Source organism: Bubalus bubalis, chromosome 13 (assembly GCF_019923935.1).
Source record: "Bubalus bubalis isolate 160015118507 breed Murrah chromosome 13, NDDB_SH_1, whole genome shotgun sequence".
NCBI lineage: Eukaryota > Metazoa > Chordata > Mammalia > Artiodactyla > Bovidae > Bubalus > Bubalus bubalis.
Window position 1 is genome coordinate 59,667,743 of NC_059169.1, and position 71,544 is coordinate 59,739,286.

The window sequence follows — 71,544 nt, forward strand, 5'->3', positions numbered from 1 at the left end:
ACTGAGGCAGAGAATGAGGAAACTGAGGCAGAAAGAGGGGAGCACACGCCTGAAGCCACATAGCTGGTGAGGGCAGAGCCTGATTCCAGACCAGGTCGTGGGGCCTCAGGGAGCCTGGTCTTAACTACCCGTGCAGCTACACTGGGTGAAAAAGTGTGTTTTACACACTCCCTTTACACGGGAGAAAGAAAGGCATCACACATTGACCAGTGCTTACCTCTGGATGGGGGAAATTCCAGAGGGGAGACTTCCGCGGATTAATTTTAAAAATCAGATCAATGTCTTCTGATTTTTCTGCGTTTAGCACACATCGCTTACTGGTAATGGAATTACAAGTTTTTCAAAGCTGTGGAGTTGTCCAAAGTGATAAGGAAGTAGCCATTCTCCCCCTCCTTGGGCTGTTCTGGTAATTTACAGGTCAAAACAGGATTAAGGAAGGGGGCGCGGCTCAGCTTTCCTAACCCCCCGCCTCTGCTAAGCCATTGATTGTAAAGCCTCCCAAAGACACAAAATGTCTTGTTTTTTTTGTTGTTGTTTGTTAAATTTCACTTCTTTCTGAACATTCTGTGCTGGGCCTTCTTTTTTTTCCCTTCTTCTTAGAAAAGGATTACTGCACTAGGCCCAGCATTCCAGAGGCCTGACGTTGGGACCGGCGGCTGGGTCCCTCTTCCCACAGCTGTCAGCCCGGCATTGCCAAGATCCTTATTATTTCTGCTCCGCATTTTCTCAGAATCCCAGAGGTGAGTGGTGAGAGGAAAATTCTCATTTTTTGTTGTTGACTCAAATCATTTTGGCTCTTGAGATTGTAACAAATACCAAGGGGCCTGGAAATAGTGCAGTGTTTCCCGGTATTAAATTTTTTAAAAAGGGAAAACACACCCGGGGTTGTTTTCTCTAAATCTGTGTTGGCTTTATCAACGTGGAGGTGTGGCTGGCTGGATTCTCCGGTCTCTGGAGATGGAGATGACAGTTCTCTGGGGTGGGGCTTGTGCGCCTCTCCAACACCCCACCCCACCACGCCCCCACCCCACTTCCCACCCCATGCCATCCCCCACCTCCCACTCCTGCCGCCCCGTGCAAAGGGCTATGCACAGAAATGAGAAGGGGTTAAAGCGACTCCACTCTCACTTTCTCAGGGCTGGCTGGTTTAGTCACTTTCACGCAGGCAGAGTTCACAAGGGTCCGAATCAGGGTCTTAACCCAGGTCTACCCAAGTGCCAAGTCTGTGCCTTGACCATTCAGATCAGGGTCTAAGACTGGAGGTAACTATTGACTCTGTGGAGGGTGAAGGTCTACTTCTCACTCTCTCCCCTACCCTAGAAAGCACCAGGGCCAAGGGGCTCAAGCCGTGTTTATGGGAAGAATGAATGACTGGGTGAATGAATGAGTGGACCGAACTACCAAAGAAGGCGAAAGTGGCCATGAAGTCAGGTTACTTTTTTTAATTTGAGAGAAGTGTTTGGGGGGTTGAGGGTTTGGGTTTGGGGGCTAGCTTTTATTCTCTAGTGGTCTGGAGTCTTTTCCATGGCTGAGGGGTGGGGGGTAGCTCTGGAGAGATTGTGGGAGAGGTGAGGGGCATAGAGTTGCCTCCAGGAGAGGGAGGTGCCCTGGTGAGGGAAACTCACTCCAGACCCCAGTCTGGACCCCAAGCAGGGACTGGCATGTGTTCTCTGTAAAGGGCCAGGCAGTAAATATTTTATTATTTTCTAAAAATAAATATTTCTTTTTAATTGAGGTAATGCTGGTTTACAACATTACGTAAGCTGCATATGTACAGCATTATATTCCCACTTCGGATGTAAATATTTTAGGCTTTGACTACTCAGAATTGGCTTGGTTCCAGGTCCCTGGAAGCAGGGAACAGGTCTTAGGCGTCTTTGCCTCCCAAGCACCTAACCCAGGCAAGCCTTCAGTCAGCGTCTGTAGAATTGAATTGGCCCTTTGTTCCCACACTTGGTTCTCATCAACACAGTGCTCTTCCCCAGTCATCTCCCTTCCTCCAGCCTCTCTCCTGTGCTAGATGCTTCCGGCTGCTACAACATCCTAACCCACATTTGCCTCATTGCCCACATCACTGAGTGCCCCACCAGCAATTAAAGAGGTTTTAACCAAAGCTCCAAAGAACGTAACGGGATGAACCAACTGGCCTGGGTAGGCTTGCCTGTGAACTCTGCCGTGGAAAGGGAGTGTTTATTTGGGCAGACAGTGAGCTCAGAGATGAACACAGTCAGAGCCCAGTGAGGTCAGCACACAGTGAAGGAGGTAAAATTTTCCATTCTGGCTCAGCCATGACTAAAGTTGTCAAGAATCAGTGCAATAACTACGAGTTTGAACCGCTTTGCATGAGTAAATCTCTTTGCAAATCTGGGCTTTTATTTTCCCATATGTTCTTAGTTTAGCTCTCATAAGACTTCAACAGCTACAATAGAAGCAAAAGTGATTCAAAGCATGTTCAGCAATTTTTTGTCCATTTATTGAGCAAACACTCAATAGCACGTATTCAGAGTCAGGTACCATTCTGAGAACTTTATGTATAATGACATGATGCTGACTTTCATTCACTTATTCATTCATTCAATAAAAATAAATTGGATGTGTTCTGTGAAACCACACTGTGCTAGGAATGAAAAAGGCATTGGATACAGTTTTTTTGGGTTTTTTCCTCTCTCTCTCATGGGTTTAGTGGAAGACACAGACAAGGAAATCAGTAGCACAATGCCTGGCCTAGGGACACGCACAGTGGGTATCATTTGTCCTGGGGATGAGGAGGAAGCCCACGTAACCTGCCCTGAGGAGGTGATGGTTAAGCCTGAGCTCAGCATTGATGGAAAGCCAGCCTGTGCTCTGGGGAGCAGCAAGCTCAACCCCACCAGCCTAGAGCAGGGGGCCCAGACCTGAGGTTGAGGTGGGGTCTCAGTCTGCTCGGGTTGTCCTACAAGATCGCACGGACAGGGGGAGCTGAAACAACAGACATTGGTTTTTCCCACAGTTCTTTAGTCCAAGGTCAAGGTGTCGGCAGTTTAGTTACCTCCTGTGTTCTCTCTTGGGCTTATAGATGTTACCCTCTTGCTCTGTCCTCACACAGCCATCCTTCTGGGGGACACCAGTCCCATTGAATGGGTGCCCCTCCCTAATGCAGGGGAAGCAACACAATTCATCTGAATGCCATAAGGTGGAGGCGGAATGGGGGGTGAGGCCAGTGTGGCAGTTACTCAACTAGTCCAGGGGAGAGTGATGCAAAGTGAAGTGAACAACTGCAGCAGGCCTGGGGAGAAAGCAGGAGATTCCTGGGATTTGCAGCAGAGCCTGCAGGCGGAGGCAGCCAGTCGGCGGGGAGGACGGGGCAGAGGGACAGTGTGGGAGGGTGTGTGGGAAGGAAGGAAGCAAGAGGGTGGGATGACTCTGAAGTCTTGAATCGAAGGATGGTGATGCTTCCTGGAATGAAGAACATGGGAGAAAGAGCAGGTCTGGAGCAGGGGAGGAAGGTGATGAGTTAGAAGTGCCAGTAGAAAACCCCCGGGAGAGTTTAGCAAGGAGTTGGGGATGTTCGTCAGAGAATCTGAAAACGAGTCTGGTCTGGAACTAGAGATTCGAGAATCATCAGTGAAGTTGGGGCTGAGGATTTGGAGCCAGGATTTGAAGCAGGTCACCCAGGTAAAGAGAAGGTGGCCAGGGACAGAACCCTGGGACTCCGGAAAAGGAGTGGCCCGAGTAGTGGGAGGAAGACCAGCAGACGACAGGGAGCTGGCATGACCATCCGTGCTCTGCTAACAGATGCGGTGACAGCATCTCATGTGACTCTTACAGAAGTCTCCTCTTACAGGCATAAAGCAAACTCCTAAAGGGCACTTATTGAAGGCCAGGCACTGTTGAGAAGACTTGGGGGTAGTTCATCGAACCCTCACAAAGTCCCACCATTTACACAGGAGGAAACTGGAGCAGAGAGGAGCCAGATGCTCATGGCTGGACATGGAACTGGAATCCAGATGATAAGGCGGCAACAGCTGAGCTAGGAGTCACATGACTGTTCTGCCTTCTCCTGCCTTGCATGGATTTTAAGAATGAGGGAGTCAAGCACCAGAGAGGTGAAGACGACAGGGCCAATAAGGGTCAGCACTGAGTTTCTGATAGTGCGTAAATTATCCATTAAGAAATGCAGGTGTTTTACTGAAAATGCATGAAATGAAGCCTCTATATAACACATCAGGAAAGTCTCTTTAAAATATTTTTATTGTGTTCCACATCATTTTTCTGTGCAAAACAATATATACTCGTTTGGAAAATACAAAAAATTGGAAAATCAGAGAACTATGGAAAAACAAAGAAAAATCTCATTGAATTCTTCTTTTCAGGTAATAAATTGTTGATATTTTACTGCAACACATTTTGATGGACTCCCTGGGCTGTAACCTGCCAGGCTTCTCTGTCCATGGGATTTCCCAGGCAAGAATACTGGAGTGGGTGCTATTTCCTTCTCCAGGGGATGTTCCTGACCTAGGGATTGAACCCAGGTGTCCTGAATTGCAGGCAGATTCTTTACCACTGAACCACTTGGGAAGCTGGGAGAGCTGCTATGTTCATCTTAACCAAATGCATACAACTCTGACACAAAACACTTCGCCTCTCAACAAAGCCAAACCATTCATAGAGAGTAAAAGTTAAAGGGTGATCGGTAGTACTGAACTTGGTCCATGTAGGGCTGGATGGAGCTCTGCCCTAGACATGCTCTCATTGACCTGATAATTGGGAAAGCAACTTTTGGAGTTGTTATTGCTGTTGCTGCATCAGAGACCTGCTACAAGCAAAATAAATAACTCGGCTTCAGCAACAAGTCTGGACATGGCGGCAGAAAATGAGCTGTGCCGATCCCTATGTTTCTCTATGACTGGAGGAAAGGGCCCTCCTCTATTTATTCACCTTGGAATCGTCAGCAAACTGCTGGCCCTGGAACATAGCAGGTGCTCAACACATATTTGTGGAAGTGAGCTAAAGGCTTGGGTTCAAATTTCTACCTTCTCACTTATTGGTAGATGTTCCTAACCACTGTTGCGGTTTTGATCCCTGTCCTTGAGCTAATGGCTTTCAGATTTCAATCATTAACAATGTCTTCTCTCCAAAACTCCAGATCCCCCTGCTAACTGCTTACTGGACTTGTCTAGGTGGCTGTTCCATACGTAGCCCCAATAAGGATGTTTCCTCCTGTACTCATCAGTTACTGCTGCTGTTGTTCGGCTACCCAGTTGTGTCTGACTCTTTGCCACCCCATGGTCTGCAGCACGCCAGGCCTCCCTGTTTCTCACCATCTCCCAAAGTTTGCCCAAGTTCAGGTCCATTGCATCGGTGATGCCATCCAGCCATCTCATCCTCTGATGCCCCTTTCTCCTTCTGCCCTCATTCTTTCCTAGCATCAGGGACTTTTCCAATGAGACAGCTGCTTGCGTTAGATGACCAAAATACTGGAGTTTCAGCTTCAGCATCAGTCCTTCCAAAGAGTATTCAGGGTTGATTTCCCTTCAAATTGACTGGTTTGATCTTCCTGCTGTCCAAGGGACTCTCAGGAGTCTTCTCTAGCATCATAGTTCGAAGGCATCGATTCTTCGGTGCTCTGCCCTCTTTACTGTCCAGCTCTCACAACTGTACGTACTGATGGGATTCCCTCCCAAATCTGCTCCTTCTCCCACAACCTCTGACCTCATTACTGTTATCACCCTCGAGGTACCCAAGTGAGAAACTAAAAGCATCTTTCTATTCCTTTGCCTCGCACTTTTGTCTTCTGTAGATTAGCTCATGAAATCCTGCTGACTCTAGTTAAAAAATGTCCCCAGCTAATCCTGGCATTTCTATTCTCACAGCTGCTGTGTCAGACCTTCATTAAATCTTACCTAGACTACTGCATCAATCTCCTGGTCTCTTTGCCTCCAATCTTCCTGTTTCAAAACCTCTTTTGTGTGGTCATAACCGGAAGCATCTATTTAAACTCAGGCATAATTATGCCACTTCCCTCCTTCAAAGCACTCAAAGGCTCCTCAGTACCCTAAGAATCCTAATTCTTAGACAATTCAGGCAACCTATTGTTTTCTGGCTCCACCTTCCCTTTCTGGTCTCATCCCTTACAAAACTCACCTTCTCACCCTAAATCCTGGAAGCGAAAATGGCAACCCACTCCAGTTTTCTTGCCTGGAAATCCCCATGGACAGAGGAGCCGGGTGGGCTACAGTCCATGGGGTCACAAAAAGTCAGACACAACAACTGATTAACAAAAACAGCACCCTAAATAGGTATCACCTTCTTTGGTCACACAATTTTCTACTCTCCCCCTAATTTCTCCTTTGCATACGGTTGGTCCAGGATCTTCTAACTTCTTATTAATGATGCTCTGATCCTGTATTCAAAGTCCAGCCCTTTGGTCACCTCCTCTGAGAACCCTTCCTGGGCCCTGCCAGGTGGAATCAACCCCTCTCTTGATCTTGCCCTCATCCTTGGTCCATACATCTAGTACAGCTCTCACCTTCATCAAGTCCTTTTTTTTTTGGTGCCTGGTGGGCAGCAGTAACTACAGCAGTGTTTGGGGTGAGAATGAATGAACACCTGAGTAGGGTGTGGTGGGTCTACTCCTGGTGCCACCTCCCTGTCTGTGAACACAATCCCAGGCTCTGGGTCTCAACTAACAGCCTCAGCCTCCTCCATACCTACCTCCTGTGCAGTGATCCCCAGGCTTCACCCTGTGAAAGAACACCCTCAGGTGCTTGTTTCCCAGGCAGATGCCCCCTTCCTCCTGCAGAAGATTGATTCGGTATCAATGCCTGCTGGACAAATTAGATTTGCTCAGGAAGACACAGCCATAAGGACAGATTATAGGGCCTCTTGTCTGGAGGAAGGAGTGAATGGAGCTTATTTATATTCTAAGATTCAATGAAATGTGACAGAAAGACCTCATTTCACATGATTAAACCTATGCAGGGTCCTGGTGGGGGCACACAAAGACAAGTTAAAGATATACTCTAAGTTCTACTCAAACTTTGGGAAATGGCTGAGAGTCAGTCCTAAATTACAGTACTTAGGAAGTCTTCCCAGCATCTCAGCACTAGACTGGACTCTCCTCCCATAAATTCAGGCTTATCCTCAACAGAGATTTTCATTCAGTGTCCTAGGATCGCTGGAATGCTTGCTTGTCCACCTCTCTATTAGAGAGTAAGTTGAGGCTAGTGGTAAAGAACCTGCCTGCCAATGCAGGAGACTAAGAAATGAGGGTTGGATCCCTGGGTCCAGAAGATCCCCTGGAGAAGGAAATGGCAACCCACTCCAGTATTCTTGCCTAGAGAATCCCATGGACAGAGGAGCCTGGTGGGCTACAGTCCACAGGGTTCCGAAGAGTCGGATTCGACTGTAGGACACACACACGCTAGGAAAGGGCAGGGCTTATGTTTATTCATTCTACTTTTCTCAGAATTTAGCTTTCTTCCTGTCCGCTAGTAGCTGTTTTGGAAATCGTTGTACAATTAAACCGAATGGGAAAGCCCTCCTTTCATGTCTTGCACAAAACGAGCCACACCTAACTCTCAAATATCTCCCGATTGAACACCCGGAGATGTTCCAGGACTCGAAGGGCTCAGCCTCTGCGGAGGCAGGGGAAGAGAGGACCTCTGGGTCCCTTCGGTTCCCCACCTCCACCCCTGCTCTGGACACACTGCTCCCCGTGGTCTGCCGTGCCAGAGAAGCAAGCAGAACAAAGCGATGGAATCCACGGGGGATTCACGAAGCCATTGTGGGAAAGTGACACGATGACCAGTGGGATTTCCACATAGAAGGGAATCCAGGCGAAGCAAAGGCTGAGCAGGGGAGATTCACGGAATAATCTAGAAGGGAAAAAACAGCAAGGATAGGAGACGGTGGTTGGCATCTGACTCCTGCTTGGGGGCGGGACTTGGGAGTAGAGATCAGAGATCCGGCACTGCCCCAGGACCCAGGACCCCAGGTGGGGAGCCGGGAGAGGGATGCATGCCTCGCTCCAACCCGTGCGCGGAGGTGTGGTGCCTTGGGCAGCTGCATGCCCTGGCTCCCAGCTCGGGCCTGACCCCGCAGCCTCGGTGGACGCTTCCCTACCTCCTGGCACTGTCCCCGTGGCAGTGTCCCCTGGCAGTGTGTGTCCCTACCCCCACCCCCTTCGCCGACACAGTGTCCAGGCAGGGGCGGGCCCAGCCCCAGGCGTGGAGCGGCGGACCCCAGGGCGATGAGTAAACCCTTGGCCGCGAGCGGGCGCGGCCGGGAGGGAGCGTGCCAAGTCCTGAGATGCTGTGACGCGCCCGCCCGGAGCGTCTGGGGTCGTGCCCTAGGGCCGGGAGGGGCGCGGCGCGGGATAAAAGGGCCGCGCGGCGCCGGGGCCGTTTTCTCGGCGCAGTAGCCGCAGTTCTGCGCTCCTCGCCGGCGGGAACCTGAGCGGCGTCCCGGGGTCCCTGGCGGACCGAGTCGGGGCGCCGGCGCCTCCCCGGGGGCCATCAACAGCGAGAGCACGAGCCCGGCCATGGAGGGGCTGGAGAGCGCGCCCGCGGCCAGGCCGAGCCTGACGTCCATCTCGTCGGGGGAGCTGCGCAGTCTGTGGACGTGCGACTGCGAGCTGGCCCTGCTGCCCCTGGGCCAGCTGCTGCGGCTGCAGCCCGGCGCTTTACAGCTGCGCGGCGACCAGCTTGTGGTGCCCGCGCCCGCGGATCCCGCCTCCGCGCGCGGGGGCTTCAACGTCTTCGGAGACGGTTTCGTGCGCCTCGACGGGCAGCTCTACCGCCTGAGCAGCTACATGAGGAGGTGGGTGGCCTCGCCGCGCACCCCGGCCCGCCTCCTAGTTCCCGCCGAGGCCTCCACGCTGCCCACCCCCATCCCCATCCCCATGCCTCACTTCCAGAGATCCAGCCTGGACCCCCACCCCCCATCACACTTATAGATTTTTCTCATTGTTAACATCACCCAGAGGTGCGGAGCTCCCCCTGCCCTGGCTTTTTCTGCTCTTTGCACCGACATTTCACAGCTGTCCAAGCCGCCCATAAGGATGGTAGGGGGTGGCCAGGGAGCGGAGCGCGGAACTGGCTGATGATTCTTCCTTTCTGGCTCCTTAACCCGGTCAAATGAGCTCAAACTAGAGGCACACCCTTGCTAAGCAGAGACTCACACCCTCGCTTTAGCCTGTGGGGGAGGGGCGGGGAGAGGTTGTTCTCTTCTGCGCTATCAGCTGGATCCAGAGGGGAGACCCGGTGAGAGCAAGCGGAAGTTTACAGTTTCCCTTCTTTAGCCTCACTGCCTTTTCAAAAAAGAAATAATAAACCGTGTCTGAGAAGGAACCAAAGCCTGTGAAGTCCAACCCAGGGACCATGTGGGCTGTCGAGCGGGCAGTTGGCTGTCGAGTGGGCAGTTCCATTCTGGGAAGATGAGTGCAGTGTGGCTTCCAGGAGCAGAGCTGGGGCCAAAACAACTTGATGGAGGGTCACTGAATGTTTAAGTGCGGTGGAAAAGTCCCTGAAGCACTTCCTAGGGGACTTGAAAGCAGCAGGATTGAAGCCCATCTGAGGCGGGCTTTTTGGGAGGGCAAAGGAGGACGAGTTTCACCCTGGGATCTGCTGGGGTCTCTTGCTTCCAGAGGTTACCCGGTGCCTCCAGTTTCACCTGCGGGGTGGGGAGCTTGCGTTTGTGCTGTGGAGCTGGGTATCAGGAAGCGGGACAGGTTGATTCTGAGATGAATGAGCAGACATCTATTAAGCTAGAAAGCCTTTGCTCCAGGGAGAGACAGCAGCCCCGGGCACCCTATGGGTGGAATAAAGTCAACGGGCAAGCAAACCAAAGGAGATATTTAAAATGCCTTCTTCAAAGCTGCTGGGGAACACCTTGCTTTTCCACTCAAAAGATAGTGAGGGCTTTCACTGAGCGCCTGATACAGGATTCCCCAGCAAAAATCTCTCCCTTTCTGAGCGAATTGAAAATTCCAAGCCATAAGCAGGGGATGGTGGTAGGAACTGAGCTAGAAATCAGATTTGCAGAGATTTTAAAAAAGAAGATAAGCATTGTATTTGAGAACAGAGTATGAAAAATAAAAATGTCCAGAGTTAATTGAAGCTACAGGTTAGGTCTCAGGCAGTCCTTGCTCCCCTGATCTCAGCCAACAGCACTGCAAAACTTGAACTGGTATTGAAATCTGGTTGTTAAACTCTTGCTTTGAACACCTCCTCCATAAGGGAAAATTGAACAGCAGTGGTTCCCCCGGCAGTTTGGAGTCCAGAATAAACAATGACGAGGTAACAGAGACCAGGGTGCAAAGAAGAATCAGCAAATACAAGGTTCTTATGGGCTAAGCAATAGCGCAAGGGCTTTTGTACCTGGGAATGGCAAGGTGTATCTGAGAATAATTCGGGAGGTGGAACAACCTGCCTTCCTCTTGGGGGACAGACCGTGGCAGGTGGGTGTGCAGTCCTGAAAGAGGACTGGGAGGGAACCTGGTCTGAACAGAGGGAGCCTTCTAGAAAGAAGGGGAAGACAGTTGTGGGCGACAGTGAGAGGTTTTGTCCTCATGGATCAGGAGTGAGAGGCACAGTCAAAATTCAGGTGTCTGAAGTTGCTGTTTCTCAAACTGGCAGAGATTTACCCAGTTGTTTTTGGTTTGAAGATAGATGCAGCTTCCTGTCTCAAAATAGTTGCTCTTGAGCTATTGTTCACTTCTTCCTTTCTTCCTTCCTTCGGTGATCTCTAGCCAACTTAACTGAAGAGGAATTTGCATGATTTACTCTTTCCCAGTAAGTTCTAGCACACTTCTAAAGATCCCAGAATCAAGCTCAGAATTCCCACCCATGTTACAAATGAAATTTGCTCAGGGTACCAGGTGTAAATTACCATTAACTATCACACACTCATACACACAGCTTTCCCTTCTTTTTTTTTTTCCTATAATGCAGCCTGTTAGTGGGATGTAATGGCCAACATTTGACAAAGAGGAGCTCTAATCCCTTATTTTCAGTGGTCCTCTAGCATGTAAGAGGCTGATTGGAAAAAAAGCAAATACATTTTTCTTTAATGTTTACTTGAGTCTCAGCATTGGTGCAAAGTATTTCACAGCTATTGTCTCACAAAAGCTGGCAAAGTTGGTGCCATTGTTTGTTTCTCATTTTTACAGATGAGAAAATTAGGACTCAGATTAAGTAATTTCCCCGGGTGAGATGCCGGTGAACTGCAGGGCCAGGGCCTCTCAGCAGAGTTTTCTAACTCTACAGCCCAGGCTGTCAGCTAGCTGCTTCCAACCTGGAATAATTCTGGCTTCCTCTGGGACACAGCAGCGCACTCATAGATTTCCCGAACCTTAAATAAATGACTGGGATTACATCAGCCAGTACATATATAATCAGCCTAAAAGAGAAAGTAAGTCCAGGGGTATGAAGGAAGCCGCTGAAAGTAGTGCTGTGACCTGCTTCTGCTCAGATCTGAGCATCTCTTAGCTGAGTGATGGTCTCAACCCCCTTGAGGTGAGCCGCCTGGGGCAGGAAGTGCAGGGGAGGCAGGGAGGAGACTCATGGGCATAAAGACTCAGGGGAGGATGCGTCAGGGTTGGATCATACTTAGATTGTCACTGGGGGGAGTGTCAGCTCCATCCACGGTGGGTGGGAGGTGCCTGGGCTCTGTCTGCGGCCCAGGCCCACTTCTCAGAAGCATCTCCGCATGGAGCCTGGCCACCCTTACTGTTGTGCTCAGTGGGCTCCTGACACGACCAATCCTCTGCTCTGGCCCCAGGTCTGAGTCTTGGATTTAATGACCTGCCCAGGATAGCAGCCCCTTAAACAGGACACATAGTGGTATTGATGAAGTAATAACCTCTCATGTGTTGAACTATGGTTTTTATGGAATTCAGTTTAGGGTAAGTGTGGACACCTGATGCAAAGAGCCTGCTCATTAGAAAAGACCCTGATGCTGGGAAAGATTGAAGGCAGGAGGAGAAGGGGGTGATAGAGGATGAGATGGTTAGATGGCATCACTGACTCAGTGGATGTGAGTTTCAGCAAACTCCAGGAGATAGTGAAGGACAGGGCAGCCTGGTGTGCTGCAGTCCATAGTGTCACAAAGAGTCAGACACAACTGAGCGACTGAACAACAGCAACAAAGTGTGGACAAGCATGAGTGCTGGGGCCAGGCTGCCTTGGTTTGTACCCCAGTCCCGCTGCTTACTAGCTGAATGACTGGGGAAAGTGACTTCATCTCTCTGACTCAGTCTCCTCAAATGTAAACTGGGAATAATAATGCCAACAACTTTATAAGTTGTTCAGAATTAAAATCTGTTAAGCCCTCAAGATAGTCAATGGCACATCTTCATCACGGGACCAATGTCAGCTTATGTTCTCATCAAGCAGCCCCAACGCCAAATGCTTCACATGCTATTTAATCTTTCAGCCTCCTCATGGGGCACCTCTTGTCAGCCAGATTTTATAGGTGAGAATATGCATCTCAACAAGGTTAAAATACTTGCTGAAGTCACAGAGGCAGAAATCAAACCCAGATGGGGTGATTCAAAAGCCATGAGCCACAGAACTTCCCTGGTGCTCCAGTGACTAAGACTCTGAGCTCCCAATGCAGGGGGCCTGGGTTCGATCCCTGGTCAGAGAACTAGATCCCACGTGCCTCAACTAAGGGTATGCATCCTGCAATACTTTTTAAGATCGGGTGCAATTAAAAAAAAAAAATGCCACGAGCTGTTGCTGCTTTCTTCCTTGGGAGCCTCGCTTTGTCCTTCCAGCCACACTCCAGTCCTTGCAAACACACACCTGCAGGCCTGGATGCAGCTACCCACAGTCCCCAAGGCTTAGCTAAGCCATGACTCCCTGCCCCGACCGGGGTTCCCATCTCCTGCTTCTGCCCACCCATTGGCAGTCTATTTGGCCTGACAGAACAACCCTTCTGCTATACCTGACTCAGCTCAGTAAATGATTCTAACTCCAGGCTCTTGACTTTGCTGCTTCTTATTTACATCGCTAGGACATAGCCCTGTGGACACAATAAGCAGGGCACTGTGCATTCCTCTGGTCTGTGTGTGTTTGAATGATGAATTAGTTTGTAAGCCTCTGAATAACAGGGGTTGTGTCCTAGGCCAAAGCTTCTCAAACTTTTAATAAGCTTGCAAGTCTCCTGAGGAGCTTGTTAAAACACAGATTTTAGATCAGATACAACTGGAGAGGGACCCAGAATTCTGCAGTTTTACAAGCTCCCCTGTGATGTCACTGCTGTAGGTCCAATAATCAGACTATAAGCAATGAGGTCTTAGTTGTGAATCCTTTCATATTGAAATGGTACCTTTTTTTAGCCCTCTCCTAAGGGCTTCTGAATGCTTCTAGAAAGCAAGACTATTTTCTTTGTTAGGGCCCCAGTGCCAAGCACATAGTAGGTGCTTTGTTGTTCAGTCACCAAGTTGTGTGCAACTCTTCTCAACCCTGTGGACTGTGGTATGCCAGGCTTCATTGTCCCTCACCATCTCCTGGAGTTTGCTCAAACTCATGTCCATTGAATTGGTGATGCCATCCAACAATCTCATCTGTTGCCCTCTTCTTCTGCTGTCAGTCTTTCCCAGCATCAGGATCTTTTCCAATGAGTCAGCTCTTTGCATCAAGTATCGGAGCTTCAGCCTCAGGATCAGTCCTTCCAAGAGTATTCAGGGTTGATTTCCTTTAAGACTGACTGCTTTAGTCTGCTTGCTGTCCAAGGGACTCTCAAGAGTCTTCTCCAGCACCACAGTTCAGAAGCATCAGTTCTTTGGCGCTCTGCCTTCTTAACTGTCCAGCTCTCACATCTGTACATGACTACTGGAAAGACCATAGCCTTGACTGTACGGACCTTTGTTGTCAAAGTGATGTCTTTGCTTTTTAACACACTGTCTAGGTTTGTCCTAATATTTGCTTAGTCACTGTTTATTGCAGAAATGAATGATTGAACATGCATATCAATGATTAGAGCCACAGACATTAGAGTGATGAATCGGAAATTTTTGTTTATTTCACAAGAGTCGGGTGGAAGAAGAAGGTGAGATGATGAACCAAAGAAACTGTTTTGAGTGTGTAGGGGAGGTTTTGCATAAAACTAATAAGTTGACACTGGAAAGAATGTCCTTGAAAGCTTTTGCTTAGTCACAGCAAAGAATTGTGGAAGATATTAGCAATTTCTGGGCCTTTTACACAAGGACTATCCAATATATTCCTCTTTTTCTCTATTCCTCCCTACATATTTTAGAAATGAACACACACACACAGATGTGAGCGTGTGTTTGAATTTCTATTTGTCTTTGAGTATTAACAACAAATTGTCAGTTGTTGTTTAGTTGCTAAGTTGTGATCAAATCTTTGTGATCCCATGGACTGTAGCCCACCAGGCTCCTCTGTCCATGGGATTCACCAGGCAAGAACACTGGAGTGGTTTGCTGTTTCCTTTTCCAGGGGATCTTCCCGACCCAGGGATTGAACCCAAGTCTCCTACATTAGCAGGCGGATTCTTTACTGCTGAGCCATGAGGGAAGCCAGTTTAAATATTCAGGGGCCGGGAAAATTTGGAGTGACTTTTGAATCATTCCAAGATGATGTAAAATCTGAAGGAAACTGGAGAAGAATAGGTATCTTTGGGGTGGGTGATCTTAGCTACCCCTGATTTGCTAGAAGCAAAAATTCTATGTTCTTTCTTGGTCCCATCTTTCAGATATTGCCTTCATTAAGCAGTTCCCTTTAGCTTTCCAAACTAAAAAGATGAGGAAAGAAATTGGATCAAGGAAGGAGAAACTCTTACTTATTTATTTTTCAGATACTTATATATAGTCCTCTTTTCCTGGTAACTTGAATGAACACACCCCTGGCTGTGCATCAGAAGCTTACAGAATTTCACCCTAGGGTCAGTGGAGTTGGACAGAATTAAAGACACTAATAATGTTTGTTGAGCATCTACTATGAGCCCACGACTGTATGTCTATGTTATTGGCACTTCATTACATCATCAAATGGACGGTGATTCTGTTATATCCCTTTTATAGATGAGGGGACCGGGTCAGATGGGTTAAGTAACTCACTCAAGGTCATGATGAGCTGTGGCTCTGGGACTGAGTTCACATAGCCAGTTAATCAGGATACAAATTAAATCTTCTTATTTTGAATCACTATGCTTTCCACTGCGGCTTCCCTCATAGCTCAGTTGGTAAAGAATCTGCCTGCAATGCAGGAAACCTGGGTTCAACCCCTGGGTTGGGAGGATCCCCTGGAGAAGGAAATGGCAATGCACTCCAGTATTCTTGCCTGGAGAATCCCAAGGACAGAGGAGCCTGGCGGGCTACATACAGTCCATAGCGTTGCAAGAGTAGGACATGACTTAGCAACTAAACCACCACCACCACCATGCTTTCCCATCACAGTGGATGAAAGCCAGGTGTAGAAAGTTCCAACCTAGGAGCATTCTGGGGCCAGGATAAAAGCACTGAAGAAATCAGAGTTTAAAGCAGCTCTCGTCAACTGCTTCTCTTCCCTAGGGATAACTTCAGCAAATATAATAAATATCCAGGACACAGGAGCAATATCTGCATTAGCAGTTCAGAAATATGCATAATGAAAGATAAGATAGCTAGTCTCATCAGACTAAGGTAGTCTAGTCAGGCTCATTTTAAAACTGTTAGTTGAATGTCCAGTACTTGAAGACCTGTGAGATTTAACAATTAGGTCCTCAGTCTTTTTTGTATCTTAGTGACTTGCATATCCAAATTTCATACCAGCAGGCCTCTGAAGGGCAGTGTCTGTGCATATGTCTGAATTCAAAAGGGATGTTCCCATTTATTTATTCCACTGTGATTCTGAGGTGTTTAACAATTGGACCATATCTGGGAGGCTGGGAATGGATGAATGTAAGGGGATATTTCTTCTTTGCAACCTGGTTTCAATAGAGCGTTAAGCAGGGATCTTGCCACAATCTCGTCTGTAAATTCTGTTATCAGAGCTCTCGCGTGAGCAGCATTTTCTCACATCTGTGGCACAGCGATAACTGGCACTGCTCTGTGATGTGTTGACAGCCCGGGTAAGATCCTAAAAGTGCCTCTAAATCATCAAAGGAAGATTAAATGATGTTGAGAGTCGTCTTATTATTCAGGATATCTTATTAAATTCAGGCTCCAGAAGAAGTGACTCATGTTTAAGTTATGCATTTAACTCAACATGTGACTCTCCAGAAGACCCCCCTTCCCCTCCCTCCTCCAAGTCCCTCGACTCTGATCAGGGTACTGTAGCATTCAGAAAAAGCCTCTTCCGCGGAATTCTGGAGGAAACCAATTATTTTCCCAACCGGTGATTGTTTCCAAGTTGAGATTTTTATCTTTTCCCTGCCAACGATACCTCCAATGAGACAATCGATTTTAGGCAGAGGCAAGTGGAGCACTGTCATTTGGGTAAGTCCAGACTGAAGGCTTTCTCAGTGTATTATGCACGCACGCACGCACGCACACGCACGCACGCCCTAGAGAGTGACTGTAAGACTATGGCTGTTGAGAGCAGAGGAATCACCTTGAGGGAAATATTAAGTGCTTAACTGACTATCGGAGAAGGCAATGGCACCCCACTCCAGTACTCTTGCCTGGAAAATCCCATGGAAGGAGGAGCCTGGTAGGCTGCAGTCCATGGGGTCGTGAAGAGTCGGACACGACTGAGCGACTTCACTTTGACTTTTCACTTTCATGCATTGGAGAAGGAAATGGCAACCCACTCCAGTGTTCTTGCCCGGAGAATCCCAGGGACGGGGGAGCCTGGCGGGCTGCCGTCTATGGGGTCGCACAGAGTCGGACACGACTGAAGCGACTTAGCAGCAGTAGCAGTAACTATGAATTCACTTCATAATAATCAAGGTGGGGAGAGTGTGAAAATTGCTTTGGATGGATCACAGGTGGTACTCCCGGCCCAGCATCGTGCATCTGTCTCTCTGACGTTTACTCCAATCAGACTTGGTCTTTGCTTCTTTTGCTATAAGCTTTTGCTCCTCTTTCTCTACCCTGTCTCACACCCCCTGAAATCACAGACCTCACTGGCTGGCCTCTCCTCACTTGCTTCCCTGGTCACTCTCACCTGCCTTTGTTAGGTCCTTGACAGCCAAATAGATGGATGGCAGAGGGGGTGGGGAGCACAGGGGGACCCCTGTACTGCTGTCCTGTGACCCCACCCCTACTTCTGGGCCCTGAGCGCCTCAGCCGCGTAAGGCACAGGTCAGCACCCAGGCTTAGTGAATGAATGAATGAGAGAGAAGGAACCCAGCAAAGGGTCATTCCCTTCTTCCTTCCTTTTCCTTTGCTTCCTTTCTCCAGGACCTTTTGGCAGTTGGTCAGCTGGGACAAAGAACCGTGACATTTCCCTTCAGGGGCCCACTTACCCCATGCTCACTCCACCCTGTTCTGCCCAGGAAGGGTGGCGGCGGGGGCGGGGTATGGGGGGCGGTGGGGGGCAGGCGGGGAGGCATGGAGGAAAAGCCATGCAGATCCCAGTCTGCATCTGTGTTCTCTCACCCAGTCCATTCCATGGCTCCGCCCTTCTCCACCCCAACCCTCCTCTCCCCAACTCCTGTCCCCTTGCACCCACACCCCTGAACAGGGACACCAGCCCCCCCACCCCTCATTGCCTGGATGCACCAGCCTGTGTCCCCCTCACCCATCACGGGAGCAGCCCCCTAACCACCATCCCCACCCCCATGCCCAGGGTTGGGAGGTGGAGGCCGCATTAAAAGCCTGGTGAAATAGGCAGGAAGCATTGCAGGTGCTCCATCGGGGGTCAGGTTTTAAAAGCTCTCAATATCGGATCTGACAATCCCAGAAAAAAAGATGATGACACAGATTTCTAAGAGACGGAGCTGGAGGCAGACGAGCGGAAGCTGTGTTTTCTGACTCGGGGGTAGATAAATTCTCCCACTGCTCTTGACCCAGGCTTTGGTCTGGGTCTCCAGCTCCAGCCCCTCTAAGCAGGTTGATGGGGAAGGAGGCTGCGGACTGTGTTAGCCAGAGCTCCCCAGCTGCAGGTGGTCCCCAAGACCGTGATTTTTCAGGTCAGATTCTGGAAGGACCACAAACCAGAAATGCAGGAGTGGTCTCTGCCTGGGAGTAGAAGCCAACACACAGCCCTATAGCAAAAGCCCCCCATTCACCCCACGCAGACCTCACAGCGATGCCCATCAGTGGGGAGGCCGCCCTGTCTTGAAGAGGGCTCAGGGCAGATGCATCCCCCAGCCCGCTGGGTACCTCTCAGCCCACCCGTGTCCACGCCGCTTCTGAACTTGGGTTTGGCTAGAAAATTAGCCATCTTCTTGAAAGAAGCCAATTTACATCTTTCTTCTTTTAAATCAACAATGCAGGTAGAGACACAGAAAGGTGGCTTGGAAAATGTGTAGAGTAGGGAGAGGAAACTGACATGCTGGAAGACACAGTGAAAAAGCAAAAAGATCTTCCTGGGTTGAAATAATGAACTAAGACCAAGGAGGCTAAATTGAATAGGGCCCTGGGCAGAAATCCTGCATTAGTTTTTTAAAACTGTACAAGCTTACAATCGGGGGAGATGTGAAGTAATTCATGTGAATATTGCATCTCTGGAGGGGGCTGGGTTTATCTCAGGATTAGAAAAGGGAAGAGAACAAGAGAAGGAAAGGAAAATTTCAGATCCATCAGTTAGGATGACTGCACTGGAGAAGACCTTGAGAAGCCCACTTATGAAGTATAATTCATTCTCAATTCAGGGGTACATAGTGCTCTGGTAGCACTATCTTAGGGGCTTCCCAGGTGGCTAGTGGTAAAGAATCCAGTTGCCAACACAAGAGATGAGGGTTTGATCCTTGGATCGGGAAGATACCCTGGAGAAGGGCATGGCAACCCACTCGGGTATTTTTGCCTGGAAAATCCCACAGATAGAGGAGCCTGGTGGGCTACAATCCATGGGGTCACAGAGAGTCAGACATGACTGAGTGCACACTCGTGCGCACGCACACACACACACACACACTGCTATCTTACAGCCCAAACAGATGGTAGTGGTCATCATCTGGTAAAGGCTGCCCCTGAGAGCTGAATGCTGGTGCCAGGCTCCCCCCAGCCCCAGGCCACCTTTGCGTGGCATGTTGATCTGTCTGTCAACCAGGGGAGGGGGAATTAGTTATTTGATATAAGATATGGCTGCCTCCCGAAGAATACATTTTAGAGGACTTCCCTTGGAGGGTCTGTGGATATAGCAGACATGTGTCCAGTACATGCCTGTCCTGACTTCAGTGGAAGGCTACATAGCATTTGTAATCATCTCTGCTTTTTTCATAGATATGTGGAACTGACCAACTACTGCGATTATAAAGACTACAGGGAAACTATATTGAGCAAACCAATGCTCTTCTTTGTTCATGTACAGACCAAGAAAGACTCCTTGAAAGGTAGGTGTATAAAGTTTGGGTTTGGTTCTGCCTTTCTGGGCTGTGGACTGTGGCCTGTTGATGAGGCAGAAGTTGGATGTGGAGAAAGCAGAGAGGGTGTCAGCTTGTGCAAGGCTGGAAGCTAGATGGGTTAGGCCATCAGCAGAGGCCTGCAGAGCATACCTCTAAATGACCCTGCGGCAGAAGCCATCTGTCTCTGAGTTTTCTTTTGTACTTCCTGTCTTGGCAGGAAGTGATCTCGGAGCCTGAAGGGGTTGCAAAAATGACTGGAGTGATGATGATGATGATATATCATATTGTCTGCTGCTGCTGCTAAGTCACTTCAGTCGTGTCCGACTCTGTGCGACCCCATAGACGGCAGCCCACCAGGCTCCCCCATCCCTGGGATTCTCCAGGCAAGAACACTGGAGTGGGTTGCCATTTCCTTCTCCAATGCATGAAAGTGAAAAGTGAAAGTGAAGTCGCTCAGGGGTGTCCAACTCTAGCGACCCCATGGACTGCAGCCTACCAGGCTTCTCCATCCATGGGATTTTCCAGGCAAAAGTACTGGAGTGGGGTGCCTACCCTGTATCAAATACTCCTGTGAGGAATGAGCTAATGTCAATAATTGGGCAAAAACCCCGTGGGGCATGTCATCCAAAGGAGAACATTTTTGAACGTGAAAACAGAAATTGTAATAATTATGCTGGGACAAAGGTATAAACTAGAACTGACTCAGGCATAACTAGGATGCCTGGTCACCCTGCCTATGTGGTAGTTACACCACCCCCATTTTATAGATGAGATAGTGGTAGTGAAAGTCACCCTGCTGCTGCTGCTGCTAAGTCACTGCAGTCGTGTCCGACTCTTTGCGACTCCATGGACTATACAGTCCATGGAATTCTGCAGGACAGAATGCTGGAGTGGGTAGCCTTTCCCTTCTCCAGGGGATCTTCCCAACCCAGGGATTGAAGCCAGGTCTTCAGCATTGCAGGTGGGTTCTTACAGATGAGACTCCTAGTTTTCTCTCTCTGTCTCTCACAGATGAGAAGACTGGGATAAAGGAAATAAATGTTATTTGCAAAGCTTGGTCTGGACACCAAGCGGCGAAAGGGAGGGTGGCATGAATTGGGAGATTGGGATGGACGTATATATACTCTTGATATTATGTATAAAATAGATAACTAATGAGAACCTACTGTATAGCTCAGGGAATTCTACTCAGTGTTCTGTGGTGGCCTAAATGGGAAGGAAATCCAAAAAAGAGGGGAGATATATATACGTGTAGTTGACTGACTTTGCTGTACAATAGAAACTAACATAACACTATTAAGCAATTATTCTTAAATAAAAATTAATTTTAAAGAAAAGAAAAATGCTTGTAGATGCTTTCATGTTTCATGCTGTGGCCTTCAAATTTCAAAGATATCCCTTTATTGTTTCTTCCAGGAAATCAAACTGATAGCAACTAAATTAGCTCAAATTCCTATATGAAAATATCTCCATTTGCCCATCTTCCTCCTGCTCAAAGTGATATGTGGAGAGTCACGAGCATAAGTTCTGTGATAGCGTTAGAATTTCTTAAACTTACTTCTAAAATGTTCTTATTTAAAAATGAGTCCAAGAGAGTAAGAATGGGCCTACAAATTCCAAAGAGACTTCCTCAAACACGCCCATCCTCATTCAGATTCATAGAGCTGATTCTCTGCTCATCTTGTTCGGAGTCATTTAGATCCCCTGCTCGCTTCATAGTTCAAAGTCAAGATGCCCTTCTCTGCAGGAGGGGCCAGGAACAGATCACAGTGTAACAAGGAATGCTTGTTAGCGCATCTGAGCCCTCGATGTCATTTGGCTTGCTGGTGACCGGAAAGCCGACAATTCTCTAAGAAGTAGGTCTAGGTCACAAGAGCGCCCTTGTTTTTGACTTGTGCTTCCTCATTTCTAGAAAGGACATATGCGTTTCTTGTGAACACAAGGCACCCCAAGATAAGAAGACAGATAGAGCAGGGGATGGACATGGTCATTTCCTCAGTGATTGGAGAAAGCTACCGGCTCCAGGTGAGTTGGCCTGTGTTAATCCAGGGCTGCCAACACAGAAGGGGGTCTGGACATTGCAAGCCAGGATGGAGTCCCTAAAGCTTAACTCTCACTTAACTGAATCCAGACTGACATTTTCTATTGCTGCATTATCACTACCAATAAGGTGAACTTAGTTTCTAGCAACTTCTGAGAAATGGGGTAAGAATAAATATCAGTTTGACCAAGCAGTTCAAGGTCTTTACCTTGAACTTGATGGAACTTATGCAAAGGTAAAGATTTGTTTGTTTGTTTTTAAATAAAGACACCTATTTAAAATTATGTCAGAAAGAGAAATAAAGGGTGTGATATTTTGGACATTTGGACAGCTGTTAATTCTATAATATAATTGTATGGTAATGTATGTCTATAATATAATGTTATAGTTATATCCATGTAATTAATTAAATGCTTCTTTCTCTTTCAGTTTGATTTTCAAGAGGCAGTAAAGAATTTTTTCCCTCCAGGAAACAAGGTTGTTAACGGAGAAGATTTGAGCTTTGCGTATGAATTCAAAGCCGATGCATTGTTTGATTTCTTCTATTGGTTTGGGCTCAGCAATTCCACTGTAAAAGTGAATGGAAAAGTTCTAAATTTGTCAAGTACAAGCCCAGAAAAGAAGGAGACCATTAAATTATTTCTGGAAAAAATGAGTGAACCTTTAATCCGAAGGAGCAGTTTTTCCGATCGAAAATTCAGCGTAACTTCTAGAGGTATGTTAAAAACTCTCAAGTAGGGGCTTCTCTGGTGGTCCAGTGATTAAGATTCTGCACTTCCACTGCAGGGAGAGAGGTTCAGTCCCTGATCAGGGGACTAAGATCCCACATGCCATGTGGAGGGGCCAGAAAATTTTTTTAAATGAAAAAATAAATCTGACCTTTTAAAAAAAGTTCTCAAGTTCCCCCAGAACGATAGTTGAAGGGTAGAATAATATCACGGGAGAAAAGAATCAAGTAATGGAAAAGGAAAGGTCTCTTGATAAAGGGGAAATATAATATCACATTTTTCAGAAAGTAAGAAGTGAGAAACATTTACTACCAAAAAGAAATATAGTAAACTAACACAACACTGTAAATCAACTGCACTCCAATAAATTTTTTTAAAAAGAATATAATGACTTTTCCTTTTAGGCTCCTTAAGGTTTTCTCTCAGTGGTTTCACTGTGCAGCATACTCAGAAAATAATTTTAAAATATATTGTTAACATAAATGCATGTTAATGCTCATTGAAGTATTTTTAATAATAATTTAACTAAAGAAGAATGATGTTTTCCTGATGTGCATATTCAGGGCAACAGAATGTTAGGGAAACGTGTTGGTTAGGGGAGGAAGACACATGGTCGAGACATCCATCTTTAAAAATGTTTGAGGGCTTCCCTGGTGGCTCAGTGATAAAGAATCTGCCTGCCAATGCAGGAGGCACGGGCTCCATTCCTGGTCTGGGAAGATCCCACATACCTCAGAGTAAGCCCTTGCGCCGCAATATTGAGCCTGTGCTCGGCAACAAGAGAAACCACTACAATGAGACGCCCTCCCATCATAACTAGAGAGTAGCCCGCACTTACCACTAGAGAAAGGCCCATGCAGCAACAAAGACTTAGCACAGCCAGAAAATAAATAAAATCAATAAAACTATAAAAAATATATTTGGAATGTTCTCCAGGGTTTCTAAGACTACTAAAGAGTAACCCTTGAGACTTCTTCTCTTAACAAACTGCCGGTCATATCTGGTGCGTTCTGGATTTTCTATCCAGTAGCTCCTCCCCAGGATTTGGCAAGACTTTTCAGGTGGTGTGGCTAAGGCAGTGACACCGGTCAAGTCCTGTCTGGATTTGTCTTCTGCTGAGCCTGCCCTCTGTCCCAGGCTAGTCTGTGCTGAAAGGCAACTTCCTTGAACCAGGACTCTTGCAGCTAATTGCCAACAAAGAAAAACACTCAAGCCAAAAAATCCACCAGTTTCTATGAACCTGCAGTTAAAAAAATTTTTTTTTAAGAATACAGATGCTTCACTAATTGTTTTCCCTGACAGTTGCTTTCTTCCAATGTTTCTAGCAAAAATGCTTGAAGTGTGTATTAATTGTTTAGTCACGTCTAACTCTTTGCAACCCCGAAGACTGTAGCCTGCCAGGCTCCTCTGTCCGTGGAATTCTCCAGGCAGGAATACTGGAGTGGGTTGCCATTCCCTTCTCCAGGATCTTCCTGACGCAGGGATTGAACCCAGGTCTCCTGCACTGCAGGTGGATTGTTTACCATTTGAGCCACCAGGGAAGCTTCAGATCAGATCAGATCAGATCAGTCGCTTACTCCCGGTTATTTCTTATCCTGGAAGCAGCTTCCCTCTGTCTCTGTGTCGCTCCCTCCCTCCTGCCTTCCCTGCTCCTCCCCTTCTCCCCCTCCGTATTGCTTTATGTTCTCTTTCTGGGTGTTTCTTACAAAGATGCCTTTATGTTCTGTCCCATCGCAGCCATGTGTGGTGGTGGGGAGTGGGGTTTATATGCTCATCCTTTTGGGGAAGGTTACCTTGCCTGGTTGTGCCCATACCAGATGCCCGATCCTCCCTTGGACACCCTCCAGCCTCACCCCCTGGCCAGGGCAGCCTGGGCAGGCTTTCTCTGTTTCACCATCGCTCACTCTCTGTCCTGCAGGCTGCATCCACTGGTTATCCAGGGGACACCGAGGGGCATGTGAAGTTGGGCAGTGCTTCCTTGCAAGTTTACTCTGACCCAGCCCTGAGGCCCCCTTCTACTCCAGAGCGGGGGAGGGAGGATTCCTCAAGGCTCATCTGAGCCATAATTATGCACCTCAGGTGGTCTAGCCACATCAGTGGCCAGGCAGGCATCTCCACTGGCTCTGCCCTGGTGATCAGTTAGAGTCTCCTTCTCAGAAACTGACCTTTGTCCTTGGCATCTGGTCCCCACCTGTGGGCCTTCTGTCATCAAGTGAGAAACGGTACCTGCATGCCCACTTTACGGAGAGGCAGGTGACCATCCGCGTCCTCTTGGTGAACAGCAAGTAGCATGTTTCTGTCTTTTGAGTTTTTCTGGGGAAGCCAGGATTCTCTGTTTACGTTGAAATGGTTACATTGGATGTTGTGTGGGTTTTAAGTACTGTTGGGTTTTGGTTTACCAGAGATGGTAATAATGCAGGCCCTTTTTACTTTTTTTTCAGGTTCAATAGATGAAGTTTTTAACTGCAGTCTGTCACCCAGATCATCTCTGATGGAGCCTCTTGTGGTAGAATTGCCATTTCCATGCGTTCTGGAATCTGAGGAGACACCAAACCCATTTATCTGATTGGGCTGGATATTCCACAGTTCCTCCTACACCCCAGGCCTGTGCCAGCATCGAGGGCTAAGGGGACGTGAGAGAGTGGGGAGGCGGGTACCTCCAGACCCTCTCCTCTGACAAGCCCCTTCCTTGCATTTCCAAGAGCGATGCCTTGGCAGTCTGATGCAGCTGACTTCAGGATGGGAGGCTTTGGCCCCACGGCTGGAGGGTTCCTCTCCTTTGAACACTTCTGCAAAGAGCCAGAGGGAAGCAGCAGGCATCATACCCTGGCATACCCTGGCACCACATACCCTGGCATCCTGGGGGCTTCCCAGGCGGAGCCATCCTACCCAGGGTTTGCCCCAAGATGCTTCCTATTTCCAGGTTTGGCCCTCTGCTTGGGGACATCCCTGTCTGAACCTAAACCCAGCAAGTGTGAGGTTAGCAGTGCCACTGTCTTGCAAACCTGGCTGAGCAAAAAGTCCAGGACATCTTTCTCCAGAAGTCAAGTCTGTCTTTCATCCTGCTGGTGGGATGAAACCTTAGGACAAACAGCGGAGGTGAGGCTTGATGGAGGACCGGCCAGGCTGGTAGGATTGCAAGCCTGCCCCCGCTGCCTGAAATCTGAACTCCCGTGGCCTCCCTTTTAAAAAAGTGGCCTGTGCAGAGAGGGGCCAGGTGATGCGATACCACACATGACGGGAAAAGGATAATGTATGTGGCCGTGTCCTCTCTAATAAAAGCACATAGTGTCAGCTGGGTATTTTATAAGCTTTTAGCAATCCTAACACTAAAAGCAAAATAGAAGAAAGCTATATATTACCATAATACATTGTAGTCACATCAATAACATTTTTCATCTCATAGCTACAGTGGAGTTCTTCAAAAAGAAAAAAAAATCATCCTATCTACATATAAAAACCTGCATGAATGAATTGCTACATAGGCTTCTAATGAGAAACATTTGTGGGTCCTGAGTATAATTTTCTTATCCTTTTAAAGAATGTTCCTGTATGATGCATTTTGATAGCACCACCGATTGTCCTTTCGTTTGTATTTGAAATGGTATGTGCCATATTCGTGCAATTAAATGTTTCCTTAGCATTCAACATAGAATTGATTAAATTTGTGACCAATGTGTGTGACCATTCCATCATGCTATGCAGATGGTATGTTGGCCTTGTAACTTACTAACTTACAGTAAGAATTGTGGTTTTATAGCTACTTTCTCAGGAAGAGCCTTTTGGGGGACTTCCCCAGTGATCCAGTGGTTAAGACTCTGTGCTTCCAATGCAGGGGGTGCAGGTTTGATCTCTGGTCAGGTAACAAGGATCACGCATGCTGCAGGGCACACCCAAAAATAAATAAACAAAAATTTTTAAAAAGAAGAGCCTTTTTTGAATAACAAGTCTATGAAGTATTTGGAGGAAAAAAAGTGATGCTGATGTTTCAGAAAATGGGAATCTTCCTTAATAACAGAAAATGATAAATGTTTATTATTCAAATTCAGTGCAAAATGAAGAGTATTAACAATCAAATAAGTTTTATACCAGAGCAAATAAACCTTAGGTGGATATCCAATACTATATACTTCCCAAAGGGAATAGAAACTCTATTCACAAAAATTGACAAAGTCCATTTTTTGAAAAGCCATCAGTCATCACTCCAGGAATGGACTAAAGATCTAAAAGTTTTCTTTTATCATTAAAATTTGTTATCAGTTGACTCGGAACCAAGTGCGTTCACTCATTCGATATTCATTTAGCAAAGTTCTATCCACGGCCTCTAAGGAAATATGTGTGTGTGCTTAGCTGGTCAGTCGTGTTTGACTCTCTGAAACCCCATGGACTTAGCCTGCCAGGCTCCTCTGTCCATGGAATTCTCGGGGCAAGAATACTGGAGGGGGTTGCCATGCCCTCCTCGAGGGAGTCTTCCCATCCTAGGGATTGAACCCAGGTCTCCCACATTATAGGTTGATTCTTTACCATCTGAGCCACCAGGGAAGCTGAGGGCTGGTGAGTAATGGTGCCTAAAACATGGCCCTTGCTTTCAAGGAGTGTCCAGTCTTGTAACAGACAGGTGCTCAGCTAGTAAGAACAATAGTATCAGTGCTCAGGGACACATTCAAAATTGAAAGCATCTAAAATGCTTATGATCCAGTTTTGGTGATAAAATTAATGACAGTAAGTGTAAAATTTAGTTTTAAAATAAACATGTAATGATTGATTTATCCAAGTGACAGATTACAGAAGCACTCAGTGACAGAGTCACCTTGGAAGCTATTAATTTGTTCCAAAAGAATGCAAATCCGGACATTATCTACAGGAGGGAATTTTTCTCTTATTACCTCATGGTTAGAGTTTGAATTTCGGCCAAAGGATAACACTGCCTAACTCGATTGCTTACCTTAATTATCAGCTCAAACGTCTTCTGTTTCAAGTACTCTATCTTCAAAGAGCAAAGTTATACCCATATTTAAGAAATTCAAAAGAATGTGCATCAATTTCTGAACAGAGTTTCTAACGCATTTCAAAGATGCTTTAAGCAATAGCAGTGTCATTATAATAAATGATTACTTTGAAGAAGAGAACATTCATTTGGAAGGATAAATGCTGGTCCAACAGATTTTAAATGAATGTTCACACTTGATACTCATGGCTTGAATAAACTTGAGAGAACCAACAGTGTAAGGCATGAATAATTACTCTTAAGAGTTCAGAGAAGACAAAAACTCAAGAATCAGAAGACAACAGAGATGGCCCAGGAGGGAGGTGACATGTATGTACTATTGACAAGGTTTTAATAGAATCAAAGGTCTGAACTTGCTGTTACGGCTTTATTTGAATAAAATGTGAGTTTGGTGAGTGGCAAGTTAGAAGCAGAGCTTAGAATTTACCCTGTTAAACTGGACTGTCCTAAGAGAGACTAGTATGGGGTTTTCTTTTCTGGATTTTTCAATGGAAGGATAGCAGTCATTCTTGGATTGCTTAACCACAACCCCTCTTGGTGGCAGATAGGAACCAGGTGACCTCAGGAAGACCTGGACCTCGTTCTGCCCCAGGCCATCCTGGGCCTCTGGCCTGCTGGCCTACTTTGCAGATTTAGGAATTGCCAGGCCCCACAAGTGTGGGAGCCAATTCCTTAAACTAAGTCTCTCTGTCTGTACACACACACACTATTGGTTCTTTTTCTCTAGAGAACCCTTAATAACACAGAGTCCATCACAGAAATTGAAGAAATGTTTTACAAGGTAATCAATCAGCTAAAAGAGAAATGGCAGTATATATATATATATTTTACATAAAGAGACTTGAATAAAAATAAAATCACTGCATACCACATAGTAACTGGAAGTCTTTTGCCCAAATATAACAAGCAAGTCAGAAAAACCCCACTCATCATATTGGTACCCAAAGCACTTGGCATCGCTGAAGAATATCTGTGACCTTTTCTGGGCTTTTGGAAGCAGCCACCAGCCGAGTCTCCCACCAACTTTCCCACTCCCTCTCCAAGCTTGCATCTCCTGTCAACCAAAGCAGAGCTCCTCAGGCTGGAATGTGCCCTGGAATCTCTTGAGGGTGAGGCTGCAGATCCTGATCCAGGAGGTCTGGATGGAGCCTGAGCAGACGTCTGCGTTTCTAACAAGCTCCCAGGTGATGCCAAAGGCTGCTGGTCCCGGGACATGGCTCTAGATCTATCCATCTCAAATGTCGTGAATCACCTGCGGGTCTTGTTAGAAAAGCAGAATCTTACCCTCTCCCCACCCTCTGCCCTGACTTACTGACTCAGAACCTGTGTCCTCACCAGATGCCCAGGTGGTGGCAGACATGCTCAGTTTGGGGACCACTTCCTGGCACATCTACTTCCTCCAGGCTGGGGCCCCATCCACCCTCCCTGGAGGGTCAAGTTCTCTCTCGTGGCTCCTTAGCCTTGGCCTATGAACTTGGTTACTCTTCTCTCCTTTCAGGTAATAACCCTCTACCTGACCCATTCCTTCTTCCCCCACTAGACTCTCTTCTCTTACACGGGCAAAATTCAAGTGTTCTTTCCTTGCTGTCTCCTCCCTCCACCACCCACCCCCGTCCTTACTTCTTCATCTTATGCTTCTTCTGTCCATGCGCGTGGCAGACAGAAATTGATTGTAATCATTTAAATTGGGAACAACCAATTAACATTTAACCCATTCGATGCAGCTACTCTCAACTGGTTTTGTGTGTGTGCCAAGTCGCTTCAGTCGTGTCTGACTCTATGACCCCATGGACTGCAGCCAGGGAGAATCCTCTGTCCGTGGGATTCTCTAGGGAAGAGTACCAGAGCGGGTTGCCATTTCCTTCTCCAGGGGATCTTTCTGACCCAGGGAATGAACTTGCCTCTCTTATGTCTCCCGCATTGGTAGGTGGGTTCTTTACCACTAGAGCCACTTGGGAAGCCCCCATTTGGTTTTGATCAATTCAAAACTCTTTCAAAGGCGTATTGGAAGACTCAGTGTCTTGGTTTCTGTGTGATTGACTCACTTTGGCAGGGGATATGGAACCTTGTCTCTCTTACTCCTGGAAAAGAGGATTTACTTAAACTGATCCTTCACACTGTTGCCTAATCCACTTCAGTGCATTCTATTCACATTCAGGTGGAGCCCAAGTTTCCCAGAGTGGCTGCTGGGCCTTCTGCTAGGCTCTCCCCCTCCTCTTTCATAGAACGGCAACACCAGGTTCTCAGGGGTTTTGAAGGACACAGGCCGGTCCCCGCTTCTGGGGCCTCATTCAGCCTTTGGGCGCCACTCCCTCTTCACCTGGTTGCCTTCTGAGTGCCTTTGGAAGCTTGTTCAGTCGCTCAATCGTGTCTAACTCTTTGCAACACCATGGACCGCAGCACACCAGGCTTCCCTGTCTCCTGGAGTTTGCTCAGACTCATGTCCATTGAATCAGTGGTGCCATCCAACCATCTCATCCTCTGTTGCCCCTTCTCCTCCTGCCTTCAATCTTTCCTAGCACCAGGGTCTTTTCCAGTGAGTTGGCTTTTCCCATCAGGTGGCCAAAGTATTGGAGCTTCAGCCTCAGCATTAGTCCTTCCAGTGAATATTCAGGGTTGATTTCCTTTAGGATGGACTGGTTTGATCTTACTCTCCAAGGGAGCTCAGCTCAGTCAATCCTTTTAGGTTGCTTTCACTGCCTCCCACCCACCCACCTATCCCAAAGCTCCAGTAATAACCCTTAATGCCTCTAACATACATCATACGGCTCACTTCCGGTGCTTAGTATCTGTTAAGGGAAAGAAGAAAGGGAAACATTTCTACTTAATCCTTGAATGGAGTTGCCTCAAGTGAAAGTGAAAGTGAAGTCGCTCAGTCATGTCCGACTCTTTGTGACCTCATGGACTGTAGCCTACCTGGCTCCTCCGTCCATGGGATTCTCCAGGCAAGAATACTGGAATGGGTTACATTTCCTTCTCCAGGAGATCTTCCTGATCCAGGGTTTGAATCAGGGTCTCCAGCATTGTTGGCAGACGCTTTACCGTCTGAGCCACCAGGGAAGTCTCTAGTTGCCTCAAGGAACCCAAATTCAAAGGCAAGAAGAGCACTGTACTGCTCACAATGAAATGGACCTGTAAGAACCATCCATTTTGAAGCAGAAATGAAAGACTACAAAAAGAAATGAAGATCAGAAGAGCAATAAGACAAAAGAGCAATACCATAGGTGTGTATGGCTTTATGATTTATAAAGTATCGTTAGAATTATTCGTTTTTACAGCCCAGTGAGGTGGGTGCTCGTATATTCACTTTACAGATAAGACAGCTGAGACTTGGAACTGTATCTGCTTTGTGCCCAAGGCCCCCAGGTAAAAACTGACAGATCTTCTGGCTCTCAGTTCAGTGTGTACCCAACCCACCCCACCCCTTGCCCATTTCACAGCCTGCCCGGAGAAGTCAAACATAAGATATTAATAAAAATTCACTTTTAAAATTCTATATACTCACTGCTCTATTTTTAAAATATACCTCTTTTAAATTATACTATGCTAATGAGCGCTACTATTTCCAGACAGTAATCTGTTATTGGGTGTTACTTGCTTAATTTAGACTTCACTACTAAATCTTAATTTAGATGATTCCTTCTAATAACATAGAAGTCTGTGTGTCCCGCATTCATTGCCACAAATTTCAGAGTCTAAATGTGTTACAGTCATTCCATTACATGGATGGGACTCTACTCTCAGAAAATTCTTATTTAGCAGTTCATTTTTAGGCTAAAAATGAAGAACTTTTTTAGCACTTGCATGTAAACATGTTTATCTAAGATCTGTGTTAGAATAACTCCTTGAAAGGATAAGGGATTGTCGTAAATTGCTTTTTAAACGTGGAGCTGGCAGTCTCCAGTGCCTATATACTGTTTTCTCTTTGCACCGAAGTGGGTAACCCATGTGAAGTCACTTCAGTCACATCTGACTCTTTGCGACCCCTGGATTGTAGCCTTCCAGGCTCCTCCATCCATGGACTCCTCCAGGCGACAATATTGGAGTGGGTAGCCATTCCCTTCTCCAGGGGATCTTCCTGACCCAGGGATTGAACCCGAGCCTTTGGCATCTCCTGTATTGGCAGTCAGGTTCTTTACCACTAGCGCCACCTGGGAAGCCCTAAGTGGGTAATGGTAGTGAAAGTCGCTCAGTCATGCCCAACTCCTTTCCACCCCATGGACTACACAGTCCATGGAGTTCTCCAGGCCGGAATACTGGAGTGGGTAGCCTTTCCCTTCTCCAGGGGATCTTCCCAACCCAGGGATAGAACACAGATCTCCCTCATTGCAGGCAGATTCTTTACCAGCTAAGGAAGTAGGTAATAGCTGTATCCTAACTTGGAGACATTCAATATTACTAAACAGCTAGTATGTACCAGATTACCAGGTAGCTGCCAATAATATAAAACCCTCTACATTCTGTGAAAATGCTAACATACCTGGGGGAGAGGGACACAGTCCAATCTGTGGGGACAGAAGAACAGTTACATCAACAAGTACAAAACACAGTTTTTGGTGCCAGGAACATGGCCTGGTGAGGAGAATGGGGTCCCGCACATCCCTGCTCAGTCCTCTTTCCAAGCACACTTTCCACCTTCCCACTGTCCCCTAATTCCTGTGCTGGGGTCACCCGTTTGATAGCCTGGAGCTATCTCAGAGAGTCTGGCTCTAGTTCCACTGACACACATGACTTGTGATTTTGTCTTCTTGCTTGATTCCTACTTCCTCTTGCTCAGATCCTGCAAGATCCCTGACAATTTAGCCTTCATTCGCTTAAGCGGAAAACTGCGCAAAGATGAACATCTGCAGTTAAAGTCGGACAATATTACTTTCTTTTCAGTCTAATCCCCTTTTGCTCCTCTCCCCAAATGTATGACAGTGCTCAGGAAAGCTCATTGCATGAATTACACAAATACACAAAAGTAAGGTATCCATGGCACTATAAACACATCTTTTTACCATCGCACAGTGTCCTCAGCCGGCCCGGTGAAGCGCTCAGCACCTCGGTGCACCGGGGATGAGCTGTCGGGAGTCTCCTGCGTCTCCATGGCGACGCGTCACAAAACAGCATCCACCACAGCACCCAGTCGAGCTGGTGGAAAGCGCCCCGCGACGACGGCCTCTTGGAGCAAGAATGGCAGAGCCTGGGCCCGAAGATGCGTGCCCTTCTCAATATGGCAACAAGAGACGGCCAAGTAAGCCTGTGGACCCTGCCACCTGGCCCGGCGAAGTTCGGGGGCGGGGTCTCTCCTGGAGCTGGGGTACCTAGGGCGAAGGCTGCCTAGGTCTTCAAGATGCCGCGCTCTTTTGGATGGAACTCAATTTAAATAGAGGCTGGGAATTCAAGGAGAATGAAAGGGCCTTCATGACCTTGCCTCTCCCCAGCCCTTCGCCCTAACTCCTGCCAAACCCCTCCCTAAAATGCTCAGTTCTTTAAACGCCCCGTGAAATGCCCAGGAGGGTACAAGGGAAAGGGAGGACTGACGCCTTTGGGAGAACAAGGCTAAAGACAAAGACGGAACGGTGGTGGGGAGCTCTGAAGAGAGCAGACCCAAGGGGAACCCTGACCCCAGGCAGGATCTGAGAAACAGCCCGGAAAGGGGGGCAGGGCTGAAGAATGCAGAGACGCGACCCCCAGGCGCATAGGCAGCAGAGGCTGGGAACTAGAGTCTTTGGTGCTCGCTTCTAATCTTCGCTTCCCTTTCTTTCAAAGGGATCTTGTATCTAACAGAGGCAGTGCTTTTGATACTAATTCTGCATGCAAATGCCGCGGGTTTACTAACTCAGCTTTTTGTGTCGGTGGAGGGAGAGCCACTCTAGCTGTGATGCTGGTGGCATGATTACTGTGTAGTAGCTCCATCCTGGCCTTTCTCATGGCAATAATAACCCACTGCAGCCCTCTAGCTGGGTAATTGTGGTTCCCTGGTGGCTCCAGAACAGTGGGGATTGTTCAACTGTAAATTCCCTAGGATTGCAGTCCCGGGAGAATGAATGAAATGTATACTTTCATCCCATTCATCCGTTTGTAAATTACAAATAGCAGACGAAAAAAAATTAATACAAAAATATTTACAATGCCGAGTTTCTCTGTGGTGTCCAGGCAAACAGGAGAGGCAGAGGAAGGTGCATGTTTGTGTGTGTGGGGGGGTGCTCCTCACCAGGATCTCCCCCTTCGCATTCCCCTTGAATCTCATCTCCCTATCTAGCCACGCTATCTTGGTTTCTTTCACTGTCTGCGCTCCCCTCTCTTGTCTGGGAATGTTGCGATCCTCCAAGGTGTATCCCTCTTGGTTTACATACTCTAAGTGGCCACATCCTGCCACAGGGCTTCAAGTACCAATTCATGGCTCTCTAATCTTTAGCTCATAAACTCCTCCTCAATCTCAGACCAAAATATTCATCTGTCTACCACATGCCATTGGATGTCACAGGAGAGCCTCAGACTCATGTACAAAATTACACTCCTTGTCCTCCTAGACACGAAAGTGCAGTGAGGAGGATCCCAGCTGCTCAAAGTAGAGGGGAGGGCACCGACACCTCAAGGGCATCACCAGGTCTCGTTGATTCTGCCTCCAAAGTGCCTCTCCCCCAGGGAGTTTGCCCCTTCACACCCAGTCCCAAGTCTCTAACAGTCACTCCATGCTGCTCCATCCTCCATTGCTGGAAGGGTCACCCTCCAAAAGGTGGGTCTGATGTATCACTGCCCAGGTCTGGTCTCAAAATAGGATGAGGTCGATGATGACCACCGTGGGCTGATTGCTATCGAACTATTATTATCGACTGGGCTCTTAAGTGCTGTATTCGTTCCAAAGGCTATCATAAATTAACATGAACGGGTCGCTGAAAACAACTGAAATTTATTTTCTTACATTTTGGAGACCAGAAGCCTGAAATCAAGCTATTGACATGGCTGCACCCCCTCTGGTGGCTTCCGGGGAGAGTCCTGCCTTGCGTCTTCCAGCTTCTGGTGGCTGTCGGCACTCTTGACCTGTGGCCCCATCACTCCAGTCTCAGCCTGCATGCTCACAATGGCCTCCTCAACCTCCCTCTGCCTCTCTCTTATGAGGATGTTGAAATTGCATTTAGGGTCCAACAGAGAATCCAGGATGTTCCTCACCCCACATCCTTCCTTGCGTCTGCCAAGAGTGATGGGGCCTAGGTTGGTGTTGCTTGCTTAGAAAAAACTTCCTGATTTCTCTGTCAAATTCAGAGCTTAAGGCTCAGTGATGGTTCTTTAGAGAGCAACACCGCCTCACAGTTTCTCCCCACTTGTCTATGCTTGAAATTCTCTCAACAAAGAGCATTAATTCTGCAATTGGAATAAAATGCTTTAAAGTGTAAAGTGATCCCCACTAAAGCAGAAGAATCAAAGGATAATGTCATTTCTAGTATGACAGGATCGGAGAGTAGACAGGAGTCTGCAAGCAGAGGGACAGAGCATGACAGGCAGGGGCTAAGCCTTTCATTAGACTAGGGGAGTCTCAGGTGGAGGTGAAACTCGCCAAATGCGAAGAGATCATCTCACCCCAGTGTTAGCGAAATGTAAAAAGCCACAGGTAACTGCCAAGATATGAAGGAGCAAATGACCACTGAATCAAAATTTAAAACTATATTCCCAAGTAATTTGGTGGTACTCTGTTGGCAATGAGAGGTTGGGCAGATCAGTTCTAGGGTCTGCCAATGCAGGAGACCTGGCTTTGATATCTGGGTTGGGAAGATCTCCTGGAGGAGGGCATGGCAACCCACTTCAGTATTCTTGCGTGGAGAATCCCATGGACAGAGGAGCCTGACAGGCTATAGTACATAGGGTTGAAAAGAATCAGACATGACTAAGTGACTAAACACAGCAGTGAATTCTCTGTCCACACTCTCCCGGGTCTGCCAGGGGCATTTGCCTTGTAGGTGGTCCCTCCCTCCTCCCGGAACCTCTTTTTTCCTTCCACCATCCACAGCCTCCTGGTTCTCTGCTAATCTCATGCTCTTTTCAGCCTCCTTCTCCAGCTGCTCCTCATCTCCCAAACCTCTTGATATTGGACAGGCCTGGGTTTCAGCCTTCGGACATCAGCTCTTCTAATGACACTCCGTCCCTTGCTGAGCTCACCCACTCTCACAGCTTTACAGAACATCTATACCATACAATGGGATTCCCTGGTGGCTCAGCTGGTAAAGAGTCTGCCTGCAATGTGGAAGACCCTAGCTCGATCCCTGGGTCACGAAGATCCCCTGGAGAAGGAAATGGCAACCCACTCCAGTATTCTTGCCTGGAAAATCCCATGGACAGAGGAGCCTGGTGGGCTACAGTCCATGGGGTTGCAAAGAGTGGGACACAACTGAGTGACTTCACCATACCATACAATCTTGCACAGTCATTACAAAGAATGAATTGGAGCTGCAGTAGACGAGGGATTTTCATATCATGCTATTAAGTGACAGATAGAAGAGATACACGAAGGTTACTTTGTGTAGGATGAGGCTGTTTTTGTAAAACAAAATAGGATTAAAGCCCAATACATTGGGATTTCCCTCGAAGTCCAGTGGTTAAGACTCCACACTTCCAAGGCAGGAGGCATGGGTTTGATTCCTGGCCAGGGAACTAGATCCTGCATGCCATGTCATATAGCCAAAAGATTAAAAATAAATAAAGAATAGGGGAAATTTAAAAAATAAAATATTTTACAAACCAGTTTGTTACCAAATAGTTGTACATATATATCAATCTGTATATGGTTATATCTGCTGGTCTGAAAGTCTGGAAAGAAACAGGCACAACTGTTAACCTGGGAGGAGGGATGGGTGGAGGGTGAGGACAGCATGAGCAGGAAGGAGTACGGAGAAGGGCTCCAGGAGAGAACCTGACTTGCAAACTATGACCCTCTTTGTGTAAAATCAGTTCATGCATTTACAGATGTATCCAATATGATGCATGAAAAGTCAGATATTAAAACAGTGATACTGAGTGCATTAAGATGATAGAATTTCAGATGAACTCCCTTTATATTTTGATGTATTGCTCAAATTCTTGAAAACAGCCTATGTGAATTCTCAAGGAAAACAATAGACTTATTCGAGTAACTTAAAGGAGGGCTTCCCAGGTGGCTGGGTGGTAAAGTAACTGCCTGCCAACGTGGGAGACATGGGTTGGATCCCTAGGTCGGGAAGATCCCCGGAGATGGAAATAGCAAACTACTCCAGTATTCTTGCCTAGGAAATCCTATGGACAGAGGAGTCTGGCGGGCTACAGTTCATGAGGTCTCAAAGGATCAGACACGGCTGAACACATTTTTATTTGGGGGGAAACAGGTGATTAAATTGAGCTTCCCTTCTTCCCTGATGGAGCTCACAAGTTGGCCTTCATTCCTTTAGACTCTACTTTACCACTCAAAATGTTTGTCTCTTACAAAATTGCTTTAAGTATTGAAATAACATTTGATCAAAATATGCTGTCTGCCACATTTAAAACCAGTTTATTGTGCTCTTAGCAGGTGATACCAGTTGGGATTCTTATGCCACCACGATGAGGACTGCATTCACATCTAAGACAGGAACAGCACCTGCTTTGTTTCGGTACATCCCTGTTCGTGCCACATTGATGTACACACTTAAACTTGTTCACCTGCCTTTTATTATTCAGAGTCCAAAACTGATAAAGAGTAATCAGAGAAGGCTTATAGAAAATGCATTCAGATAAGACCCAATGCACACATAGGTCTCCTCCGAGCATCAGAGAGGGTTTTCACCTTAAAACAGCATCCCAAGCCCCTATAGGGAGATTGAGAAATTTAATACATGGATCCTTCATAAAGCCACTGTGTGTCATGCTTTACAACAGAGTCAGTATATAGTTAATATAATTGTGTTACCCAAACATGGAGCATGAATTGAGTCTGTTACCTGGTTTATAGGAGGTAGGCAATAACAACTGAATGAATGGACAAGTGAGGAATTGTTAGCACTTCCAGCCAACTGTAGTCTCAGAAGGTCGAACAAGGTCAAGGTCCGCTTACCTTTACCTTCACCCCTCCAACTATTGGTTCCTAAAGCAATATTGCCTTGCAGCTTCTCCCCAGCTCCAGAACCGAGGGTGGTGGGAATTTCTCTCCATCAGCTGCCCCTCTAAGCTCGCTGGTGGGTGAGCAAGGGTGGGGCTGCCGTCTTTCATTGCATCAGTGGTTAATAGGAAATCAGCATGGAGGACCCTCCCTTGCCCATATTTATTCTGTAGATTGTTCCAATGTAGAGGATCTTTTCACCTTAGAAATGCATGTTGTTGCGAAGTCCAATGGAATACTGGCCAGACTGGGTTCTGAGCTGAACCTCAGCTCCCTGTTCTAATTAGCCCTTATTTTCTCTGCTACCTTAAACAAGTAACAAGCCCAGTTTTACTTCGGCTAAAAGTTTTAAGGTTGGCAAAGTGGCAATGACGACTCCTGACTAACGTGTTTGTTCTGAGGACAAGTTGAACACACTAGTCTCCTGGCTAGCATGAAGAAGTTACCCCCGAGATTTCTGTTCATTTTCCCCCAGCCTAATATTTATGACAGACTTCCATAAAGCACAGGGCTGCAAGGCTCTTGATTTCCGAGTTACTTGCTATCCCACTGAGTCACATTATGTCCCCTACGGGGAGATTTACCATCTGACAGTAACGGTTGTCTGAAGAGGAAACATTTGGGATGAAAGCCAGAACCAAATGGGTACTTATGGAGTCTAGATTAGTGGTCTTCAAATTCACGTCTTTTTAAAGTTCACAGGAAAGTTCTCATCATAAATTAAAATAGCTGTAAAACATAAAACTTCCAACCCATCCTGAATATTGACATTTTAAAACAAGACCATTAAATTGTTTCTTTACATATAACCAGTGAGTAATCTAACCATCTTAGCAAACTGATACTCTCTGACCCTTTAAAAAATATATACAAACAAGCTCTTCTTTAATAGATTATTTATTTCGTTCTCTTTCCTTCTTGAACTCTTACTCCCAGTCTACTTCCTCCATAGAATTTTACCCTGCTCTAATATATTTTGTGTTTGAAGGCAATTTATTGATCACTCCATTATGCCTCTTTGCAACTGTTTCAGTATATTAATTGAAATTAATTTTTAAACATGTTATATGACTCCGAGTATTGAGTTATCACATTATTTTTAGTACAGAATTGCTGAAAGCAATCAACACATTACAAATTGTTGATAATTACTAAACACAAAAAGTAAATTTTTTGGAATTGCCTCTTAATGAGATAAATGGGGATGTTTTGTTTTCAATTACTTTATGTCTCCATATTTGAGTGTTATTATTTTTGGAATAAGACCACACTCAGCATCAATTTTTCCTGCTTACTTTTTTTTTATTTATAAATGCTCATATTGAGAAGCCTTGTTCTCATAATTAAGTAGATGTGAATGAAAGGAGTTTTAGTGAAGCATTGCCATTCAATACTCTGAACTCTTAATGGGTTTTATGGCAAAATCACAGGTGATTTTTAATGATTGATTGGCTGACAGCTTGGTTGGGTACTCCTTCACTTTTATTGAAAGCAAATAATTAGATGATTTGTCATCCAGTTATTGAGTTATTCCCTATCTCATTTTCTGAGACGTGAAAAGGCATGTCTTAACAAATGATTATTAAATTACGTCTGTTACTCCTTCACTTGGAAGAAACTTATTTCATATTATATACTCAAAAAGGACTTGGAAAATAGGAACATTAATTTCAGTAAATGTTTTCCAATATAATTTTTTTTATCATTACATACTTTAAATCTATTTTTATCCAAAACTTTGAGCTGAAGATTTAACTCATGTAATTTACACCAGGCTTACCTAGCTGGTAAAATCAGTCATTGTCCAACCAGCAAGTGAAATTAGGTTTACTTCCTGTCAAAATAAAACCTGGCTACACTTATAGTTCAAGTAAATGTTAAAATATGTTTTGAGAAATATTATGAAAACTACTGATAAATTATGGAATGCATATTTTAGTGAAGATTATTAAAAGTAGACAAGGGAAGTGTAAAGTGATTTAAGTCTAATATGATTAATTATATCCAAGTAATAAAAATAATACAGTGAAATGTGTAGCTATATATGTAAGCTATCTTTGAAGTGAGGAGTATGAAAAAAAATGAGGTTTCTTAGTTAAATATGTTCTTATGTGTGCAGAACTCTGGTGCTTGACTTCGGCAAATAATTAAATAATACCATGCATAAAAATCAGAAACAATTTAATTGATTTCTTTAGATACCAAATATTTACTATGCATTTAATGAAAGAAAAAGTTATATAGGTTAGCATATAGTTATACATGTAAAGGAGAAGGCAATGGCACCCCACTCCAGTACTCTTGCCTGGAAAATCCCATGGATGGAGGGCCTGGTGGGCTGTAGTCCATGGGGTTGCTAAGAGTCAGACACCACTGAGCGACTTCACTTTCACTTTTCACTTTCATGCATTGGAGGAGGAAATGGCAACCCACTCCAGTGTTCTTGCCTGGAGAATCCCAGGGACGGGGGAGCCTGGTGGGTTGCCGTCTATGGGGTCGCACAGAGTCAGACATGACTGAAGTGACTTAGCAGTAGCAGCAGCATACATGTAAAATTAATAGTATGACAAGCTAGCATATACTTTCATGTATTAAATATTTTACATAATAAAATAAAATGAGGATTGGCTATATTGAAGTAAATGTTTTATAATACATATGGGTTAAAAAAGTAGATTTAAGTATCTTATTGAATGATGAATAAAAAAAATCTGAAAAAAGATCACAAGATTTTCATGTACCAGTTTTATACAGTAAATCTTTAAAAATGTGATAGTCTCAGACAGATTCCAGTTACACTGAAAAGAATCAGCATTGCCATCCTGTACTGTTTCATCTTCACAGAGATGCTCTTCTTTCCTGCTATCGACATATCCTAGGGACTTTTTTAAAAGCTGGAAAAATGCTTACATTTAAAGATGTGAGTGAAAGAGCCATTTTCAGCAATCTATATTCTCTGCTCTCTTAGAAGCTCTCCTTAGAGAGGGATGAACATTTGATAGTTGTTAGGAAAGGGAAAACTAGCTGTTACTCTCAGCCATACCATCTACAGCATACCTACATTCAGGACATCCCCACACAGGCCAGAATACTCTGGTTACAGTCCCACCCTTTACTCTTGACCTAGAACAGCAAGTCCTGGGTAAGTGTATGGAATTTGGGTTACAAGAGGGTTCCCTGAAAGCACTATAATGAAGTTTCCCTTCGCCAGGCACCCTTCTCATGGTTGGCAGCTTACACCCCGAAGTATAGTGATGAAGAAGAATGCAGGGAGCAAGAGATGGGCGATGCGAGAAAGACCCACATAGATATGCAGATTTGTACTTGGGGAGACACATTAGGAAAGAGTATACTGAGAAATGCAGATGTGCAAATCGATTCCTTTAAAGTAATCTGTGCTGTGTTCCCTTTGCAAAAATCTTCATGTACCTTTGATGACTTTGGTTTGATTTAGGACCACAGTTACGCTTGCATCTGCTCATCTGAATGACAAGTGAAACAGTCCAGCATCCAGATGGATCCCACTTTCCAGATGTTTGGTTTCTTGCAAACATAACCTGAATCTAACCCATCCCTCTTTTTTTTTTTTCTTAAGTCAACATGAAGTATTTTAGACATAGAAAAAGGAATATACAACAAATTCCCAATTATCATCCAGCTATAATAATCAACAACACATGGACATTTTTAATGTATATCTTCCACTTAGCCTTCCCACTCAATAATACTGAAGCAAAATCCAGGCATTATATCATGCTAATTCTAAATATTTGGGCTTCCCTGATAGCTCAGATGGTGAAGAGTCTGCCTGCAATGCAGGAGACCCAGGTTTGATCCCTGGGTCAGGAAGATACCCTGGAGAAGGGAATGGGAGCACACTCCAGTATTCTTGTCTAGAGAATCCCAAAGACAGAGGAGCCTGGTGAGCTACAGTCCATGGGGTTGCAGATAGTTGGACACAACTGAGTGACCAACACACACACAATTCTAAATATGTTTTTTATGTCTCTCTGAAAGATAAAGACTCTTTAAAAATATGTAACAATACCATTATATCACCTAAAACAATTCCTTAATATCAAATAGCCAATCAGCAATAAAATTTCCCCCAATTGTCTCATAATTAAAAAAAAAAAGTTGGCTAGAAATTGAATCCAGACAAGGTCTATGCATTGTATTATCTTTATTCACTTAATCTACAGGTTCCTCTACTTTTCTTTCTTTCTTTTTTTTTTTTTTGAGAATTTCTTTGTCAAAGAAGCAAGTTATTCTTCTGGATTTTTTCTGACTCCACCCTCATCATGTCATTTAAAAACATCCTCTTTTTCATGTATTTCCTGTAATCTGATATTCCAAAGACTTCATCTGATTCAGGTTGGGTATTTTAACAAAAATATTCAATAGATGGTTTTTTGTGTGTATATTCGCAGTGGCAACTGCTGATCATTTCATTATTTCAGTAGGGACTTGAAAACCATTGGTATCCTAATTCTTATATTTCTTCCTTTTATTAACTGGAATACTTTTCATAGAAACTTTTCTTTACCAAGTATCTGGTTACACTGAACTACTTGTTTATACAGAAGAGTACTCAGTTCTTTAAAAAAAAAATTAATTTAAAACTTTAATGAATTTCAGATTATTCTTTTAAATTTCATATTAGGACTCCCATACTTTTGTTAAGGGCCATCCTAAGATACAGGATTGCTTTGTTTCAGGGAAACCTAGATATTGAATTATTTCTGGCATCAAGCCTTAAGCTAGCCAATCTTTGAAAAATTATTTGACACGTGTACTGTTGTGAAATTTGTTATGTAAATCTTAGTTTGGTTTCTACTCTTTTCTTATAGTCAGAAAAGTACCAGAAGGCTAGGATATACATATTCACTTGGTGATCCTATTCCTAATCAAACACAGTACAATGATGAGTATGTCTGGAAACCATATTCTAAAGAGGATTCGATCAATGTTGGGACTTCAAGAGGAATCAAGAACCACAGATCTTACCCTAGTCAGGTAAGATACTATCTACATATCTTTTGACTTTAATATTATATCCATAATCCATAAGAATGAGAGTTTGGATATATCCCAAAGATCCTTCATCATCTACAGCTATGGTCCTTCTTAAACTATTTTTTGCTCACTTTCTCACAATTATTTATAACTACTTCTCCCTTATCCCCCTAAATAAGAAATATTTTTTAATTAAAGTGGAATTCATGTAGCATGAAATTAACCATTTTCATGTAAACAAATCACTGGCAATTGGTATTCATAATGGTATACAACCACCATCTCTATCACATTTCAAAATATTTTCATAATCCCAAGAGGAAACCCTGTACTCATTAAGAAATTACTTCCTATTTCTCTCTCCGCTAGTCTCTGGCAACTATCAATCTGCTTTCTGTCTCTATGGATGATATTCTAGATATTTTATATGTGGACTCATACCATATGTGACTTTTGTCTGGCTTCACACTTAGCATTGTTTAAAAACATCATTTTCAAAGTTCACTCACATTGTAGCATCTATCAGCACTTCATTCCTTTTTGTGGTTGAATAATAGTCTATTGTATGTATATACCACAATTTGTTTATCCATTTATCTATTGATTGGCATTTGGGTTGTTGCCACCTTTTGGCTGCAGACTCTGCCTGCACTGCAGGAGACCTCGGTTCGATTCTTGAATCAGGAAGATCTGCTGGAGAAGGGATAGGCTACCCACTCCAGTATTCTTGTCTTCCCTGATGGCTCAGCTGCTAAACAATCTGCCTGGAATGTGGGAGACCTGGGTTCGATCCCGAGGTTGGGAATATCCCCTGGAGAAGGGAACGGCTACCCACTCCAGTATTCTGGCTTGGAGAATTCCATGGACTACATAGTCCATGGGGTCACAAAGAGTCAGACATGACTGAGTGACTTTGACCTTTTGGCTATTATGAACAAAATTGCTATGAACAGGCACGTACAAGTATTTGTATTTGGTATATGCATTCTCAAACCATCACAACTTATACTATTTTGATTATCCAGAATGCTCTTCTCTTGTTCACCAAGGTAACTCATAGGCTTAGTTTAAAAAGAGCCAGCTAGAATTCCTTCTCCACTAAATGAAAGTAGCTGACCTTCTCTCTGTTTTCTAGGTACTGTGTACCCTTCTCGCATCATAAAAGGCAAAGCTCAATTGTAGCAAAGGATTTCATTTATTGGGTTTCCACATAGCATGGTGCCACCTGGGATGGAGCCACCTGGACATGTTCAATGGGTAATAAGGTAGTAGAATTTGATGGTCAGGTCAGTAGAATTTAAGATCAGGATTTCATGACTGAAATGATGTAAATGACAAGGTGGGCAGTGAATGTAGGATGCTGTTTCTGTTTTTCACTTGGATGGCTGGGTCTATGCTGATGCTATTTACTGAACTGGAACTTTCAGGAGGACCAGGTTTAATGGGGAAGGTTTTAGGGGAAATGTGAGCTCAGTTGAAGACATGTTGGGTGAGAATATGTCCAATAGGCAGTTGAATGCACAAATCTATGACTCGAATGGAAAAGGTGAGCTTTAGATGTAGACTTTGGAGTCATTAGAACACACACACATGCCCCATTTAATTTGGTTCCTCATGGCACCCACATATAATCTATTTACCTCTTGAGTATTTTCCTTAAGATTTATAATTAATGCCAAATAGTTACAATATTACACTGTATATGTATACATATGATATACACATACATACTGGACCGCACTTATTTTCCCTTTAAGTGTTATTGAAGGCTCTCAACAAATGGCAGCCAGGGTGGCAGGGTGTCCTGTGCTGTCTCAACCAATGACAGCCAGAGTGGGAGGGTCCTGTGCTGTCTAAGCCAATGAGTCTTCCTCTGCCAGCCTGTAGACTCTCCCATCACCTAAGTTGAGAGTCTATTGCATTATTTACTCTTCTGAGGCCTCTCTGCATTTTTGGCCCATTGTTTTGCTTCACATCCCACATTCTATGCATCTGGAAACCTTATATACCTATAAAATATATTTAGAATATGATCACTTCTCCCAGTCATATTTTCTTGTCTTCCACATGAAAAATGAAAGAAATGACAAAGCTCCATGTTATAGCTGGGTCAGATGATGGCGCTGCAAGACACTGCAACTTCAACGTGGTAGCTGGGTGTAAAGAACTCAAAAGAATGTGTATACAAAAACACTTCCCAGGTGGCACCAGTGGTAAAGAACCCACCTGCCAATGCAGGAGATGTAAGAGACCTGGGTTCAATCCCTGGGTTGGGAAGATCCCCTGGAAGAGGAAATGGCAACCCACTCCAGTATTCTTGCCCGGAGAATCCTATGGACAGAGGAGCCTGTAGGCGGGCTACAATCCATGGGGTCACAAAAGTTGGACACAACTGAAGCGACTTAGCACATACATACAAAAACACATGTGTTCTTCATTCCATAAAGTGAAACCCTGTCGATTTTCTTGAAAATTGTGTTTGTATCCATAGGACTTCTTTCTCTGGACACTACCTCAATCAACAACCTCATTAAAGAGCTACTTTCCTTGGAAAATTGCTGCATCAATGGAAGAAGTTCGGAAGGCAATAGGAAATCAGTTTATTTCCATCACAAAGAGAGATTTTGTGGACCGATCGAAGGGTAAACGTTCATTTTTCTCCTTTCCCTGGTAAAATGTTAGGCACCGGAGTCTCCATGGTGAGCAACACAGATGTGGTCTCTTCCCTCAAGACACTCACAGTATAGACGTGGAGAAAGGCAATTTTGCAAACAAGAGTTGACCTAGTGAGCACCTATAAAAAGGTGCATGTTGTGGGAAATGCAGGGTGCTGTGGGTGCACAGTAGGACATCAGCCTAATACTGGAGGAAGAGGTCAGGAAAGGCTTCTTGTGTCCAAAGGACAAGGACGAGCCAGGAGAAGATGATGGGGTCGAGTTAAGCCTGCTGTCTTCAATTATTTACTGCTGGTTTACCATTTTAAAAACTCTTACGTTAAAATTCCTTTTATTAAACTGATATATGCATAGAGTGAAATCTAATAGTTACCTACAGGTTCACAGTGAAATAGCAATTCCCTGACCCCTCCCCCATCCACTCGTGGTTCTACTCCCACTGACTATCAATTTCCATCCTTTCAACTATTTATTCTTATGGGATCCTCTGTATTTTAAAATCATATCCTCGCACTACTCTTTCTGATTCATCAGTCTTAGGCATTATGATTGACTTCAGTTATAGTAACTGAGGAAGTGGTCCTCCTACAATTCTTTCTCATATCCCCTCCATCCATCCTCTCAATATAATTATATTACAAATTTGGAGTTAATGCAATTGCTAGTATTTATATTATAATTATGATCATATGATATATTACAATTATGTTAACACTGCTTGGGCTTCCCTGGTGGCTCAGTGGTAAAGAATCCATCTGCCAAAGCAGGAGGCACGAGTTTGATCCCTGAGTCAGGAGAATCCCCTGGAGAAGGAAATGGCAGCCCACTCTAGTATCCTTGCCTGGAAATCCCATGGACAGAGGAGCCTGGCAGACTATAGTCCATGGGGTCACAAAGAGTTGGACACGACTTAGAGACTAAATAGCAGCAACAACGAACACTGCTGAGCCAAATGATATTTTATGGGTATATTTCCTTTTAGTTCTCTTTTGCTTTTTTTACCATTCAGTTCAGTTCAGTTCAGTCACTCAGTCGTGTCCGACTCTTTGCGACCCCATGAATCGAAGCACGCCAGGCTCCCTGTCCATCACCAACTCCCGGAGTTTACTCAAACTCACGTCCATCGAGTCGGTGATGCCATCCAGCCATCTTATCCTCTGTCATCCCCTTTTCCTCCTGCCCCCAATCCCTCCCAGCATCAGAGTCTTTTCCAATGAGTCAACTTTTCGCATGAGGTGGCCAAAGTACTGGAGTTGCAGCTTTAGCATCATTCCTTCCAAAGAAATCCCAGGGCTGATCTCCTTCAGAATGGACTGGTTGGATCTCCTTGCAGTCCAAGGGACTCTCAAGAGTCTTCTCCAGCACTACAGTTCAAAAGCATCAATTCTTCGGCACTCAGCTTTCTTCACAGTCCAACTCTCACATCCATACATGACCACTGGAAAAACCATAGCCTTGACTAGACGGACCTTTGTTGGCAAAGTAATGTCTCTGCTTTTGAATATGCTATCTAGGTTGGTCATAACTTTCCTTCCAAGGAGTAAGCGTCTTTTAATTTCATGGCTGCAATCACCATCTACAGTGATTTTAGAGCCCCCCAAAATACAGTCTGACACTGTTTCCACTGTTTCCCCATCTATTTGCCATGAAGTGATGGGACCAGGTGCCATGATCTTCATTTTCTGAATGTTGAGCTTTAAGCCAACTTTTTCACTCTCCTTTTTCACTTTCATCAAGAGGCTTTTGAGTTCCTCTTCACTTTCTGCCATAAGGGTGGTGTCATCTGCATATCTGAGGTTATTGATATTTAATAATTAATTCTTTTCAAATGCTTAGTTTTCTATGTGCCTGTCACACTCACTAAATCCATTTTTACCTGGTCCAACATCTCAGTACATCACCTTCTGCTGTGCCTGGTGTCCCTGAATCCAGAGCTTCTTTGGTTCAGTTTTGCTCCAAGAACCTGTCTAGGAAGGGTAATCATGTGACTGCCATGAGGTTAAGAAGGTGATCCAGGGAATTCTAACCACTCTGTATCCAAGTTTTGACCAAGATCACCCGTTTTCTGCCCTGAGCCTCCATACCAGCCTTCCACTGAACCAATTCCCTCTGACTTTGAGCCTGCTGAAGTTTTGCTGTGTGGATTAGCTCACGTGGATTTGCTGTGTGGGTTAATTTTGTTAACCCCTTCTGCAGTCCCTTCATTTCAGCTTTCTCTACTTTGCTAACTCAGTTGCTGCATCTCTATTTGGTTTCCATCTTCTAAAAATGTGTTAACCTCTCCAATCTGCTCTCAGTCTGGTCAAGTGTGGGGAGGGAGGAGTCATTTGCATGGTCACCATCCACTGGGGTTTCATAGGAAGCACTGCTAATTCTTTTACTTCCAAACCCTTCCAATCTGGTCTCTGCCCCCATCTGGTCATTGAAGCTACTCTTGTCAACGTGCCCAATAATCTGGCAGCATGAAATGTCGGTGGCTGCTTGAAACAAGAAGGAGCAAGCGGCCTTTGAACTTCTGTGACACCACACTCTCCTGGTTTCCCCTACTTCTTTGTCTCTCTTTTTTTTTTTTTTGGTCTTTTTTTCTACTTTACCTCTAACAGAGTTCCTTAGGGTTCCTGGTTCCTTTATAAAAGCAACTCTCCATCATCCTGAGGATTTCTGCATTTGTATCTCTTCCTCAAGTCCTTCCTTGGGCCCCTGATTTTGTGTATTGGGGGATCAAGTAGAGGCCTCATTAGGGTTCCAAGTCATCACCTTCTTCTTCCCCTAACACTGAACTTTGTGTATCATCTATCGACCCCTGCAATTCCATCACCACATGGCAGCCAGAGGCTCTTTCACAGTCTAAACTGGATCAAATACTTCTGCTGCTTCTTTTCACTGTCTTCCTTTGTACTTTGAATAAAATCCATGTTCCACTTCCTTCTCTTGGTTCACAAGGCCCTGCAAGCCTGGCCTGGCCCTTGCTTTCCTCTTCACTCCAGCCCTCTCATTCACTAGTCTCCAACGACATGCACCTTTTTTCAGTTCCTTTAAGATTGCAACCTCTTGCCCACCTTCGGTCAGCACTCAGCCTGTCCCCTCTGCCTGAAAGGCGCGGTTTCATTTTGCCACTCTCTCGACTCCAGCTTAAATGTCTCCTTGCCTGTGAGACCTTTTTCCTAGATTTATCTGAAGAGGCCTTCTGTCATCTTGTTTGCCCATCGCCTTTGCATCTGCAGTCATTTGTTGACTGATTCTTGTTTCCTGTTGTTTGTGCTTTGCTCTTTCCTCCACGACTCAGTACAACCCCCGAAGCTCTTATTCACTCAGGGCCTAGTACAGCATGTAGCCTCATTCCCTGTAAATATTTGTTGAGTGATGGAGAGAATCTTTGGGAAGTTTACTTTCTGAAGCTGGATGGGAACAGAATCAAAAGACCTCCATACTTGCAGATAAAGGGTCATGGAAAAACATCTGAAATGTCAGCCTTCTTAAAAGATGTCTTTGAGCTTCCAATTAGAGTTGTGCTCTCTGCAAGCACAAATTACCATTTCCCCATGTGTGGATAAATACCCCAGACCTGTCGAGACTCCCTCCTAAATCTCTCACCTCCATCTGCTGCTTTCCCTCCCCACGGCCCCTGCCTTAATTTGGGCTATCATCATCTATCTCTTGGATGACCTCTAATCCACTCCCCTCTCCAACTTTGTCTCCTCAAGTCCATGTCCATACTAGGGTCATAGTAAGTTTCCAGATGTGCCAATTGACATCACTTTCCAGCTTAAAACCCTTCAGTTATATCCCCCTCCCCACCGTTATCCCCAGGATAAAAGCTAAGTGCCTTAAGGTGAGTGCTGTATAATCTGGTCCTTGCCCACCCCCTCAGCGTCCTCCAGCCCCCATGACAGCCCCCTACCCTCCAGTTTTACAATGCCTCCTGTAACCTTGTGCCCTTTGCCCTCTGCCTCTTCTGTGTGAAGTCCTCTCCCTCCTTTTATTTTTAGCCTATCTGTCCATGTGTGCTCAGTCACCCATTCGTGTCTGACTCTTTGTGACCTTATGGACTGTAGCCCCCCAGGCCCCTCTGTCTATGGGATTTCCCAGGCAAGAATACTGGAGTGGGTTGCCATTTCCTCCTCTAGGGGATCTTCCTGACCCAGGGATCAAAGCCATGTGTCCTGCGGCTCTTGCATTGGCAGGCAGTTTCTTTACTACTGAGCCACCCGGGAAGCCCTATCTCTGTCTATAATTGAAGTCTAAATGTAAACTTCATTTCTCTCCCAGGAGTCTTCTCTGATCCTCCAGATTTGGATCAGTGCCCCTCCCATGTTTTTATAGCTCCTGTTCTTTCCTCTTCCACAGCATTTATCAAATAATATTGTGATTCCCTTTTATGTATCTGTTTCTCTAATACTTTAAGCTTCTGAAACACAGAGACTGTCTTTCTTTGAATCCTCATTATTGAATTAAGGCCAATGAGTGAGAAGCAGTAAAAGGGGCTTGTTTACACATTCAGGCTTGAGAACTTGGCTTTGATGAATTAGAACAGAACTAGCTTTCACCTGGCTATAGATTGAGTGCCCTTGGTCTTAGTAGTTTTGAACAGTCCTTGCTGTAGATTTACAGGGGCCTTTCTGCAGCCATGATGTGCTGTGTGTGCTAAGTTGCCTCAGTCATGTCCAACTCTGTGCAACTGCATGGACTGTAAGCTGCCAGACTCCTCTGCCCATAGAATTCACCGGACAAGAATACTCAAGTGGGTAGTTAGTTCCTTCTCCAGAGGATCTTCCCCACCTAGGGATCAAACATCATGTGCTGTGCTTAGTTGCTCAGTCGTGTCTGACTCTTTGCAATTCCATGGACTATCTCAAAGGGGAAGTTTCTCCCTTTGGGCTATAACTACTCTGGTCTCACCTTTGTGGAAGTGTGAAAGTGTTAGTTGCTCAGTCGTATCTGACTCTTTGTGACCCCATGGACTGTAGCCCACCAGACTCCTCTGTCCATAGAATTCTCCAGGCGAGAATACTGAAGTGGGTATTAATTTCCTTCTCCAGAGAACTTCCTCACCCATGGATTGCAGCTGGGTCTCCTGCATTGCATGTGCATTCTTTACCAACTGAGCCACCAGGGAAGCCCTATCACCTTTACCAACTGGAAAAGGAAACCAGGGGGAACTGGTCTACTGAGGCGCAGGGATAGTCCCTCGGGGTGGGGTTGGCATTGGGTCAGGTTATCTTCTCTGTTGGGACTTCAACACTATGGCTGCACTTCAGCACTCACATGGTGTTCCTCAGATCCTTGTATATCAGGAATTTCTCCCAATAGTGCCGAAGGAACTCATTTATAGGAAATTTTACAAAGACTATAAAACCATTAGTTAAGGATTAAGAACTAAGAGTTACTGTAAGCATATATCATGTAGGCAGTCACTAGAGTGTGGTTCAGATTAATTACTAATACATAGCGATTACGTTTCTTTTTTCTCTTTTGTTCACTCAATTTAGTAAATATTTAATGAGGTCTATTATGGTGATATGTACTAAGGATCAATGAAGACTTACTCTTTCTCTTCAAAGGAACTCAGAGTAAATCCAGAGCCTGATTTTTGTCATTTCTGGGTCTTCATCTCCAGTTGCTCTATATGGACAAGTCTCTCAAGACCCTTCACAGTGTGGATCCTAACCTTCCCCTCCTGCTTCACCCTCAGCTACTGCTCCTCCCTACCCTGCATTCTTCACATTCACACCAACTAGACTGCATTTGATGAATGCACCGTGCATTTTAGCTTCAGTGCTGACCATTCGTCAAAACACACCTTCTGCTGTGTCTGCCTTTCTTTATTTTTAATTGAAGTATAATTGCTTTACAGTATCGTGTTGGTTTCTACCAAACATCAACATGTATCAGCCATAGGTTTACCCAAGTCCCCTCCTGCTGTATCTGCCTTTTGATTCTTGTCTTCCTTCCACCTCTGGGTTTCTTTTCTTTTTCTTTTTTTAAAGATTTTTCATGCAGACCATTTTTAAAGTCTATTGAATTTGTTACAATATTGCTTCTGTTTTTTGTGTTTTGTTTTTTTTTTTTGGCCATGAGGCATGTGGGATCTTAGTTTCTTGACTAGGGATCGAACCTGCACTCCCCGCATTGGAAGGTGAAGCCTTAACCACTGGGCCACCAGAGAAGCCCCTCCCTCCGGGCCTCTGTAGCACCGTATCCAAAGCTCTGAGTCAGTGATTCTTAAGCATATGGAAAGTTTGTTCACAGTATAAGTGCCTGGGTCCCTCCCACATCTAGAAATTCTCAATGTCTGGGATGAGGTTCAGCAGGTATATTTTGGCATTACTTTCCTAGGTAATTCTGATGTATTATCTCCATTTGTTACAGTTGCAAGATACTACATTCTGTATCTGTGTCTCCTGTCTATCTCTTTCTCATCACACTCATTTGAGGTTGTCTTAAGGTAGAACAATGACTTTATTATCTCTAACTTTGGCACAGAGCACATGTAGAAACTGAAAGCATTTGCTTTTGAGTTGTAGCTAGGAAAAAGGGCTAGACATCTGCAACAAATGGGAATTTGTTTACTAATAAAGCTATTAGTAATTCACAAAAACCGAGTTATATAGATGGCACTTACTAGCAACAATACCAGACAGTTGTCCAAAATATCTTAAGGAGTGTCTTGATTTTGGAGCCCTAGAGTTTTCCCCTCTCTATAACCTTGTCTTCTCCTCAGGCAGTTTATGAGGTCATTATGAGGGCTGTTGAGTACCCATGTCCTCTCTCCCTGCAACATCTAAATTAAGAGGCACCATGTAGTGAAACCCTTTCCCACTGTGCTGTTCTGGATGGAGATCATTCTTTAAAAAATCAATATTAAACTGCTCTTGGGTGCCAGTTGGTGACATCACATATTGCTTGATATACAATGTACATTGGAGTCTATTTTGAGAAGACCTATTGAAAAACTATTTTGGAAGAAGAATCAAGGTTAGTGTCAGTAGTAATTACCACTGTTGTGACATTGCTCATGATACTCCTATTTTTAATATTTTTGTTCTGATTAAAGCTGGTGTTGTGTGATGTGCCTCTGAACCAACATTTTGTAGTGAGAATTAGAGGTGAGCTCATTCTAAGTAAGATGACGTGATTCTCTACTTCATTAATCTGGTAATGCTTGTGGAACTTGTGTCAGAGTGCGTCAGAGGTTTTAATGATCATATTAGTGAATATTTCTTAGCAGAGTTATTTCCAAAAATAATACTATTATGACCCACGAATAACAATGATCTGGCCTAACCATCCATCAGTAAGGTCCTTTTTTGAGTGGTTCTTTTCTAGGTAATGGGGATGATGTGTACTGCCCATCTAAGGTTGCTAGATTGGGCAAATAAAAATACAAGATGCTCAATTAAAACTGAATAATGATATTGCATTAGTGTCTCCCTTGTGTCTGACTCTTTGTGATCCAATGGATTGAAGCCTGCCAGGCTCCTCTGTCTATAGGATTTCCCAGGCAAAAATACTGCATTTGCAGGCAGATTCTTTACCATCTGAGCTACCAGGGAAGTCCTAATAACAGGTAAAAAATGAGTACTTATACAGACACAAAAAATTATTCATTATCTGAAATTCAAATTTAACTCCACATTTCCATTGCAAGGGCCTTGTGCAGCAACCAAAATAGCAACTACAACAAATTTAACTGAACTCCTATATTTTATATGGCAACCATAGCCCTATCTAAAATATCTCACTCTGCTTCCTAACCCCAGCCCCAGAGCCTAGGCAGGACTACTGGAGTGAGGTGTGCTGTCTGAGTCCATGAAGCAGAAACAAAGAACACTCCTAACTGATGAACAGTATATTCATTAGAAACTACTTCTGATCATTTTAGCCTATGCTTCCTGTGCCTGATAAAGCAGAAAATTATTTCTTGGTTGAAATGTCCATAAAAAATACATTGACCATACCTCTAAATGCAAGAAGAGAGGGTTCTGAGTGTGATAAATTGGAAGCTACTGCCAAGCAAAATGGAATGAAAATATGATGCTATTTAGAAATACCTTACAAGGAGTAATTATTGCCTTCCATTTGTACCTCTGCCCCAGATCAGAAGGATAAACAGCGTTCTCAGATGTTTCTAGAATGGAAAAAGTTAGTTCCCCGACCAGCAGACACAGAATTTCGACGGAATTACCAAATTCCAGCTAAAATTCCTGAGTTACAGGATTTTAGTTTCAAATATGGATGCTACTCGAGCCTACCCATTGCTTCTCAAGGTCTAGGTGAGTACACCTGTAACTTTTTAAAACAATTTTGTAGACTGTTCTTATTCCGAGTTCCTCAATACATTCCACAACACATTTGTGGGACCTGGCGAGTCCCACAAATAAAGGCTGGGATTCTCTGCCCAGTGACAGCTTCTTGTCTTTCCTTCCCTTGCATCTCTCTAGTCCCTTCTGTGCTGTTCAGCCACATGAGGAGCCAAGAGCGCACGAAGAAGCAGTCCATCTACCAAAGTGATTATGGGAAAGCCTACCTGGATTTCTTGACAATTCTGAACTCATTCAGCCCCTCTCAAGTCACAGAGTACCTTCAGGGTGTTTCCTACAAAGGTAAGATGAGGTCTCAAGTTACTATTCCATAAATTACGGGTCATAATAATACATGGCTTTCCACCAAATAGAAACTTTCCCAACTTATAGCCCGTGGTGTTCAATATATATGTATGTGACTACAAAAAGGTGGCACAGTGGTAAAGAATCCACCTGCTATTGCAGGAGATGCAAGAGATGCAGGTTTGATCCCTTGGTCAGAAAGATCCCCCTGGAGGAGGGCATGGCAACCCACTCCAGTATTCTTGTCTGGAGAATCCCATGGACAAAGGAGCCTGGAGAGCTACAGTCAGTGGGGTCACAAAGTGCCAGACACGACTGAGCATGCATGCAACATATATAGTTTTGTGTAAACCTCAACCCATTGAAAATAAATTTTTATTCGAAGAAGCCCCAGTGAATATATCCCCACTTATTAAAAAGAAAACATCTAGCTTTTCACTTACTTCTGATCTCACTTTGCTGTGGTTGAACTGCTCCAGGGCGACGTCTCTTTTTCTTATGGTTTATTGATTTCTCCAGTGGAAGTCTGTACTCTCTCATAGCTTTGTTTTAGTTTGTGTAATCTTTATTTCCTGTTTGGTGCTTTTGTGTGTGTGTGTGACAGTCTTCTTAGGGTACATGCAAATCTTCATGTAGCTCATCCTCAAAGAGATAAATGTCATTCAGGACTGGTTGGGTCACTTTCTAGGACACATATTCCTATATCACCAAACTAACATGTTACGTACATTATAAAACATTCAAAGTTAAATGTGAGATCACAAAAACAAATGCAAACTTAGGTGGAGAGTAACTCAGGTACGTGCACACACACACACACACACACACACACACCCTGATCTCTAGCCCTCAGGTGGCATTTGTCACACTGAGCACAAGGACAGGCAAACATCACTTGCGTTCTTTCTTTCTCTGAGTTTTGGCTGCACAGATGGTAATTTCTAGGAGTGACAAAGCTTTATAGCTCCATCATGTACAATTTAAAAATATGTAGTTAGTATTAGGGGACCTTAGATGTTCATAAACAGACAAGACTCCTTCAATTTCCAGATGAGGAAATGGAGGCAGGGGAGAGAGGGGCCTCCCATGGTCAGTTATCACTCAAAGACTGCAAAGCCTACCAGTACTGGTGGGCAGAAAAGCAACCCTGGCTTTCATGAAACTTTTGGAGAAATAGTTTCTATTGTTTTGTTTCTCATCGCATCACGCAGAACAAGCACTGTCTAGGTGCTTCACATATAGCACTCTTCATCCATTCCAACAACTGTGCTAGGTAAGTGTCAGTACCTTGATTCAGAGATGAGGCAATGAATAAATAGAGATGACAGATGTGTGCTCAGTCATGTCTGATTCTTTGCAACCCCATGGACTGTAACCTGCCAGACTCCTCTGTCCAGGGAAGTTTCCAGGCAAGAATACTAGAGTGGCTGCACAGAACAAAAGCCTAAGTCTATTTCATTCCACAATCCATGCTTTTTCCAGGAAGTCTTGCTGATCCCTTGAATATTGTTTGCTCTTTTTAGTCAATAATTACATTCAAGAGATGTTGAATATTGAAGAGTCTTTTTAGCTATTAGACATAATAGCTTTGATTATCGTGATTCTTTTGGTCTCATTGAATTCATATTTAGAGTACTATTGTCAGGTATTTGTCGCCTTAGAAATTTCTCTATTTAGCCCTGAAATAGTTAAGTGGAAAATTTCATCCCGTTTTTCTTCATAATTTTCAGAAAGGCAGATTCTTGATCGCTTTATTTGCTCCTACTGTGATGTGGGCCAAAGGACGGATAAAAAAGAAAAATAGTTCAAATGAAGAACATCTGAAAGTAACTGAGTTCTTTTCTCAATAATCAAGAAAAAATAAGATCCAAATTGTTCTGAATTATAATTTCATCATGACTTGGTGTAATTTTGTTTGTTTTATTTTTAAACAATAAAATCATTTAAGGCTGAAAATCATCCCTTGCCTCCCAATCTATTCCCACCCAATTTTAACTGTATCCAGTGGGTTTTGATATAATGTTTTTTCACCATTCTCTTTTGGATACTTACTTTGTGTCTTCAGTTCTGATTTCCTCTTTGAACCAGGAATTATGTGGAAGAGGTTTCTTAATTTTTCAATAATTAGGGGATTAAAAAATTCATTATTGTTGATTTTGAATTTGAAAGTTAAAAAACAAATCTCTGCTTTTGGAAAATTAGCAAACATTTTTTATGCCAAGTATAAGAATGATTTGTGTATTACATGAATAGCAGAAGAAAAAATGTATAGTTAATTGTATTTTTAAGCCACTTCTTTGTCTTAATTGTATATTTTAACTGTCATATTCTGAGGCAAAAATATTAAAAACATTCCACAATAGAAGTGTTTTCATCAATGTCTCCTAGTATTTCTGGGATTTTTGCTACATATTTTTGTCTCCTATGTTGTTTATCAGTGCTTATGACTTACACAGAGCTTCTTCATTTTCCTATTACATGTTATTCTTCTTTGACCATGTTAATGGTTTTGACCTTGAATTATGTGTTAATTTATATTCATGTTGCCATTCATGCTGGGTTTGTTTTTTCTGTGCATTTACTTAATTCCAAATTTCTCTCTCTCTCTCTCTCTTTTTTCTTTTTCTTTTTCCTGTTTATGTCTTTCTTGGAGCACCGGGGACTGTGGCTGTGGCCCACGAGTAATTTCCTATGGATTCTGTCTCAGTTTAGTGTGTGCAGTGGGACTTCCTGTCCTCCCAGTACTCTCCAGAGCATGGCCCATATTCCGTCAGGATCTTGAACCAAATATTAAACACTGAAGAGCCCCTTTTTCAGTGAATATTTATTGAACACCTTTTATGTGCCAGGCAGTGCTGTAGGTCTTGGGGATAACTAGTAGTGAAAAGACGTGCATGGAGCTTGCATCGTGGAGAGAGGGACAGATCAGAAACAAGTGAAAGTGAACAGAAGAATTACAAAGTGTAAGTGCTACACACAGCATGGGGCTTCCCTGGCCACTCAGATGGTAAAGAATCTGTCAGCAATGCAGGAGACCTGGGTTCGAGTCCTGGCTCAGGAAGATCCCCTGGAGAAGGAAATGGCAACTGGCTCCAGTAATCTTGCCTGGAGAATTCCATGGACAGAGGAGCCTGGCAGGCGACAGTCCATGGGGTCACAGAAAAGTCACACACACGACTGGGCGACTAAGCACGCATGCACACACACACAGTGTAAGCAGTGTTGTGATAGTCCAAGGCTCCTGTAAGGAGGCCTGGTTTAAGCTGACCCATTAAGAAGAGGAAGGGCCAGCCATGCCAAAAGATGAGCAATAGCTTTCAGGCTTGGGGAACAGCAAGCCATCCAAGTAAGAAATATCTTGACGTGTTTCTTGAAGTGTTCTGGAAAGAGTCAGAGGCAGAGTGGCTGAAGCATAGTCAGCTGGGGACACGGGGCAGAGGGTCTGTCAGACAAAAGAGGTCAAGGAGGGGGAGTCAGATCTTGCATGGAGAGAGTGTCGTTGGCTCTTGACAGCATGGGCTCTCTTGTTCTCGCTTCTGTGTTCCAGAATAGTCAATAAATTTATGCTAGTACAAGTTGTGTATCCCTGTGAACATGGTTTGGTTTTATGTTAACCCACTTGCTCAGACTGTGCTAACAAAGCTTCGCCTGAGGCTGAGGGTTTCATCTCTCCAGATGTGTTATAGCTGGATCTACAGCTTTCCACTGTCCTCCTTTCCACAAAGGTCTGTCTAGTCAAAGCTTTAGTTTTTCCAGTAGTCATGTATGGATGTGAAAGTTGGATTTAAAAAAAAAAAAAAAGATGAAGGCTGAATGCCGAAGAACTAATGCTTCTGAACTGTGGTGTTGGGCAAGACTCTTGAGAGTCCCTTGGACTGCAAGGAGATCAAACCAGTCAATCCTAAAGGGAATCAATTCTGAAGATTCATTGAAGGACTGATGCTGAAGCTGAAACTCCAATACTTTGGCCACCTGATGCGAAGAGCTGACTCATTAGAAAAAACCCTGATGCTGGGAAAGATTGAAGAGGGCTCCAGCCCCTGGGAATCCCAAATGGGATCACTGACCTCTTGTTTTTATTTTTTTGGCCAAGTTGCCTGGCTTATGGAATCTTAGTTCCCCAACCAGGGATTGAACCTGGGCCCTCAGCAGTGAAAGTGCAGAGTCCTAACCACTGGCGTGCTAGTGATTTCTTGATCCTTGACTTTGTAAATGATTTTTTTAAATTTATAGATATTAAAGTTGACTCATTATGCTGTGACATTCTATGGGCTTTTACAAAAGCATAGTATCATGTGCTTATTATAGTATCATACAGAATAGTTTCACCAGCCTAGAATATCCCCTATCTGCGGCTAATCGACCCTTCTCCCAAACCTCCCTTTACTTCTTCGGAGATAGTTTTGGTAGTCTAAGGGCAGCACAGGCAAGAAAAGCCTATATCACCTCCATTGCCTGCAGCAGACAACCTGCTGGCCGACAACCAGATGGGTTGCCATCCATGTGGCTGGAGACAGGAAAGCATCCTACATCCTCCAGAACCACAGAACGGGTAAGTGACTGCCATCCTAGAGCCACAAATTCTACTTAAGCACAGCATTGGAATGCACTATTTGATAGACTTTTTCTTTGGGCACCATGGTAAACTGAAGTATCACCCCCCATTTCTTCATGTCTCTCTGTCTCCCATTCTTGGCTATGTAACTTTGCAACCCCTCCTACTAAAGATGGGAGGTGTTTCCCCAGACTTTGTGAATTTAGTCATGTGACTTGCTTTAACCAAAGAGATGTTAGCAGACCTAAGTTCTGGCTGCCCACTGGTCCCAGGAGGAGGATGAGAGGTGTGGGGAGGAGAGCTGCTGATATGGTCTGTTTGCATCTTCCCAAGATTCTTCTGAAAATGATTGCCGCCACAAAATTAAAAGATACTTGCTCCTTAGAAAAGCTATGACAAACATAGCATATTAAAAAAGCAGAGATGTTACCTTGCTGACAAATGTCCGTCTAGTCAAAGCTTTAGTTTTTCCAGTAGTCCTGTATGGATGTGAAAGTTGGACCATAAAGAAGGCTGAGTGCTGAAGAATTGATGCTTCTGAACTGTGGTGTTGGGCAAGACTCTTGAGAGTCCCTTGGACAGCAAGGAGATCAAACCAGTCAATCCTAAAGGGAATCAATTCTGAATATTCATTGAAGGACTGATGCTGAAGCTGAAACTCCAATACTTTGGCCACCTGATGCTAAGAGCCGACTCATTAGAAAAGACCCTGATGCTGGGAAAGATTGAAGGCAGGAGGAAAAGGGGATAACAGAGGATGAGATAGTTGGATGGCATAACTGACTCAATGGACATGAGTTTGAGCAAGCTCTGGGAGTTGGTGATGGACAGGGAAGCCTGGCGTGCTGTAGTCCACAGGGTCACAGAGTCAGACATTATTGAGCAACCAAATGACAACAATAACAAAGATTCTTATGTTGAAATCCTAATCCCCAAAGTGATGGTATTAGGAGGTAGGACCTTTGAAGGTGACTGGATCTTAAGGCAGAGCCCTCATGATTGGGATTAGTGCCCTTATAAAAGAGACCCCAGCGAGCTCCCTTCTGCCACACAAGACACACAGAGAAAAGATGGCTATCTGAAGCAGAAAGTGCTCACCAAACACCAGACCTGTTCGTGCTGTGATTTTGGCATTTCCAGCCTCCAGAACTATGAGAAACAAATGTTTGTTGCTTAAGAACTACCCAGTTTACGGTGTTTAGTCATAGCAGCCCAAATGGACTAATACAGTTACCCTAGCTGATCTACCCTTGTGACCCACAAAGTGAGAGATAAGCGCTTTCTGTTGCATGCCACTGAGATTAGTATCGCAATAGCTAACATAGCGCTAGTGGTAAAGATTCTGCCTGCCAATGCAGGAGATGCAAGAGACTCAAGTTCCATCCCTGGGTTGGGAAGATCCCCTGGAGAAGGAAAAGGCAACCCACTCCAGTATTCTTGCCTGGAAAATTCCATGGACAGAGGAGACTGTCGGGCTATAGTTCTTGGGGTCATGAAAAGTCAGACATGACTGAGCACACGCACACACACAGACACACACGCACGCACACACACAGACACACAGACACACACACACACACACAGAGGTAACTGATAGGGGCACAGTATTTATTTAGATGAAACTTCTCTGAAACCCTTAAAATGAAAAGCTTGGTAGAATCCATTTTCCCTCCTAAAAATATTAAATCTGATCACCACTGACACATGTGCTTAAATAGAGATTGTTTTTTTTAAGACAGGAGAGAGTGGTTGTGGTCCTCTTGTATTTTAAAATCTGCGAAGGCGTTTTAAACCTTGAACATTACAAAAGTTCTCATGAGGCCAGCGGCCACTGCTTATTCTAATGTGTCAAAGGATGTGAAAGAGAGCTTTAATATGGTTCCTTTTTTCAGAGCAGATTGTCAAGACAGATCAGTCAACGTACATGATGTGAGTTAATTATGTAGCATCATTACCTTCACTATTGTATTTCAAAGAGAGCAGTGTTTCAACACAGAAAATGATTCTGAAATTTTTTCTCTTCTGGTATCCCCTGATGGCTCTTTTGATTCTTTCTAACCTCCTGCAAACCTCACTACCCGCCCCCAGCTACACACACACACACACACACACCCAATCCAAAAAAGTATATATGGCAGATTTCCATGCTTTCCCAAAACATCCATTCTTTGTTTTTAACCTCTTGAAAAAGCTGTTCTATACATAAGTTTAAACTTGTTCTGTTTCATTAAAAAAATGCTTTCACAAATAGAAGAGTAGAAAAATAATATTACTTTAAACTGAAGACAGGACTTCCTTGGCTGTCCAATGGTTAGTATTCTGTGTTCCCAGTACAGGGGACAGGAGTTTGATCCTTGGTCCAGGAACTAGACCTGGCACAGCCAAATAAATAAATGTTTTAAAAATAATATAGTGGGTTTCATATATGTATAATGAAAAGTGAAAGTCACTCAGTCGTGTCCGATTCTTTGTGACCCCATGAACTGCAGCCCGCCAGGCTCCTCTGTTCATGAGATTCTCCAGACAAGAGTACTGGAGTGGGTTGCAGGAGCTTCCTGACCAGGGATTGAAGCTTGGTCTCCTGCACTGCAGGCAGATTCTTTACCATCTAAGCCACCCTGGTCTCCCATATATACAATACACCATGTAAATATATAATATGGTGTTGAACTCAGGAGTAGGAAGAAAAATACAGCCAGCTGAGGATAGAGAGGCATGAGAGCTGCTGTTTTAATGAGGGTGGTCAGGAAGGCCTCAACACTGCACTGAACCTGCTCGTGACAGAAGTGAGGGAGCAGGTGAGAAGCTTGTGGCTGTATGGAGAAAGGATTTCCGGTGAGAGGGAGCAAGGGCAGAAATGCTTTGTGTTCTAAGAGAAGGTCAAGGTGGCCCTGGGGGAGCGAGGGGAGAGCAGTAGGAGATGAGGTCAGACAGGGAGAAGGGCAGGTCAGGGAAGCCTGAGGTTATGAATTTTACTTTGGATGATATGAAAAGCATGACAGATATTTGAGCCGAGGGTTAACATTGTCCAATTTCTGTTTTTAAAAGATCACTCTCTACATAGAATATTTTGTACTGGGTAGGCTGAGTGACGAAGAATTGATGCTTTTGACCTGTGATGCTGGAGAAGTCTCCTGGGAGTCCTTTGGACTGCAAGGAGATCAAACCAGTCCATCCTAAAGGAAATCAGTCCTGAATATTCATTGGAAGGACTGATGCTGAAGCTGAAGCTCCAATATTGTGGCCACCTGATGCAAAGAGCTGACTCATTGATAAAGACCCTGATGCTGGGAAAGACTGAGGGCAGGAGGAGAAGGGGATGACAGAGGATGAGATGATTGGATGGCATCACAAACTCGATGGACATGCACTTGAGCTAACTCCAGGAGATAGTGAAAGACAGGGAAGCCTGGTGTGCTGCAGTCCATGGGGTTGCAAAGAGTCAGACACAACTTAGCAACTGAACAACAGGGCAGAAATGAAAACAGGGAGACCAGTCAGGATGTATAGCCAAGGTCCAGGTGAGAAACATGGTGGTTTGGACTTAGAGGTGTTGGTGGAGGAAGTGAGGAGTAGCTGGAATCTGGAGACACTTCAAACGTAGAATCAGTAAGATTTGTTGGTGGACTGGATGTGTGTTTGGGAGGGGTAGGGGAGGAGATGACTCCAAGGGTTTTTCCCTTAAACAGCTGGAAAAAATGGAGCTGTTATCTGAGATAGAGCAGTTGGAGGGGGCATGAGATTGGGTAATCAAGGGTTCCATTTTGGACTGTGGAATGCACCCACATATAATTACTATTAATGGCAAGATGATAAGGGGCTTCCCAGGTGGCTCAGTGGTGGTGAATCCACCTGCAATACATGAGATATAAAAGATGCAGTTTCGATCCCTGGGTGGGGAAGATCCCCTGGAGGATGGCATGGGAACCCACTCCAGTATCCTTGCCTAGAGAATCCCATGGACAGAGGAGCCTGTCAGGCTACAATCCATGGGGTCTCAAAGAGTCAGACACCACTGAAGTGACTTAGCATGCAAGATGATAAGACAATATTTTTAATATTGGAGTTATTTTCCTCTTTGTTCACTCTCTGGTATTGTCTCCCCACCCCACCTCCCAGCTTCATGTCTCCCCACCCGGGGAGGAGGGGAGAGAGGAGGAACGTACCCAGGTACTCCAGTTACAAATCCAGGCAGTGAGGCGCAAGCCGGCACCGCGGGTGCAGCTCATCAGCACTGGCTGCTCCCAGCAAGAAAGTAGCAGGATTTTCTTCACCTGGCATCCCACTGATCATCAGTAATTGCCCTTGGGGGCCAAGCAGACATCATTCTAATCAGTACAGGAGTCCCTGACAGGTTTGGCCGCCTGATACCATGAGCTGGAGAAGACAAAGAGCAGGTACTGCTTTGGGAAGGTTAGGAACATCTCATGCTGACAGGTAAGAAAACATTCTCTTCGTTCTTTGCTTTTCTCTTTTTTAAAATATTGTAGAATTTTCTAGAATTCTGCTTGGGAGTACAGGTAGAGAGCTGTTTGTGGTAAAAATGGGTATTGGGGGCAGGAGGAGAAGGGGACGACAGAGGATGAGATGGCTGGATGGCATCACCGACTCTATGGACATGAGTCTGAGTGAACTCTGGGAGTTGGTGATGGACCGGGAGGCCTGGCGTGCTGCGATTCATGGGGTCTCAAAGAGTCGGACACGACTGAGCGACTGAACTGAACTGAACTGAATTACATTGTCAAGGAAGCAGGTTTTGCTCTTCGGAAGGAAGGTAAAGGGAAGTTGGTCCCATTCATTGTGGAGCCTGACCACATGCCCGCCCGTGGCCTGGCATGAACATGGGATGCAGCAGTGCCCCAGGCTTAGTCAACTGACTGTTGCTATGGAATTTTGTCCCTGCAATCAGAGGCAGGGACTTTTCTTCTCTGCCTTGATAACTTAATTGCACTTAAAAAAAAAAAAAAACAACCCTTGAATTTGAGTAAATCCTGAGAACATCATGCGGGCTTTTGATTAATGTAAAATTAAAGCTCTTTCAGAAGCATTAATTGAATAAAAAGAACACTATTCAAAGAGCTTAAAGGACAGCCCAAACCATTTGAAGATCTACAGTCATTATTTTAAAATCTGGTTAATTAAGGTACTAAGTGTCATCAAACATTTTGACTTCAGGGACTTTATTTGTATTTAAATCTCTGTCTCATTTCTTGTTGTCCTGACCCTTCGGTATCTATTTCTTCCTTCCTTGTGTTGCCCTATTCTGAATCTTTTCCAAGTTAGGTGGTAAATAAACTCTAGACTATTTCCAGCTCAGTTATTCTCAGCATCCTTCCTACTGACCAAGTGTGGATAACATGTCATAATTAAAAGTGATCCATTTCTTCTGAGATGACTGAGATAAAATATGCTTTTAGCTTGGCAGAAGAATTTGGTTTTTGACTGTTGAAAGAAATAAACTAAAATTTAAAAAAAAAAAAAAAGAAATAAACTGTAAGCATAATATTAAATTAGCATTGAGTGACAAAGACTACACATAAAAGATTGGCAAATTGCTATTCCCCCCAAATAAGGTGGAAGAAACCATTAAGTTCTGATCTGAATATCACCCTCAAGCCCTTGGCATAATCATACTACTAGAGGGCACGAGTCACCTTGCTCTGTCGTGTGAAACCATGAGTACTATCTAGGATTCTTAGAGCTACACACAGGTCATGGAAGACTCACCATGCCTAAACCTTTAGAAAAATGATTATCTTGAAAAATAAATCTGTTGCTAAGGAGAGCTCCAAATTTGGTCAATCCAACAATTCAAAGATGTCACTTAACACAAATATTCTTTGCATCTTCATTGTTTGGGCTTTGGGGCTCACCTTTGTCCTGGTTGCAAGATGGCTGCAGAGTCTCCATCCAGAGGCCACATGTGAGGCAGGAGAGGAACTCTGTTTTCTCCTTTCCTTCACTTTTCAAAAGCATGGGAACTCTACCCAAAGCCACCCAGGGGACTTTCACTCACACCTGATTGTTGTATCACATGCTCATGACTAAACCCAAACCAGCAAAGACAGTGATTACCATGGATGTCTTAGGCCTCACGATTCACACCTGCCCCCGCTCCGCACCCAACAAAACTGGGGAGGAGACCTGCCTCTCATGAAGGGCATGACCCCCAAGACCCAAACAAAGCAGAGTTTCATCAGCGGAGGGCGGGGGAGATGGCTGCTCGGAGGGAATGACAAGCAGACACCAACATTTTCCACCCTCATCTCTGGTTTTCTTCCTATCTCCCTAGCTGCCCCATTACAGTCCTCATCCTTACTCCTCTTCTCTCTGCCTGTCCTTGAAGTGCTGGGGTCCTTATCACTCAGCTGGACCCTCTTCTCTTCCCTGTGTTTGCTTTCTGCTCAGACTTGTGGTATTAAATGCCATCTACATGCTAAAAAAAGAAAGTGAAAGTGTTAGCTGCTCAGTTGTGTTTGACTTTTTGCTACTCATTGGACTGTAGCCCACCACACTCCTCTGTCCATGGAATTCTCCAGGCAAGAATACTGGAGTGGGCTTTACGTCTGTGTCTCTTTTGCTGTCTTGTATATAGGGTCATTGTTACCATTTTTCTAAATTCCATATATATGTGTTAATATACTGTATTGGTGTTTTTCTTTCTGGCTTACTTCACTCTGTATAATAGGCTCCAGTTTCATCCACATCATTAGAACTGATTCAAATGCATTCTTTTTAATAGCTGAATAATATTCCATTGTGTATATGTATCACAGCTTTCTTATCCATTCATCTGCCGATGGACATCTAGATTGCTTCCATGTCCGGCTATTGTAAACAGTGCTGCGATGAACATTGGGGTGCATGTGTCTCTTTCAATTCTGGTTTCCTCAGTGTGTATGCCCAGCAGTGGGATTGCTGGGTCATATGGCAGTTCTATTTCCAGTTTTTTAAGAAATCTTCACACTGTTTTCCATAGTGGCTGTACTAGTTTGCATTCCAACAGTGTAAGAAGTTTTCTTTTTTCCACACCCTCTGCAGCATTTATTGTTTGTAGACTTTTTGATAACAGCCATTCTGACTGGCGTGAAATGGTACCTCATTGTGGTTTTGATTTGCATTTCTCTGATAATGAGTGATGTTGAGCATCTTTTCATGTGTTTGTTAGCCATCTGTATGTCTTCTTTGGAGAAATGTCTGTTTAGTTCTTTGGCCCTGGACTCTGTTTGAGAAGACAAGGATGGGATGATTTGAGAGAATAGCATTGAAACATGTATATTATCATATGTCAAATAGATCACCAGTCCAGGTTTGATGCATGAGACAGGGTGCTCAGGGCTGGTGCACTGGGATGACCCTGACAGATGGGATGGGGAAGGAGGAGGGAGAGGGGTTCAGGATGGGGAACATGTGTACACCCATGGCTGATTCATGTCAATGTATGGCAGAAACCACTACAATATTATAAAGTAATTAGCCTCCAATTAAAATAAATAAATTAAATAAAATAAAGAATACTGGAGTGGGTTGCCATGCCCTTCTCCAGGGGATCTTTGTGACTCAGGGATCAAACCCAGGTCTTCTGAATTGCAGGCTGATTCTTTACCACTTGAGCCACCAGGGAAACCCCAGTCTACATGCTGGCAACCCTTCCATGGATATCCTCTGTCCAGACCTCTCTCCTCTGAGCCCCATGTTGGACATCTAACTGCCCACCTGACAGCTCTACATGTCTCAGAAGCATCTCCAACATATGAGTATAAAACTGAACTTTTCGTTTTCTCTCAAACCAGTCCTTCCCCAGGTTGTTCCATCTTAGTAAACAGCACTTCTACCTGCCCTGTGTCTCAGAACAGATGTCCAGGAGTGAGGCTTGACTCTTACCCTCCCTTACTGCCTATCACAACCGTGCTTCTTGTATTCAACAGGGCATCTAGCACTTCACTACTGCAGCAGGTGTCCAGCCCACAATAGATGCTCCACAAATGTTTTATGAAAATGATTGAGTGTGCTTGTGTGTACATTCCTAGACTGAAGAGTGGAAATGTATAAGTTTATAAAGAGCTTGAGGGTAATAACAACCCAAGCTGTAAGATCAAAGATAAAAGTGTTCATTTAGGGACAGATTGAAAGGAACATTGACAGTGCTTTCTGAGAGTTATCACGACACTCTTCTCTAATTCAGACACAAGCCCACTGATCTTTTGGCAGGACTTCCACGAGCACTAAAGGAGTAGAGATGAAACCTTCCAATTTACTTGGAGCATCTCCCAGGTGCACTGGTCTCCTCATGACTCCTGATAACAATGCCATTGTTGATGGCACAATGCACAATGAGAGACCAAAGTGAATTAAAATTGTGATGCATGATGTGCATTTTCTCCCTAAAGGCTTGTGATCAGTGACAGCTGAAACAGAGAGTGGGGGATGTTGTTCTTTTCTTTTCCAACATGAGTGACACTGACGGCCATGATGTTGAAAGGATGGAAGATTGTAACAGTCAGCTACTGCTGCGTAACAAGCACCAACAAAATCTTGGTGGCAGTGAGGATTTATTTCCCAGACATTTGCAGCTTGGCTGAAGTGGCTCCTCTGGGCTGGGTATGGCTGGGGTAGGGCTTCAAGCCTTCAATCTGGCTGGGTTTGATAGTGGAGGGGTGACTGTTCCACATGTATTCTTTCTGCGTCCCAGCTGAAGTGGCAGCAGCTACTCAAGGGAAATTCTCCTCACACTGATGACAAAAAACACAGAAGGGTAAGTGAAAACTCTTGAAGCTTCTTAAAGCAAAAGTTCAAATCTGGCACACTGCCACTTTGCTAATTAGGCAACACAAGGTATAAGAGTCAAGGGCAGCACACAGTGCTTTTTGTGGGATGATCTACAGAGCTACAGGGCAAAAAGCGTGGATACTGGGAGGAGAGGCGTATTGGAACAATACTTTAATCTGCCTGAGTATATACTACACTTCAAAGAAAACAGAAGAGAAAGCTTGGGTTCAACGTGAATTGATCAAGTCCAGGGTGGGGTTGCATCTCCCTCTGCTCCTGTCTGCTTTTCAGTGTACTTCAAACTATCCCTTACGGCCCCTCTGAAAGGGACTACCCACTATTAGCTCCGTCCCTTCCAAATCCATTCCACCTTTTAATCTCTTCAGTAACAGCCAGACTACTTCCCGGGACGGTGCCCTGGATGTTGATTTCATAGGATGGTTGTTATGAGAAGCATTTCATTTCACATCTGCTGACACAATTTGCTGTCTCTCTAAAATTAAAAAAAGGGGAGGGGGGGAGAAAGAGACTCATACTCTGATGGCTGTAAAGGATAATGAGTAATTTATTCAGAGCTATATACAAATCAGACGGCTGTCTTCCAGACAGAATCAATAATATAATTTTAAGCCCACACGCATTTATAAATGCGAACGCGCCAGTGCAGCTGGGTTGCCATGGGCAACTGGGGCATGCCAGCTCATGATCTGAAACAGGCCCATGTCTCCGAGCCTGGGAAGCACATTCTGCAGACAGACTCCAGGGGAGCAGAGGATGTTAGTGTTGGCTCTGATCTGGCTGCCCCACAAATGCACTCCTGTGACAGTTTGGATTTGTTCTCGTCTGAGCTGTGCAGTTTTAAAAAACTCCTATTTGCATAGGACCTCTTCGGTATCCTTCTGTGTCTGTGTTCAAGCAGGCTGGAGGATAGAGCAGGGAGAGTATGACAGAACTAGAGGAACAAGAAACTCCACTGTTATCTACTGTCAGCAAAGGGAGTGCCCAGGTCAGAGTCTGGGAGCAAGCTGGTTGGTCAACTGGAAAGTGGATCTGGTGGGTTAGTCTTCCCCAGAAGAGGGCCTGACCAGTTGTTGATGTATGTTGGTTGGAAAAATAAAAGCAAGAAACAGGAAGACATCAAGAGGAAAGAGAAGGTGGCTTGGGCAAATATAAGCACTGGGAGTGGGGTGACGGGTGGGTAGGTCCCGTTAAAAGGGCTAGGGGGAGGGGTGGGCACACGGGAAGGACCCATGGTGATTTTACTTATATATGGCAATAGAAAGTGAAAGTCACTCAGTCATGTCCGACTCTTTGTGACCCCATGGACTATACATACAGTCCATGGAATTCTCAAGGTCAGAATACTGGAGTGGGTAGCTATTCCCTTCTCCAGGGGATCTTCCCAACCCAGGGATTGAACCCAGATCTTCTGCATTGCAGGTGGATTCTTTACCATCTGAGCCACCAGGGAAGCCCAAATATGGCAACATAAAACCTAAATTCATTGTCAAAGCAGCCTTAGTCAGCCTGGGCTGCCATAGCAAAATACCATCAACTGGCCAGCTTCAACAACAAACATTCATTTTTCACAGTTGTGGAGACTGGAAGCTCAAGTATGGTAGTTCCTGGCTGAGGGTTCTCTTCCCGGTCCATGGACAGCTGACTTCTCGTCTCCTCACACTGTGAAAAGACCTAAGTTTACACGCCTGCCACAGTGGGGAAGTGCCTCAGGCTTGAACAGTGTGAGCCGAAACTCTTAGATGAGACTAGCACCAGGTGTTCCTGGGCTGTGGAGAGACCTGGAAGCCTCAGGGCTTGTATGAATTGGAGTGGGAACCCACCAGCAGAGACCTTTTGCTTATCCTTTTTTTGGTGAGAACATTTAAGTTATTCTCTCCGAGCAAATTTCAGTTATATTAATTACAATACAGTGTCAACAACTGAAATCACCAGGTTTTCCATTAGATCCTCAGATCTTATTCACCTTATAATGAAAAGTTCACACCTTTGACCAAACTCTTGTCTGTTTTCTCACGCCCAGCCCCTGGTAACCACCACCACTCTGCTCTCCATTTCCATGAGTTTGACTTTTGTTTTTAGATTCTACATGAAATTGACACCATGCAGTATTTATCTTTCTCAGTAAGGCTTATTTCACTTAGCATGATGCCCTCCAGTTTCATTATTCATGTAGTTACAAATGACAAGATTTCATTCTTTTTTAAGGCTGAATAATATTCTATTAAAAAGATATACAATATCTATGTGTGTACATAAATATATGTGAGAGAGATATATATATATATCAAATCAGATCAGTTGCTCAGTTGTGTCCGACTCTTTGCGACCCCATGAATCGCAGCACGCCAGGCCTCCCTGTCCATCACCAACTCCCAGAGTTCACTCAGACTCACATTCATCGAGTCAGTGATGCCATCCACCCATCTCATCCTCTGTCGTCCCCTTCTCCTCCTGCCCCCAATCCCTCCCAGCATCAGAGTCTTTTCCAGTGAGTCAACTCTTCACATGAGGTGGCCAAAGTACTGGAGTTTCAGCTTTAGCATCATTCCTTCCAAAGAACTCCCAGGGCTGATCTCCTTCACAATGGACTGGTTGGATCTCCTTGCAGTCCAAGGGACTCTCAAGAGTCTTCTCCAACACCACAGTTCAAAAGCATCAATTCTTTGGCGCTCAACCTTCTTCACAGTCCAACTCTCACATCCATACATGACCACAGGAAAAACCATAGCCTTGAGTAGACGAACCTTTGTTGGCAAAGTAATGTCTCTGCTTTTGAATATGCTATCTAGGTTGGTCATAACTTTCCTTCCAAGGAGTAAGCGTCTTTTAATTTCATGGCTGCAGTCACCATCTGTAGTGATTTTGGAGCCCAGAAAAATAAAGTCTGACACTGTTTCCACTGTTTCCCCATCTATTTCCCATGAAGTGATGGGACCGGATGCCATGATCTTCGTTTTCTGAATATTGAGCTTTAAGCCAACTTTTTCACTCTCCACTTTCACTTTCATCAAGAGGCTTTTGAGTTCCTCTTCACTTTCTGCCATAAGGGTGGTGTCATCTGCATATCTGAGGTTATTGATATTTCTCCCGGCAATCTTGATTCCAGCTTGTGTTTCTTCCAGTCCAGCGTTTCTCATGATGTACTCTGCATATAAGTTAAATAAACAGGGTGACAATATACAGCCTTGACAAACTCCTTTTCCTATTTATATATATAAAATGTTTTCTTTATCCATTCATCCATCAACACTTAGATTGTTTGCATACCTTGGCTATGGTGACCATGCTGCTGTCAACTAGGATCTCTCTGAGACAATGATTTATTTCCTTTGGATATATATATTCCAGAAGTGGAATTGCTGGTTCACTCTATTTTTCATTTTTTGAGGAACTGCTATACTATTTTCCATAGTGGCTACACCAGTTTACACTCCCACCAAGAGAACACAAGGGTTCCCTTTTCTCCACATACTTGCCAGCACTTGTTATCTCTTGTCTTTTTGATAATAGACATCCTAACAGATGTGAGATGAGGAGAGTCTTCAAAGCGCAGCAGAGAAATCATAAAAAGACTGACTACCTCACTTTACCCACACAAAAATTAAAGTCACAGAAGTTAAATGATTTGTCCAAGGTCAGAAAACCAGAGAGCGGCAGGTGTGGGGCAGTGGGGAGCCACTGGGCTTCAAGCAAAGGGACGGGGTGAGAACAGAAGGCTGCAGGAAAGTGGATCTGGAACCCAGAAGGGTCAGGGATGAGAGCAGGCAAAGTCAGGGAGACCCAGACATCAGCCGGGTTGGGGTCATGATAACAGAGAGTAACAGGAGCACAGATTGACTTGGTGACGGGATGGAGAGGGAGAAAGAGGAAAATAATGACTTAGCTTCTGAGTTTGAACAGTTTGTCAAATGGTGCTTGTTTCCAGGAAAGTGGAGTAGAAAGAATCATAAAGGACTCAGGCTCTGAGGCTGGTTCAAGGGTGGGGTCATTCCGAGGAAATCAAGCAGAAGCTGTGTATGGCAGACTGGAACCAGGAGACAGGAGGAGAGATTCTGCAGCCACTGAGGGCTGCCCTGGGTCTTTAGAAACAGAGAGACTCTCACCTCCACCTCCCGAACCTCACTGGGTGAGAATGGAGGTCTGGCTCCAGAGTTTGCCCCTTGCTTGGATCTCCCTCATTCTTAAATCCTCTGGCCTTATCTTTCCTATTATTGGCCCCAAACTCCGATCCCTTGTTAAGCTGTGTGCACAATCTCCTCTGCATTACTAACCTTGAACATGGGCTGTGCACATGGGCTTCAGTGACACTGAAGCCCATTCATATTTCTGTATGAGAACAAGGCGCCCTCCACCCAGGTCTTCCCTGGGCCCCTTACCCTACAGTGACCCCTGTGATGACCTCATTTGACAGTGGCCCCTGCAGTGATGTGTCCAGACCTCTTCTGTGCCCCTGACCTCCATTTCTAATTGCTGGTTGGACATCTCTCCCTAGATATCTCAACAGGAGCTACAATTCAATATGCCCCCAGTGGAATGATTTATCTTAAATTGCGGGTCATTTTTCCTTTCTGTTTTCCTGATAGCCTCTTCCCATTCTT

The 71,544-nt window shown here is 44.7% G+C and overlaps 2 protein-coding genes across 3 annotated transcripts; both read left to right on the forward strand.

Moving 5' to 3' along the window:
• Nucleotides 1–8,367: 8,367 nt before the first annotated feature.
• On the forward strand, nucleotides 8,368–26,133 carry MEDAG (mesenteric estrogen dependent adipogenesis). Its single transcript, XM_006053684.3, has 5 exons — nucleotides 8,368–8,799; nucleotides 19,316–19,425; nucleotides 21,350–21,462; nucleotides 21,908–22,193; nucleotides 24,648–26,133. Exons 1-5 carry the CDS (start codon nucleotides 8,522–8,524, stop codon nucleotides 24,770–24,772), a joined length of 912 nt encoding a protein of 303 aa, XP_006053746.1. The 5' UTR covers nucleotides 8,368–8,521; the 3' UTR covers nucleotides 24,773–26,133.
• Nucleotides 26,134–31,478: 5,345 nt separating this feature from the next.
• Nucleotides 31,479–55,816, forward strand: TEX26 (testis expressed 26). Of its 2 annotated transcripts, XM_006053685.3 has the most exons (7): nucleotides 32,390–32,450; nucleotides 36,738–36,819; nucleotides 42,155–42,320; nucleotides 44,812–44,962; nucleotides 53,092–53,268; nucleotides 53,437–53,598; nucleotides 55,332–55,816. In XM_006053685.3, the coding sequence occupies exons 1-7, from the start codon at nucleotides 32,390–32,392 to the stop codon at nucleotides 55,403–55,405; spliced, it is 873 nt and encodes a 290-aa protein (XP_006053747.3). In that variant the 3' UTR covers nucleotides 55,406–55,816. The 2 variants fall into 2 exon arrangements, with proteins under 2 accessions (XP_044783254.1, XP_006053747.3); XM_044927319.1 differs by lacking the exon at nucleotides 36,738–36,819 and having other exon boundaries at nucleotides 31,479–32,450.
• The last annotated feature ends 15,728 nt before the right edge of the window (nucleotides 55,817–71,544 follow it).

What these genes read in the sequence shown, in the direction of transcription:
- MEDAG (XM_006053684.3), top strand. Translation starts at nt 8,522, where the DNA reads ATGGAGGGGCTGGAGAGCGCGCCCGCGGCCAGGCCGAGCCTGACGTCC. An exon ending in CAAGAAAGACTCCTTGAAAG is followed by an intron (nt 19,426 to 21,349) that starts GTAGGTGTATAA and finishes CCTCATTTCTAG; the next exon opens with AAAGGACATATGCGTTTCTT. An exon ending in ATTCAGCGTAACTTCTAGAG is followed by an intron (nt 22,194 to 24,647) that starts GTATGTTAAAAA and finishes CTTTTTTTTCAG; the next exon opens with GTTCAATAGATGAAGTTTTT.
- TEX26 (XM_044927319.1), top strand. Translation starts at nt 32,302, where the DNA reads ATGGCGACGCGTCACAAAACAGCATCCACCACAGCACCCAGTCGAGCT. An exon ending in TTTTGTGGACCGATCGAAGG is followed by an intron (nt 44,963 to 53,091) that starts GTAAACGTTCAT and finishes CCTCTGCCCCAG; the next exon opens with ATCAGAAGGATAAACAGCGT. An exon ending in TCAGGGTGTTTCCTACAAAG is followed by an intron (nt 53,599 to 55,331) that starts GTAAGATGAGGT and finishes CATAATTTTCAG; the next exon opens with AAAGGCAGATTCTTGATCGC.